General features: G+C 40.6%; 8 protein-coding genes and 2 pseudogenes across 8 annotated transcripts in view; 2 read left to right on the forward strand and 8 right to left on the reverse strand.

Moving 5' to 3' along the window:
- Window positions 1–887: 887 nt before the first annotated feature.
- Window positions 888–3,398, forward strand: LOC136967390 (uncharacterized; annotated as a pseudogene).
- Window positions 3,399–6,985: 3,587 nt separating this feature from the next.
- On the reverse strand, window positions 6,986–8,819 carry LOC136967859 (uncharacterized). The gene is made up of 6 exons (XM_067261822.1): window positions 8,709–8,819; window positions 8,264–8,614; window positions 8,048–8,092; window positions 7,698–7,820; window positions 7,476–7,507; window positions 6,986–7,394 (listed from the first exon to the last, which is right to left on the reverse strand). The coding sequence occupies exons 1-6, from the start codon at window positions 8,749–8,751 to the stop codon at window positions 7,275–7,277; spliced, it is 714 nt and encodes a 237-aa protein (XP_067117923.1). The 5' UTR covers window positions 8,752–8,819; the 3' UTR covers window positions 6,986–7,274.
- Window positions 8,820–11,066: 2,247 nt separating this feature from the next.
- LOC136967534 (uncharacterized) lies at window positions 11,067–12,405 on the forward strand. The gene is made up of 3 exons (XM_067261357.1): window positions 11,067–11,120; window positions 11,296–11,661; window positions 11,819–12,405. The coding sequence occupies exons 1-3, from the start codon at window positions 11,096–11,098 to the stop codon at window positions 12,271–12,273; spliced, it is 846 nt and encodes a 281-aa protein (XP_067117458.1). The 5' UTR covers window positions 11,067–11,095; the 3' UTR covers window positions 12,274–12,405.
- A 1,869-nt stretch (window positions 12,406–14,274) lies between these two features.
- Window positions 14,275–16,065, reverse strand: LOC136967600 (uncharacterized). Its single transcript, XM_067261445.1, has 5 exons — window positions 15,969–16,065; window positions 15,490–15,843; window positions 15,282–15,407; window positions 15,007–15,038; window positions 14,275–14,675 (listed from the first exon to the last, which is right to left on the reverse strand). The coding sequence occupies exons 1-5, from the start codon at window positions 16,018–16,020 to the stop codon at window positions 14,547–14,549; spliced, it is 693 nt and encodes a 230-aa protein (XP_067117546.1). The 5' UTR covers window positions 16,021–16,065; the 3' UTR covers window positions 14,275–14,546.
- A 1,024-nt stretch (window positions 16,066–17,089) lies between these two features.
- Window positions 17,090–18,586, reverse strand: LOC136967391 (uncharacterized). Its single transcript, XM_067261155.1, has 3 exons — window positions 18,364–18,586; window positions 17,787–18,151; window positions 17,090–17,243 (listed from the first exon to the last, which is right to left on the reverse strand). Exons 1-3 carry the CDS (start codon window positions 18,584–18,586, stop codon window positions 17,109–17,111), a joined length of 723 nt encoding a protein of 240 aa, XP_067117256.1. The 3' UTR covers window positions 17,090–17,108.
- A 4,174-nt stretch (window positions 18,587–22,760) lies between these two features.
- On the reverse strand, window positions 22,761–23,806 carry LOC136967392 (signal-regulatory protein beta-2-like). The gene is made up of 2 exons (XM_067261156.1): window positions 23,740–23,806; window positions 22,761–23,569 (listed from the first exon to the last, which is right to left on the reverse strand). Exons 1-2 carry the CDS (start codon window positions 23,795–23,797, stop codon window positions 22,761–22,763), a joined length of 867 nt encoding a protein of 288 aa, XP_067117257.1. The 5' UTR covers window positions 23,798–23,806.
- Window positions 23,807–30,129: 6,323 nt separating this feature from the next.
- LOC136967623 (uncharacterized) lies at window positions 30,130–32,627 on the reverse strand. Its single transcript, XM_067261477.1, has 5 exons — window positions 32,380–32,627; window positions 31,944–32,288; window positions 30,851–30,973; window positions 30,702–30,751; window positions 30,130–30,375 (listed from the first exon to the last, which is right to left on the reverse strand). Exons 1-5 carry the CDS (start codon window positions 32,495–32,497, stop codon window positions 30,259–30,261), a joined length of 753 nt encoding a protein of 250 aa, XP_067117578.1. The 5' UTR covers window positions 32,498–32,627; the 3' UTR covers window positions 30,130–30,258.
- Window positions 32,628–37,456: 4,829 nt separating this feature from the next.
- LOC136967393 (basement membrane-specific heparan sulfate proteoglycan core protein-like) lies at window positions 37,457–38,459 on the reverse strand (annotated as a pseudogene).
- A 4,498-nt stretch (window positions 38,460–42,957) lies between these two features.
- LOC136967394 (uncharacterized) lies at window positions 42,958–51,335 on the reverse strand. Its single transcript, XM_067261158.1, has 8 exons — window positions 51,217–51,335; window positions 51,046–51,163; window positions 48,689–48,935; window positions 47,448–47,798; window positions 47,221–47,343; window positions 46,995–47,056; window positions 46,743–46,873; window positions 42,958–43,186 (listed from the first exon to the last, which is right to left on the reverse strand). Exons 1-8 carry the CDS (start codon window positions 51,333–51,335, stop codon window positions 42,958–42,960), a joined length of 1,380 nt encoding a protein of 459 aa, XP_067117259.1.
- Window positions 51,336–64,638: 13,303 nt separating this feature from the next.
- LOC136967395 (signal-regulatory protein beta-2-like) overlaps window positions 64,639–70,042 on the reverse strand; it is a 5,736-nt gene continuing 332 nt past the window's right edge. The window contains exons 2-5 of the mRNA XM_067261159.1: window positions 66,124–66,465; window positions 65,567–65,917; window positions 64,977–65,044; window positions 64,639–64,746 (exon numbers count right to left, since the gene is read on the reverse strand). Of these exons, the coding sequence (XP_067117260.1) occupies window positions 64,639–64,746; window positions 64,977–65,044; window positions 65,567–65,917; window positions 66,124–66,465 (869 nt within the window). The remainder of the gene's footprint in view (window positions 64,747–64,976; window positions 65,045–65,566; window positions 65,918–66,123; window positions 66,466–70,042) is intronic.

Here is a 70,042-nt window from a genome sequence, read left to right on the forward strand (position 1 = left end):
TTGATTTTCAAAAGGCTATCCCTGAAGGTAGCCACACAACTGACAATTCATGCCATTCAAAACTCATGAAGTTTTCTTAGCAGTTCTGCACTTGAGCTAAGACATGGGGTTTTCCCCATCCCCCCCTCAAGCTCAACCCAGTGTGTATAAAGTTGAGGGCCTGGATGAGTGTGACACGGTCTCAGTGGACGTAGCTCAACTCACTAAGGCTTAAAAGCAACATTTCAATGATGGCTTAACAAGTGTCCCCTCTAAGATCCACCTCTAGCTTTATCATGTCATTGCAGCATCCATCTCTAGTCTCCCAGTCTCTCATCGACTCCCTTCCTCTTCTTGAAGGTGTTGTTCAGAGTGTTAGAATACTCATACTGTGGGTTGTCAAACACACACATACACAAGTGATATCTACTGTGCCATTATAATGCTATTATATCATAATCATATCTTCTGATATCATGACTGTTTGTTATTATCACATTGTCTTGCTTATCTTGCTATTGGTGAAATGTGAAGACATTTGGTGCAAGAATAAACTTTGCAAGAATGAAATCTAACCAATCACACTCAACCAAATTCAGTTGACCTGCTTCACCCAGTTTCTTCTTTCCCTACCAGTCATACATAAGAAGCCAAGTTCTCCCTTGAGTTCACATGACATAATATACATTTTCATACTGTCTTTTCATAACCGCGTAAAATTCATGACTGTTTGTTATTATCACATTGTCTTGCTTATCTTGCTATTGGTGACATGTGAAGACATTTGGTGCAAGAATAAACTTTCCCTACCAGTCATACATAAGAAACCAAGTTCTCCCTTGAGTTCACATGACATAATATAAATACTGTTTCATAACCGCGTACAATTCAATAGTCTCCATAGAAACATGAACAGGCAATATCTCCTATTGTGGTTGGACGCTGCCCCGTCGGCTGATATGAAGAAGCAGCATGAGGATGGCCAGGAGGAGGACAGCAGTCAGACCATCCAGAATCAGGACCAGTGGAAACATACTCAAAGTTGAGAATGGCTGGCTCTGTTCCTGGAACTAACCTTGGCACCCTGGAGGAGGTGTCAGAAACAAGGACGCAGTCCAAACTACATTCCATTATGGCCTGTGCCTCCCACTCCCTCCATGACATATGGAAAGCGGAGTGCCTTCAGCGATAGACTGATCGCCCCACCGTGTCACAAGCAGCACTATTGGAAGTTTCTTCCTGCCTGCAGCCTCACACTAAGTCTGCTTGAAGGGCACCGCTCACCATTCACACTGTTTACGCTCATTAGCTATCCGTCTGTCTGTAATGGCTGTAATTCCAGCCTAGGAGGTAAGACTGGGAGTCAGGTGGCTGAGCGGTTAGGGAAGCGGGCTAGTAATCTGAAGGTTGCCAGTTCGATTCCCGGCTGTGCAAAATGACGTTGTGTCCTTGGGTGAAGGCACTTCACCCTACTTGCCTTGGGGAGAATGTCCCTGTACTTACTGTAAGTCTGCTAAATGACTAAATGTAAATGTAAGACAGTCAGGAAAAGGATTTGTGCTTTTTATCAAACCATGCAACAGGATGTATTACGTTTTGTGGACTGATTGCATCCTCATTACATACAATACCAACTACATCCTGCTGTGTTATGTTATGCATTGATTGATTTACAAAAATATTTGCCTGTTTTATATATAAAATATTAGAGGAGCAAATCTTTCTCAGGTTTACATTTTCAGTGTATGGTTTGATTTATCTTATATCTATGGATAAATATGTTCATTGTATAGAGAGTGAATTCATCAGAACTGTAACAGTTTTCTGATGGGCTGTGGGACATTTTCCTTCAACATGCTTTGACATTGAAAGGGAGGAGTTTTTGACATGGGGGATGTAAAATTTGCTTCTTTGCCGCTCTCAGACAGTCTTGTACTGTGTTATACCGTGTTGTTTTTTTGCTAAGGGATTTTTGCGATGCCAACCCTATTTCTTGTGTTGTTTGTGTCCGTTAAAGCAGGTGAGAACAAGGAATGAATTATATAAATATTTCATTATGGTTTAGCAGTAAACCTCAATAGAGTACTGTAAGTAATTTACTGCAGTAAGTTTTTCATATACATACACCATAATTTGGGGTATAAGCTTTTATTTGTCATACGTGCATATTCAGATTTCATTAATAGTTATATTAATTAATTATAATATTAATGAATTGTAATAAAATGAATTATGTTTTTTTTCCATTTTTTTCCAGTGATGACACTTGCTAGTATTATTCACTCTGATACTCTGAAGACCTTTACTTCTGGACAAACAGTTGATTTGGAGTGCGTCATCACCGAGGAACTGAACTACTACCACTGGTTCAAGTTGACCCCTGGACAAGCTCCTGTGTGCATGGTGTCTTTCTACGTCAACTCTGAAGAGCCTACACTCATGGGGGAGTTCAAAAACAACCCCAGGTACACGTTCAGGAAGATAGGAAGCAGGTTGACTATGGCCATCTCTAAAGCTGGGATGCAGGAACGTATTACTGTGCTGTTCGAAATTATGATGAAATCACCTTCGGCAGTGGAGTATATCTGATGCATGAGGGTAAGTACAATGAGATCCATTTAAATATCCCAACTTGGTTTGGGATATTATCATGTAAGGATAGTAACTGTCCTTACTGTGTAATGGTGTTTAAGAGAACTTCTATAAACTGATCAATGATGGACATACTAGGACCATACTTAACCAATAGTGCTTGAGTCAATCCATCCAGAGACAGTGTATGCAGAGGAGAATTAAACATCTTCTGAACTAATTCAAATTTTCATACATTTATGTTAGGGCTCCTGCTTTAAAGCTATTTAGATTTTAATGAATTTGTTTTTAGTGTCCAACAGCAGGTCCGTTGTCCAGGAGCCAATGTCTGAATCAGTCCAACCAGGAGATTCTGTAACTCTGAACTGCACAATACACACTGAGACCTGTGCAGGAGAACACAGTGTCTATTGGTTCAGACATGGCTCAGGAGAATCCCATCCAGGCATCCTTTACACCCATGGAGGCAGGAGTGATCAGTGTGAGAAGAGCTCTGAGGCTGGGTCTCCTACACAGAGCTGTGTCTACAACCTCCCCAAGAGGAACCTCAGCCTCTCTGATGCTGGGACTTACTACTGTGCTGTGGCCTCATGTGGGGAGATACTGTTTGGAGAGGGAACCAAGCTGAATGTTAAATTAGTTGATGAAGACCAGATGAGATTCCTGGTCCTTCTCTCCATCATGAGAACCGGAGTTCTACTGTGCTGCCTGATCATCTTTGTCACTCTCTATTTCAAGAAGAAATAGTTCCGATTTTTGAATGTATTTGGCTTTAAGATGTGTATGCCGTATGATGTTAGATATATGGTTAGATGAATGGTCAAAGGGCTTTACTAAAGTTAAATGCATACTTTCTTTCACAAATAATGTTAGAAACTGATGAAATGTTTCCTCTTTTCAGTAGTTCTCTTCTACTTTTGATTGTTAGAGAGCATTCCAATGGATTAGCATGAATCCCAAGCATAGCAAAAGTATGTTAGTCTTGTAGGTAGACAAGTCTTAGCTGCCGTCTAAAAACCCCATCTGAGGAGACAGCAGAGGGCCAGAACAGTAATAATTTCACTGATCTAACACACAGTGAAGGATCAAAGATGATGCAATCGACTGAGGACTTCATGTCCAAAATGTCTCAAGGCGATTAATGACGGATGTTTCTTTTAATGATAAGTTTCTCAGGGATTGTAAGAATGATGTCATTATGTTTACAATATTGGATTTTACACACATTCTTTTTTTACACATGCCCGGGGAGGTACTACAGGTGAACAGGAACAAAAAAAATCCTGTTCTTCTATCAGAATGAAACTTTACCACATGAATATACCCCAAAATATAAGATATTTTTGTATTGTGACTTTTAGTTCCCCAATAAATTATGCAAATGACGTGTTTTCTCATTAAATATGCGCTAATTTGCATACAATGTAGAACACGGCAACTACATCATAGATGAAGTCAGAACTTTTTGGTTTGTTTTAATGGGATCAATAACTAATTGGTTAGAATTGTTTAGAGGCTTTTGTCAAAATAATGTATTTTCAGTTAATTATGTTGAAATGCACTTGACAAGTGCTAAAACACAAAGTTTTCGCCTCTTTTTCTGTATATAATACCACATAAAATGAGATTGACAAAATATATTTAAAAATCCCTCTGAACATGTCTAGATATTCCAAATACAAAGCAGTATTTCTCTCTATCACTCTGTGCCCCCCCCCCCCTCACTGCCATGACAAAAAAGTAAATAGCAATATATGATTTGGCTAGCCATATGCTTGAGAGAATAAGTTTTCCAACAATATACAATTCTGTTATTTCTTAACTTGCTGAGACAAATAACAATAAAAGATGGTAACAGACCATGATTTAAGGTTTTGTTTACTTGGCGAAGGTTGTATAAAATCATAAAAATAAATTTAAAAAAAGTGTTTTTGGCAATAATTGTGGCATTTTATGAAAGTTTACTGGTTATAGAGCCAACATATCAAAAAATATCCAAATGGACAAACTGAACAATTACATCTTTATGTGTGCTAAAGTATAATTCTTAGCAACATTGATGACAAGCTCAAAATAAAAGTTAAATTACATGTTACGTTCTGATTTTTACCTCCAGCACACAAACACACAAGTCAAAAGTCGAAGGAACAGTGTGGTTTTAACTCAGCGAGGGTCATGGCAAGAGAACTGCATCCTCAACAGGAAGGAAGCAAACAAAGTACTGTTCTCAGCTGAAAATGATTCTTGGTTAAGAGTCACCAGCCTTCAGCCATTTACCCACCCACAGTCATAACTAATTGTTTCCAATGTTTAGGACCAATAAATCAAGTACATTTTTTACAAATATACCAATGGTTGACCTCGCAGGTACATTCTTATTGCACCAATGCAAACATACAGGATTGTGATGTGGGAGAACATTGAATGTCTAATATACATTTTGAGAATTTTGTTTACGGAATGCATCACAGTAACTAGAGAGGGTACAATTTCTGGGGAAATTGTAGGGTGTGCTTGCTTGCGTCGGTTGCACAGGGGTCCGTTTTTGGATGACATTTTTACAACTGATATTTCTCTTTTATATTTTATATAAAAATGCATACTTATTATTCATAAAGATTACATAGATTTAAAAGCATTTTTTTGCTGCTCATTTACAACTGAAAATACGAGTGAAGTGTAGAATGAAATAGATATCTTCTCATTTCCCCTGCAAGAGGCAGCCTCATCGTTGAATCAAAACGAATAAATTTGGCAGACCGGTGGAAAAATTGACCTAATCTCTATGACTTAAAAGTCCGTAAAAGTTTTTCCCTTCTCGTGATATTTTAAGGCATTTAGCCTACTCATATTGCATTCATTCATGAATAAAGAACCCCCTTTGAAGATTATTCTACGACGTTACCGGCAGTAGAAGATGGAATCGCGATTCAGACAGTCCCATCTGCTAACTGAAAATATGCCCCCCAAAACGTAAATAAGATTGACATTTATTTAGTGGAAAATCGCTCATTCATAAAAAGCTCACTGGTAGCGATCATTGTCAGTAACAACGCAAAATGCGATATAGCCCTGTGTGGAGAAGCTGCCCCGGTAAATTGTACTACTACGGTACAGTAGTAGACTACTGCTGTGTTCGTCTTGGTAGTGATTGCGTTGGTTGAATTGGATTTAACGTTCCGTAGTACGGTTTAGGCTGAAATTAATTATTTTCATGAACAGATTGGCAACGTTTAGGCTGTGGCAATGAAGTTCAGGTTAGTAGTTAGATAGACTTTTGATTAAGTAAGGGGAGTGCCGAACATGTTCTGTCGCCGTTTGACTTCCTACAGCTGTGTAGATGTTTTTGTAGTGTCTCGCGTAGGCTACAGCATTGCAGTGAGCAACACTGGTTTGAAACCACAGGTAATGATAATTTCACCCACAAATCGTTTACTTGTAATGTAATGTCATAATAAATCCTACAACGAAAATGTATTTGTGAGGAATGTTTATTTTAAAGATTGAAAACAGATGCATCATAGACCACTGTAGTATGTGTTGCCCGGGCAACAGAGGCTAATGTCATGATGCTAATGCTTCAGTGAAATAGTAGACTACCGTTTCCAAAAGTAGATGTGGGCCTACTTCCTTAATAATATCAGCTAATATTGTACATTACATTTCATAATTGTGTTTCACATCACAAAGTAAAATGAGTAAATAGTTATCACCCTGGCCTCTTTGCTTGTGGCGTTCCGGCAGCTGCCTTGCAGTAAAGCTATAGTTAGCCTAGCTATCCCCCAAGTTAACAGATGTGAAACGAATGTTCTGCTACAGGTAGTCACGCGTGTTTTCGTGACGTTAGTGACGTAGTGACGTTAGTAACGTCAGTGACTGTGGCTAGCAAATTAGCCACCGTTAGCTTCACTTTTCACCACAAAAACGCAATTTCTACTTAAACCATGCAACGGAACGTAAATAAAAATACAACCAACGCAATCGCTACCAAGACGAACCTTTTGACACCGCCGTTGTGTATGTAGTCCAAATATTGACTGATCCTTAGGGGGGCGAAAATAAATAATAAATAAATAAATATATATGTGAGAGAACAAAGGTTGTGCTCTTGCCGAAGGCTTGAGCACACCCAATAAATATATATGTGAGAGAACAAAGGTTGTGCTCTCGCCGAAGGCTTGAGCACACCCAATTATATTCTCAAGGGTTGGCTAGACATAGTCAAGCCAGCTCAATATGTTCTCACTCAACATTGAGATCCTCCTTCCTGTGACCCTCTCACCAGCAAATGATGAGCTGGGTATAAGGACAGCTATGTCAGATACCAAACATTCTGTCCTTATAAGGGGATTTTTTTGCATCTTACTAAGAGCGACTGGACATTCTACAAAGATGTGGTCTTGACAAGACCTGACATTGTCAGCTGATGTTATTTATTGGTAAATAAAGTGAGGGTCAAAAGGTGCCTTTTAGCAAATATTGCGAGGAAAATTTCATCTACATTTACAACGTTTAAGCAGAGTTGTTGATAACTTAAAATGTCCTAACCAGACCTTTCGACTGGAGTTTTTAGCTATGTGATTTACATTTAACGGTAGAGGGCCATAGACAGTGAAGGTACAACTCACTAACTGAAACATACAGCAGAGGTTATTCGCTGCTCAATTAAATGTCAATTTTAAGAAACCTGCTACTCCATGTTGTCATCTTGTGGCAGCGTACACCACTTGAGTTTCCAGATCCATCTTTCTTGTTCTTTGTCCCTTCTTTCTCTTGGAGGTAAACTTCAAAGGTGCGTAAATCAGTTCTTCAGAATCTTGGACCTGCACACACAAAAACCATGAGAGAAAAGTTGCTCCTACAGCTTCTAAGACATTTGTATAAGGATGTGTTCATATGTTTACCTGTTCATCTTGTTGTTGTTGAGAGATAGAACCTGGGATAGGAACGTGAAAAGGAAATTATTCAATGTAAAGTTTGATGACATTTTCTTATCAAATTTGCATCTAAATATAATGTCTATCATGTCATACTATACTAGTCTATTTGAGCCGGCAGATTCACAGTGTTGTCAGTTATCATAATTTCATGAAGACTGTGCCAAAGCCATGGGTCGTTCTTTGCACCTGTGCTGTGTGCATCTCTGCCTCGGCTGATATGAAGAAGCAGCATGAGGATGACCAGGAGGAAGACAGCAGTCACACCACCCAGGATCAGGACCAGTGGAAACATACTCATAGTTCCATCTTCTAGGAAAATATAATGCATTTTAGGACAGGGAAATAGAACCTTATTTGCTGTCAAAGCACCTACTTAGACAAGTTACTGCACCTGTTACTGTTTATTCAGTGTTGCATGTATACTATATTCAGTACTCAAAAATAGTCTTTAGTCCAAAAATGAACATAAGATTTCATCAGTTTAAGCGTTCCGGTGGCTATACTGACAGATACATGAGAGACCATGGTAAACGTACTGTCTGAGCATAACTTTGTACCATGGTTATCGGCGTCCTCGGAAACTGTAGGAGGATCAAAAATGAAAACATTCAGTTTTTTTGACATTTAAACTGTCTGGCCTCATCCACTGATTACAAACGATATCTACTGTTAAACTGTTTTCATATCAAAAGTTATTATTTAACATTTTACAAGATAATGTTAGCTGTGTCAGAATATAATTTATAGATTACCTTTGATTTCGAGGAATGTCAAATTGGTGAAACTTATGTAAAGATCCATCCTTCCACAGAAATACAAGCCAGAGTCAGAGAAATCCACCTCTCTGATTGTGAGAAAAATTAAAGTGTTGTTGTACCTCATATCTAAGCGCCAATCTTGAAATCCATTATGATACTTGACATTATCTGGGCTAGAGCTGTACGTGGAAGCGATACACAAGGGCTTGGATCGGTTTACTTGTTTGAACCAGGCTATGTGTCCCGGTTCCTCGTTGCTGTTGACGCATTGGAGGGTGACATTCTCCCCAGGACGTGCCACCATTGAGGGGACCATTGTGTAACCCAACTCAACAGTGGTCCAACCTACAGAAGGTGAAAAGCAATTGTAAAATAGATAATGATTAACTGAAAATATAATAAAGTTAAACTTTTAGTTACCAACCTTTAAAATACTTACACAACCAGTGCACTAGAAGAGCTGGGAATGGTGTGTGTTTCATCCTGGGTGATGATCTACTCAGGCAGCATACGGTATGAAAGCAGTAAGTCCTTCTAAAGACATGAAAGGGACTGTTCATCATGGTGGTGACATGAGACAATGCAACAGGAGAGCACAGATTAATTTTTTTTCTCTTAAACCACATTACCATTTCCCCTGTGTTTTAAGTGTTGCTCTAAAGTGTTATTGATTTCCCTCAACTTTCACTTACATATTTTACACTTGATATTTATTTTAGTACTACTAGTATTGTATTATATAGTAATGATACCTTGCATCAGACCTCCTCACCATTGGTTACCTGCTCTTCAGCTTATTTTTCTGCAAGCCAGCCACTTAATGGGACTCTTAGCTGAACTCTGGACAGTCCTGAACTCTGGACAGTTAGACTAAGGCCCCATACATTCATATCATCATACTACAATGCCAGGACACTGTGTGTGTGTGTGGCTCAACAGGGCATTGCATAAAGTCGACAACTGGCAGGTGTATGGTTCAGGATCCAAGGTTGTGTAGTAAAGCACTTGGAGTTATGTGGACAAAAAAAATATATATATATTTGATATAAAATGTACAGATTGTACAGACAAGGCAGGCCATTGCTCTTTAGGGGTCCCCGTCCAATGTTTCATGATAGCCGTAATCCGTTCTCAATGTTAACTTGAAAGTCAGGGAGTCAGGTGGCTGAGCAGTTAGGGAAGCGGGCTAGTAATCTGAAGGTTGCCAGTTTGATTCCCGGCCGTGCCAAATGACGTTGTGTCCTTGGGCAAGGCACTTCACCCTACTTGCCTCGGGGGAGAATGTCCCTGTACTTACTGTAAGTCACTCTGGATAAGAGCGTCTGCTAATGACTAAATGTCAATGAAGGAAAATGAATAGGAGTTGGTAAGTGGATCAGATAATGATGATTATCTTAAAGGCAGGATCAGTAAGTTTTGTTTACTTAACAATTTCTCTCCCTTCAAAGCCACTCCCCTACGAGAATGTAGAGGGGTTAACCGATAGGAGAATCGTTCATTTTTCACGTGACTGTTGCATAGAGCCAACAGATGCATTGATTTCCATTTGCAACAAAACTTTGTGGTTTGCAACAGTGGGCATATTCCGGAAGTTATCTATCAAAAAATACTACCCAAATAAAACTTCACTGAATGAGATTCAGAGAACTTAGTCAGTAAAATGATTCAAACCTTTCATCACTTCCCATGTATTCACTTCATCCGTCACTTAATGGAGTTTTAAATCATTGAGGTTTGGGAGGAGAAAACCACAATTCCCATCTGCCACCTCGTCTATGCTCTTTATTTCAGTCGCACACTTGATCCTAATCCCTGTTATGCAATGACAGTTAATTGACTGGCTGAGAAACTATGCAATACTAGTGGGAAGTTGGTGTATGTATACTTCTGCAGAGAGGTTGCAAATAAAAATCCCCCCTGCTCATGGCTTTGGATCATTCAACAATAGTTGGCCAGTAGTGGGCATACTTTCTTGACATTACTGATACATGATGAACAGACAGACTATGAAGGAAAATGTTTTGTAAGAGTTAAGTCTTTGAAGTTCAGTTTTCATTTAACAATTAGCTTTTTCCACCAAAATTTAGATTCTGAAATATCAACACTACCAATATTAAAGTCAAAAGTAGGAAATAGACCTGTAAGTTACATTTTCATACTAAGGGGCACCTTAATTTACGCTTACCAGCCATCCAGACAATTGTAGTAACAAAGACATGTCACCCCCCCCAAACCTCAATTTAAGTCGCTTAAAAAACACACAGATCTAGCAATTAGATGGCCTGGTTAGTTGGTATGTCAGCACTGAGTTGGTATGTCAGCACTGAGTTGTTATGTCAGCACTGAGTTGATCCTGTTCAGTTCTGTTATTTTTGAGAATACACCTGACAGTTGAGAGCCACACTCAGACCTCAAGGATACTCTGTCCATCTTCTGTCTGAATCTAGGTTAGTTCAAGTCACCACAACAGTCAGTCTCTTCCTATCTTTCTATCTGTGGTTCACTCTACTCACTGTTTTTGATAACAAGTATTACACTATTATTACCCGAAAATGTTTTGAATGAGCTCAAATTTATTTTTTTCTTTACCCTAATATGTGAGCTGATTGCTTTAATTGTTTGAACTGAATGATTATTTAATCTCTTAATTTCTCTCAAAGAGGGAGATGATGCCAGAAAGGAAATGTCAGCACATATTTTGTGGTTTGCTTACGGACCAATCACAAATAACCCCATTTTATGAAGTGCTGCTTGCATGGGTAAACTATTTTACTCAAGACAAAGCTTTAGAACAATATGAAGTGTCGGAGAGACCTTTCACTGTTGATGACATTACTTCTAGTAGACATGAGTAAGTTTTCCAGTAAGATTTTTACCTTCACTGTTGGATGATTTTTACATCTCTGCATGAAAACATCCAATTTCCGCTTCATTTTTTGTATGTGTTTGCAGACATGTAAATTAACGACCGTATGGATGGGGGTGTATTAAAATAAATAAAAACAATGTTTTTCTCTCTGTCCTAGTTTTCATGCAAGAAGTGACACAGTCTATACTGCAGGACAATGGTGTCAAGTCTGTCAATGTTGGAGACACGGTAACTCTGCATTGCTTCTACCAAGGTGTTATGGCAATGCACTTTTCTTGGTACCGGCAAACCCTAGGAGATAAACCCCAGCTGGTATCTACAATGTATAAGTATGAACCAAAAGCCAGACTGCACAATGAGTTTGAGTACAATCCTCGCTTCTCTGTGCAATGTGGTGAAGGAACAAATCACCTGACTATCTCAGACGTTCAACCTTCAGATACAGCTATGTATTTCTGTGGAAGCGCACACTCCAATGTTGTAGTATTTGTTGACGACGTCTTTCTCAATGTAAAAGGTACAGGTTAGTATTGAAATAGTATAGAATCAGTAGTAAGAAAATTTTTCTGATCTTTTGAGCAAATTTGAACCTCATCCAATCTCACTATTTGTGATTTTTGCTGGAATGATTATCTGGATATCAAATTGATTAAATCATTGATATCTATACTTCTTCACAGGGTCCGACAGTATAACTATTGTCCAGCAACCAGTGTCTGAGTCAGTGCAGCCAGGAGACTCTGTAACTCTGAACTGCAGAATACACACTGAGACCTGTACAGGAGAACACAGTGTCTATTGGTTCAGACAGGGCTCAGGAGAATCCCGTCCAGGAATCCTTTACACCCATGGAGGCAGGAGTGATCAGTGTGAGAAGAGCCCTGAGGCTGGGTCTCCTGCACAGAGCTGTGTCTACAACCTCCCCAAGAGGAACCTCAGCCTCCTTGATGCTGGGACTTACTACTGTGCTTTGGCCTCATGTGGGGAGATACTGTTTGGAAATGGGACCATGCTGGATGTTATACCACTTAGTAGAGACCAGATAACAATCCTTGTCTTTCTCTCCATCATGAGAACTGCAGTTGTCCTCTGCACTTTGATCATCTTTTTTGTCATCTATGTTGCAAGAAAATAACTGAACCCAAGTTCTTCTGTAAATGTACTGTAAGCAACCTGTAACAAGCCCTTGGATATGAAGAGAAGTGCCCTTGCACTTGAATATTTATGTAAAATGATTTATTACTCTAATTAAATTCAGACTATTTTATTACAGAATTAAACAATAATGTATTAAGTAACTTGCTGCCAACCAAGCTGAATAAAGTCTGTTTGAGTGCTACACAAATTTGGAACGTTTATCTGGAATTGAATGTTTATTTCTTATTGACAAAATCAAGTTTAGTAACAAAAAGCTACTGTAGTTATCTAATGAAAATATCACATTAAACCCTCACAAATAATACAAAATTGGATTGTCTTTCCCCAAAGCAATGTGACACGTCACACAATGCTCAGTTATTAAGTAGGTAAGGAGCAGGGTACATGGTGATGAAGAAAGTGTTTTGTCCGTCTCTTCATAAACGGAGTGACTAAGTTCAGTTAAGTTCTGGATTTTAATACATATTTATCAATCTGCAGATTGGGAGAGAAAACCAGTCTTCTGACCATAAATGACAACACAACACCAAGCTTAGGTCTCAACCAGGTCTCTCTCCGCTCCAAAAGCCGGAGGACCATCTTTTATAGGGCACAGGAATGTAAACATAGATAGTGACAGTCAGGCAGGAATGACGTTACAACAGTCTCAGAGAAAAAGATTCACTGCTCCCAACACATGACAACTCTCACACTAGAGAGTTCATAGTTGGAGCTCTCCTTGTAGTCATGACAAGGACCGTTTAGCCAGTACTTTCTCCTGACCCCGAACATCTATTAACCTGACACATAGACACAATATACTGTTATTAATAGCAAGCTTACATGATAAACGTACTAACTAGTATCCAATGACTAGTTCTATGGATTAGTGATTAATGTAAGCACACAGGAAATCCCAATTTCTTCCACAATGGCTCTTGGACACAGAGAGGTGAGGCTTTAAGGAAATCCACACATCAAAAAAGGTACTTATAACAACAGGCAGGTGTAGCACACTATAATAAATGAAGCTTCAGGCATGCATATTTGATTGGTTTTGTTTAATTATTTGATCAGTTTTTTTTCCACAGAAATTATTCATCACATTTTTCCTGTGCGACACACAACTCCCCCTTTTTTCTCTTGTCTCTTCACATACACTCTCCCCTTCTACTATAACTCTCTACTGTCAAGTTTCTTGCTCGACAACGTACTACAAGCCCTAATAAAATGAACAACGAGAACAAAATAATAAAAATAAATGAACAACTGTATGGGGTACTGCAAATGTAACTTTTCAAACAACAAGTCTCAGAACACAGGCTCAGAATCCAGGGACATTCAAAAGTTCCCAAAATGAATACAGCATCCCAAAACGACAGGTTAAATCAGGGTCAAAAAACAAGTGTGGCGGGGTGGACTGACTACGCCACTCTCACAGATGGGGTGAGAGACCCTTAGTTGGAAATACTATAACTACGACTTGTGTCCCGTCCAATCAAATGAACTGTACAGAGACTGTGGTATCAAAAATATAAAAAGTTTTATTTTATACACAATAATAAAATCCATTAGGTATTTAATGGTACATTATAAAATAAAACTCACGGCAAACCAAAGCACATGGGGTAGCACAACAAACCACTCCATAAATCAAAATGTGGGAAAAACAGTGGCAGGCACTAAACACCTGTAGTAGAAGATACATGTATTAGTAATACAATAGCAGCAGTATTTACAAATTAATAATTTACGATCAAAACATACCGACTGCTATTGCGTTAGACCCCGCAACTCACTTGATCACCGTCAATATCCCACTGACCTTGGAACTGATGCCTAAAGCATTAGGTTACCCAAACAGCAAACAATTGCCTCCAGTACAGGGTCTAAATAGAGTCAATAGGCAGAAGTTTGTAAGGTGATAATTACTCTCAAATTTGGGGCGTGGTTTAAGGCTGATGTAATGACAATTAATTCTGGAATACGATCAGACAAATCTGCATTCTTCTGCTACAGAAAATAGTTTATTGTGTCCTTTTAAGTCCTAAACATGTTTAGTTTTTTTGAGAGAGAGAACTACCTTCAATATCCAGGTTGGTTCTCTCTTCATACAGAATCTCCTCCATGATATTAATATATTGGGAGTTTGACAACAGCTGTCTACATTTATTTTTTATGTCACAATCTGATTATTTTATTTAAAATAATTGTTTCTAATGATTTCTGAAACTAATGGGGTTTCCCTTCAGTCCAGAATATCCACATCTGTCACTCCTGCTGGAGATATCTGACCTCAGAATACACTGCAGCATCACTGCTGGTCTTCACTCTCATCTGTCTGGAGGTGGGGCCTCTGGGGGCAAAGCTCACAGCAGAATAGTTCAACTCATCTCTGTCCTGGGGCTGAAAGAGAAGTAAACATATTTCAGGATATTACTATAAAGTGTTTGCCCTATGTATACATTTGGTTGTTCTACAGAACGAAGAAAGAAAAGGAAAACAACAAAACACGAACCACTCAGGCTTTTAAAACAGACTTCATGGAACGTTATAACTTCTGACTGTGTACAAAAATACGTCAGTGTCTATGAGGAAGATCATGAATCTAGCAAATGACTTACTCTTTTGAAAGACCTCAACCACAATAAAGTCACTCAAAAAGAAAAGGTTTATTACGTAATCCACAACTTCTTGTAAAACCAAGGATGAATAAATAAGGACAACTTGCCTGATTTCTATGAGTCTGAGTGTTGATATTGGCTGCTGCAGATATAAAAGGAAAAGAAAACTGTCTATATTATCTTTACAAGCAATTTAGATGATTCTTTTCTCTTTAAATTCCTTTGAACATGCTAATTATTATGGAAAGCTATGCCAAATATAAGCTACATTTTTACTGCGATATAGCAGTGTTAGTTTGTTGCAATATTTCTCTCAATGTGTTCAGTGGTATGATATGTATTTATGCAGTATGTATGTCCTCCATAGAAAGCATAGAAATACCTCTGTTAATGCTGCGCTGACTTTTGCAAATAAACCATGCAAGTAGAAAAGCCACTGTCCCAAGAACTATGTTGGACACCACCAATGAGATAACAGTAAGATTCAGATCAAAGGGAGATTCATTATCTGTAACCATCAAAACATATATTTTTATAATTGTATGCAAAATATTAATAAATGGTTTATGATTTTTTGTTATTATCAAGACAATTACCTTCAATATCCAGCATGGTTCCATTGCCAAACAGTATCTCCCCACATGAGGCCACAGCACAGTAGTAAGTCCCAGCATCAGAGAGGCTGAGGTTCCTCTTGTGGAGGTTGTAGACACAGCTCTGTGTAGGAGACCCAGCCTCAGGGCTCTTCTCACACTGATCACTCCTGCCTCCATGGGTGTAAAGGATTGCTGGATGGGATTCTCGTGAGCTATGTCTGAACCAATAGACACTGTGTTCTCCTGCACAGGACTCAGTGTGTATTACACAGTTCAGAGTTACAGAGTCTCCTGGCTGGACTGACTCAAAGATAGGTTGCTGGAAAACAAAACCGTCCAACTTGGCACCTTCAAAAGAAATTCAGAGTAATCATTTAGGATGATTAATAATCAATAAACTTTTAAAATATGATATGAATCTGCAAGTCTTTGCTACATCTAGGTATGTTTGATAATGCCCATGTCTCAATTACCTTTAAGCGTTAAAAATGTCCCTGATCCAAACTCTATGGTATCCAAAACCATGACTCCACAGTAATATATCCCGTGGTCTTCTGGCTTTGTTGACTGTATTCTTAGGTGACATTTTGTTTGGTCCAAAAGGATAGTAAATTGGCCACTGTCAAATTCATCAGCAAATTTAACACGGTTCGAATAGCGGTTTACCTTGGCTACAAGCTTCAGTTTCTTACCAGTGGTCAACTTGTACCACACAAAAAAGTGTATTTTAGTGGTTATTAGGCATTCAATTGTAATGATGTCCCCTAGGTCTGCAGTTTGGAATGGATCAGGCTGCAAAATTTTAACCAATTCAGCCGCACCTAAACAGAAAACCCAGCGAACAATGTTAACACAGTTAAATACATATTACAGTTGTATTTCACTGATTTTTCTTTCTTTTTTTCTTTCACTTACATAAGTTAGAGAAGAGAAGTATGCTGTATAGTGGAACCATATTACCTTCCTGTATCTTGGATTTGCATTGAGAAAAGCAATGTGCTCTACAAGTTATATAGTGACTTTGATGGGATTGGCTGTGCTATTTACGTCAGGGATTCATTATCTTTGCCTCTCAAACGGCTGATTGGTTGTATTGTAGGTCAAACATTGTATAAACATCACGCTCAAGTTTGTGTCAGTCAGTGTTACACAATAGTACATTTTTTTAAAGCTTGTGTCAGAGTGAATAGCAACAAATGGAAATGTTGTCTTTTTCCTTTTTTTTGAACCCATTCTCATTAAGGAAAATCTATAGTAGTTCATCTTAAAAATTCAACAAGCAAACAAGGAATTGAAAATGTAATTAACAAACAACAATGCAAACTCGATACTTTTAGGGAAACATTTATTCAATTTGAGACAAAAAGGTCTTCAATATCTTGTGAACACACACATTGGTGACATTTATTTCACAAAGTATTTAAAATGCACAATAGAAGTATGTACTATGCAAGAGAACAAACAGTCGCAACATCTTTTGCACTACCAGTAAGTTTATCTATTGTTAATATTTGTGGTTTGGCAAAAGCTGTCTGAAGACATTACAAAATAATGGTTTCAAATGATTTCTGAAAATAATGTGGTTTCCCTTCAGTCAAGAATATCCACATCTGTCACTCCTGCTGGAGATATCTGACCTCAGAATACACTGCAGCATCACTGATGGTCTTCACGCTCATCTGTCTGGAGGTGGGGCCTCTGGAGGCAAAACTCACAGCAGAATAGTTCAACTCCTCTCTGTCCTGGTTCTGAAAGAGAAGTGAAGGTGTTCATACATAACACATGCACTGAGAAAAAAAGATTTATATGCAAACGCAAACCTGCTGCAATGTAGTCAGCCTGGGGTTATTCGACCCTTCAGAAAAGCAAAACAAAGTACATATTGGATGTACAAAATAAACAGACAATTAAATGTTTCTATTTCAGCAAATTATTAATTCAGGTTGTTAATATAATTGAGTGAATACGTTGATTCATACACATACACACTTGCACTGCAGATGTTTTACAGACTAGTGATAGCGTATTCAAAAGCACAAAACTGTACCTTCAAGCTCATTGGATTTCTTTTTGCTCATTCCAACTATCAGTACAATACTGAGAATTATAAAGAAGACATTTGATGTGACCAATGCTAAGAAAGTGGGAGTCAGAGTGAAATCAGGTTCTGAAATCAAGAGATACAAATATTTTGTCAGGAATATCAGCAGCAATTTGAATGAAAATGTATTAAATTAACCAAACAGGCTTGCTCTCCCCAAAAATATGATAACAAAGCATTGGTAAATAACCCGATTAAGGACATGATAAGTAATGAACAAATTACCGCAAACATTGAGTTTGGTCCCATTCCCAAACAATACATCCCCACATGAGGCAACAGCACAGTAGTAAGTCCCAGCATCAGAGAGGCTGAGGTTCCTCTTGGGGAGGTTGTAGACACAGCTCTGTGTAGGAGACCCAGCCTCAGGGCTCTTCTCACACTGATCACTCCTGCCTCCATGGGTGTAAAGGATTCCTGGATAGGATTCTCCTGAGCCATGTCTGAACCAGTAGACACTGTGTTTTCCAGGACAGGACTCAGTGTGTATTGTACAGCTCAGAGTCATAGAGTCTCCTGGCTGCACTGACTCAGATACTGGCTTCTGTTCAATAGCTTTAATGCCAGATGTTAAATCTAACATATGGGCATAATTTACATGTAATGATTAGCAAGAGTAACTTAATCCTTTAAAGTGAAAACACAAAACCTTATGATTGTATATATATATAGTATATACAATCTAATGTCTTTTTAACACCATTAAATAATGGTGCTGCTTGTGTTTTAAATAAACTGGACAAGTAATACACTAGTATTTTACATACCTGTCAAGATCAAAAAGGTTCCATCAGCAAATGTCAACTGATTCATGTAAATCTTTCCACAGTAGTAAGTCCCAACGTCCTCTTGCTTTATTTGTGCAATGGAGAGATGAAATGTTTCCCGATTGTTGAAAGATACACTGAATCTCCCATCATTGAAGTCTTCGTTCAGATGAATCTCACTTTCCATATACTTTGCTGTTTTAACAATGTTCTGGATCATCATACTGGAATTAAGTTTGAACCAAACCATGTAGTTGAAGTTTGTATGGACACTTAAGTGGCATTCGATTATTACCCTGTGTCCAAGCCTTGTGTTCAGTATTGAAAAAGGTTGAACAATATCGTTTTTTTGAGATGCACCTAAGGAAACACAACAGTCTATGATAAAGGCAAATACACGAAGCACATAAATTAAACCTTGAAAAAAATGTAATAAAGAACTTACAAACGTCCCATAGCAAAAGAAAGACAAGAATCCTCATGATGCTATTCTTCGTTGTGACTGGACAACAGTGAACAAGCTGTAAGTGAAGAGCAATATTCGCTCGGCATTCATTGGTTCATCAAATGTTTGACTGACATTGTCTTATGTGATTGGCTGGGTACAACATTGTCTGCCATTGCTTAGTAAAGTTATAATTTGAATAAAAGAAGAAAAAAAACACATTTGAGTGCATGGTTCTAAGATGCCACCTAGAGAGAATATGATGTGTAACTGTGTAGTCATGCTAGCATGACCATCGTAGATGTCCAGACACTGTTTCAAAACTTTTGTCCCAAGGTTACATAATTGGTAAGTAGCAAAAACAAAATATGTTTAAAAAAACAACTTTATTACTCCTGCAACTGAGCTCAGATTTTGAGTCAACAGAATTAGACCGAACCATACTCAAAACTTTTACATCACTACATAATGTCTCGCTTCTAGTTGCTGCACAGTAGCCTACAAACTTTATTGACAAAAGTCTTTATAGCCTTGACTAAGAACAAATGCTCCTAGCAAAGGCACTGTGAAGAAGCATCTCCTGTTGGGTACAGATTACAACATTTACACATTCTAATTTATGTGAGATCGACATAGCTTAGTGCAGGTTTTGACAGACTTTCTTCAAAAGTGGTTCCAATTACAAAAAACAGAGTGACGACTGGTGTGACATCCTGCTGAAAACCACAGAGACAGTGAGGGAAACAAAGTAAGAAAGAAAGAAGAAAAAAAATACAAGGGAGGGAAAGAGTGTTTCTGTGAAAGGACAGCAGGCCTCACCAAAGCCAAAATGCACATATCTTCACACCAGACCGCACGGCATCTATAATTAGAATGCTCCCTGTACATGGTTGTCAGTATGTCAAGGGAAACTCTTAGCTTAAGTTATGTCTGAGATTACCTGCACCGCTTCAGGAGGTGGGTGGCTGTGGGGGTTGGTCATCTGCACTGTGAGTATTACTACTGTAGGTTTTATCTTAACTACAGTTACGACGTGGTATTTGTTCATCTCAATAAGGAAGTACTGTGAAGACTTTTTAACCGAAAAAATGCCATTGTTGCACTGGTAGTGATGAAGAAAGTGTTTGTCCGTCTCTTCATAAACGGAGTGACTAAGTTCAGTTGAGTTCTGGATTTTAATACGTATTTATCAATCTGCAGATTGGGAGAGAAAACCAGTCTTCTGACCATAAATGACAACACAACACCAAGCTTAGGTCTCAACCAGGACCATCTTTTATAGGGCACAGGAATGTAAACATAGATTGTGACAGTCAGGCAGGAATGACGTTACAACAGTCTCGGAGAAAAATATTCACTGCTCCCAACACATGACAACTCTCACACTAGAGAGTTCATAGTTGGAGCTCTCCTTGTAGTCATGACAAAGGACGTTTACCCAGTACTTTCTCCTGATCACGAACATTTATTAACCCTGACACATAGACACAATCTACTCTTATTAATAGCAAGCTTACATGAGAACATACTAACTAGTATCCAATGACTAGTTATATTGATTAGTGATTAATGTAAGCACACAGGAAATCCCAATTTCTTCCACAGTAGACATGGTTGACCTGTCCAGAAAGTCACATTTAGGGTGCAAGTATGTCTTCCTATTTTAGGTCTGTGTATGGCGTAGTTTACATATTAAGTGGAAAGTTGCAGGAAAATGTTCATTTAGCTCTAGGCGTTTAAGTAGATCTTTGTGAATATGCAATGTGCACAATAAATGAATGACACTACTTGTAGTGCTTATTTGTTTGTAGTTTTAGCCGAAATAAGGTACTTAATTTGTTACAAATTTATTTGTGTGATAAACAGTTAAACAGTTTGATAAACAGTTTGGACAGAAGCTAAACAGATCCTGATAGTGATTTTTTTTACAAACAATATTTATTACTCTCTTGACCCCAGAGTATCTCTTTCCAGGTCCTCCTTTGTCTCCAGGTACTCTTCACTTATGATGTGATATTGATTTTACTGCACTGTATATGCAGTAGTGTAGTTGAAATTTTATTGTTGCACTGTGGTAGATATATGATTATTGTTCACTGGGCCTGGAAGCTGAGATGTGATTGCTATGCGCACGAGTGCCACCAGTAGAGGTGAATTAAAGAGGTTTTGTGGCCAAAATAACCAGTGGGCTCTTGAAAGAAACAGGACTTTGAGGGTAGGACCTACGGCAAGCCAGCAGGTCATTGTCAGATGCTTCCGAGAGCAGCAGCAACTGGTTGTGGCTAAAGAGAAAGGACCCGATCTGGGCTGCAAGGTGATCAACCTTTAGAAAAAGATAAAAGTGACAGATGTCACCGATGAGCCCTCTGGACCTGTTGTGGGCTCATCAACGAAACACCAGGGAAAGAGGGTGCCCACCTGATGACCCCACTGAAGAAGTTAGCACCTTCAGCCACTCAAGAAATCAAAGGAATGCTGATTATTGTGAGGGTAATTATAACAAGTCCATTGAGCTCAACGGCCATTTTGAACTACCGGTCAAGGTCATTTTTCTTTGAGACGCCAGACTTATGAGTATAATGAAATAAAAACTGAGCATAAAACATGTGTTGCAAAATCGAATACTAACTTAGCACTAATAATTGTGGGCCAGGCAATCTTTGTAGTTGCACCAGAGGTTACTTGCCACAGTATCACTAAGGACATTGGCAACATCAATAACATACCCCATGAAAGAAAACTAAGTGACACAATGATTCTGTAGAAAACCACAAAGACAGGAACAAAGACGTGAGGAAAAAAAATAGAGCACAGGGGTCCTATGTGCTAAATGCCAGCGTCTCAGAAGTGTCTGAACTAAGTGTCTCGTCTGAGGTTCACAAACAGCAGCAAAGCATCTACAGTATGAAAAAAAATCACCCTGCTTCCGTTGCACTCATTACTTTTAGGAGAGCATATTGACTCTTTTTCACTAAAGCTGTTCATCTTTGGTGTAAGCTTTTCAGCAAATACATTTGTTGAAATTGGCCTTTATGTTACCTGTAACACAACAAAAACAAAATAAAAATTCTAATGAAAAAATGTATTGGCCATTGTTATTCTTGTAGACCTGCTCAGACAAGTTTAGTGCATGAAGGGCTGCAGGTCAACTATTAGCACTTGGTTTCCATCAGTGGAAAAATCTTGTACTGCAAATGTAGCTAGCTACAGATCTGAACCTCAATGACTTCCTTTGAGGTGTGGAACCGTCATTTGTCTGTCAATTAAAAGCTACAGCCCCTTTAGCTGATGTAATCTTATTGACTGTAACACACTGTCTACTGTGACACAAACAGCTATTATATGTGCTTTATGTGAGAGCAGATTGCGTTATATGTGCCTTGTTCTGTTGTCTTGTATTGTTTGTCTGTAAAATGAATACAATTCTTAATAAATATATGTAAAAAAAAAAAAAAAAAACTACAGCCCCTTAACTTACTGATGGAGGGAAAAAGTCTGTAGTGTTTATGAAGTGTGACAAAGATTTGTTACTGCGCTACTGCTATGCCTACTTTGTCAAAAGCTTTATTATTCATAACGTTAAGCAATTAAACATGTTTAGTAAGTGTATACTATACATTCGTGGGCAAGTAAAGGGGAATAGTGGCTATTTGACACTGAACATATGTTAGCTTTCAACTCACAGCTCTTGGTCCTCACTTTGGAAACCAAACACACATGGTTTTATCTTACATTAATCCAAAGCTTTATTTAAAATTAGAAAAAAAACATACAGTTCAGACAAACCAGCTGATGTTCTGTGGAACCAAGCCAAACAATAATATATTATAAAACATGTTTGAAAGATTTTCAGAGACATAAAATGTTATACACACTGTAAAGCAATCAAGATCATAATTGCATACGTGAGACATACATGACAAAGTACAGCTCAAAGTGATGGATATCACACTTAGCTGGATTTCTTTATAAAACAGAAGATGATAACAATGAACAGACAGCAGAGGAGAACTCCAGTTCTGATGATGGAGAGAAGCACCAGCATTCTCATCTGGTCCTCGCCAACTAATTTAATATCCAACTTGGTTCCCTCTCCATACACTATGTCCCCACATGAGGCCACAGCACAGTGGTAAGTCCCAGCATCGGAGAGGCTGAGGTTCCTCTTGGGGAGGTTGTAGACACAGCTCTGTGTAGGAGACCCAGCCTCAGGGCTCTTCTCACACTGATCACTCCTGCCTCCATGGGTGTAAAGGATTCCTGGACGGGATTCTCCTGAGCCATATTTGAACCAATAGATACTGTGTTCTCCAGGACAGGTCTCAGTGTGTATTGTACAGTTCAGAATTACAGAGTCTCCTAGCTGGACTGACAGAGATGCTGGCTGCTGGACAGTATATTTGATGCCAGAGCCTTTTACATTGAGAATGGCTTCCTCTGCAAAGTCCATTTGGTTGGAAGAGGAACTGCTACAGTAATATGTAGCTGAATCTGATAATTGCACATCTGACATCCTTAAGTGAAGTTTGTTGCTGGCGATGTGAACTGAGAAACGAGGGTTATCCTTGAACTCATTGTAAAATGTGCCATTTAGATTAATATACTTAAACGATGAAGATATGAGCTGAGGTTTATGTCCCAAAGTCTGTTTGTACCAAGACAAGACTACTGTAAGTCCACTTAAATTATGTGAGCAGGTCAACGTAACTGAGTCCCCAACACTGATGAACATAGGATCCTGACGTACATCCAGAGCATAGGCTTGATAAGAAATACAAAACATACAACAGATGTTATACACAAACATAATTTATAGCAGAAATCAGCCAAAAAGCAACAATAAATTGCTTAAATGTTCATACAAACTACAGTTGTAAGCCAGGGTGGATACAGCATACAATTAGCGGAGAAAGAATACATTTTAAACTTACCCAATTCTCCAAGAAGTCCAACTATCAACCCAATAGTGGTAATCTTTAAAGGTGTCATGTTCCTGACACATTAGCCTCAAATGATAAGACTGCTGATGTGCACACACTTTGAAAAATGTGGTTGAGTGTGATTGGCTAAGATCATAGATATCGTTTTAGCTGACTTTAGTGTTAGTCACCATGGTACCCACATAACCGAAGAAATCCACTGCAGAAATAAATAGTAACACAAAAGCAACACATATTTATATCCATCTCACCATTTGTTTGGCATAACATTTTTTATGTTTGGTATAGAGTGCCAGGTGTTTGTGACTGTTCTCAAGGAAAATACAGGTTATATCTAATTACCATTAGCTTCTGTGCTATTATCTGTGTCTGCCGAAGCAATGTGATGTTTACGTGGGGTATTCCAAAAGGAACACTAATTGTTTCAAAATAGATATGAAAAAAATGCAGGTTTGTGCAGTTGACACTATGTATAACTTGCAAACATGTCTACTGGCCAAAAGGAAATTCAAAAGGAAAGACGGCTCAAGTCATCTAAAAACAGCTGTTCTCACAATGCATGTACTTTATGTCGAGCAAAGCTTTTCTTTATACATTTTCTCACTGATGTTAACAAGTGACAAGAGAATGAATATTTGTCATATTTCTTGCACCACCATTACAATATGTTTGGCTATAATTAAATACTGTTTAATGGGCCAGCAGGCATTATGTCAATATAATGTAGCCAGTCATACTGGGAGCATCCTTATTAAAATTATAAAGCAAAACAATTGAAAAAAAATACTTTCGACTGGGCTACACACTGCTAATAGACAAAATATTTCTGTAATGCAATTTGTTTTTTGATTGATTGGACATTGATAACATTTTATGTTCATTCATTTTGGCAAGACCCATAGTGAAATCCTCTTGGTTGAAGGATATCTTGTCAAAAGGTACCAGACTGATAAGTGAGGTAAAACTGAGAGTGAGTGAGAGTGAGTGTAGCAATCAGTCTGGTTTTACCAGGTTACCTTAGAAAATACATCAGATGATAACTTAACTGTGATTTAGTATATGGTTCTGAAATGTAATTAATTGGTCAATCTTTGGCACAAACCAAAGTATTCTGCACATTATTGTCCAAACATTCCTTTGATATCTAACTCGCTCTGGATAAGAGCGTCTGCTAAATGACTAAATGTAACTCAGCAGGAACTGACTGGATTGTGTTCAAAAGCACACTTGGACTTAGCTGTCAAATATTTTTTTGCATCTAGTGGAAGACCAGTACATGGAATAAAGTATAAGTCCTATTATGTAGATCAGTTTTACAGCAGGTGTTAAGTAAGTTGTTTCTGAAGCCAATTTACCCAAATTTTCTTTTTGTAAATGCATAAGTTCATAAAATGATTACAAAAATGATATTTCTATTTAATATAATGAACATAGCTTTCCACTCCCAGCTCTATTCTCTAACCACAGAGGACACTGCTGCTGTCTCCATGCTGCCCACCTGTCTTCTGGGTTTTCTTTTATTCTTGTTCAGATTTAGAGCAACATAATGTAGGTTTTCCACATCTCGGCCCTGTTATCAATAAAAAAATATTAAAAAATTTTTTTTTTGCAGATGTGTACACTTTACTTCTTAGCTTTACTAATTGTAAGCTCTGGCAATGGTATTTCCTTGTTCCTAGTTATTCATGGTTATTCAAGCAGTAGTGCAAATAATAATAATGATATGACAAACATAAAGGTACATACCCCTCCATCTGCAGAAGAGATGGAAGTTCTTGTCTGAGAGACTGATAACAAATATTGTAGGTATTATTGATATTACACATTTCATTATGGAAAATCAAATAAGGTCAGCTTTTGGGAATTTTCCAGTGGTTGACCTTTACCCTGGCATCGCTTACCTCCACCATAACCTGGATTTAAACAAACATATTGCTTTCACAATGCAGACCTGCCGGTATTACATAAGTTGAAGGTGTTACATTTGTTTCTGACAGAGAACTCTACCCAGTTCTACTCATCCACGCAACAGCACTCTCCCATCTTGATTACTGTTAACTCTCTCCCCGCTAGCTTATCACTTATTGATAAGTACATGAAGCGCTTTGAGCGTCTGGTCAGAACCTGCATCTGCTCCACCATTCCTAACACATTGAATCCCTTTCAATTTGCATACGGCCCAAACAGCCTACAGATGTTGCCATCGCCCTGGCAACACAAACCACCCTCTCACACCTGGAAAAGGGTAACACATACGTGAGGATGCTGTTCGTGGACTACAGCTCAGCATTCAACACTTTAGGAACAAGCTCGTTCCTAAGCTCAGGACCCTGGGTCTTGAAACCTCCCTTTGCAACTGGATCCTGGATTTCCTGATAAGCAGATCCCAGGTGGTGAGAATGGGCAACCTCATCTCCTCTACACTGACCCTGAATACCGGGGCCCCTCAGGGCTGCATACTCAGTTCCCTCCTGTAGGAGGAGCAATATGTATGAGTATGACCTGCCTATAATTGTGGGCCAGGCAATCTTTGTAGTTGCACCAGAGGTTACTTGCCACAGTATCACTAAGGACATTGGCAACATCAATAACATACCCCATGAAAGAAAACTAAGTGACACAATGATTCTGTAGAAAACCACAAAGACAGGAACAAAGACGTGAGGAAAAAAAATAGAGCACAGGGGTCCTATGTGCTAAATGCCAGCGTCTCAGAAGTGTCTGAACTAAGTGTCTCGTCTGAGGTTCACAAACAGCAGCAAAGCATCTACAGTATGAAAAAAAATCTGTTCCCTCCTGTAGGAGGAGCAATATGTATGAGTATGACCTGCCTAGGGGAACAATCGGTTTTCTCAGCAGTGAGGGGTGAGATGACTACTTTGCTTCTTCTCAAAATAACACTGAGAAATGTCCTTCACAACTCCTCTTATGTTTTGTCTGTTAATGTTTGGATTGAACTTGGCTGGTAAGTTTTAGTAAACATAAAACAAACTATGTGGACGACGGAGGGAGGTTAGAGATGTAGGCCTATAGTTGTAAGATAGACTCTGTGTTGAAGGGTCTTTCCATTGTGCTTACATACAGTACCTCACAATTTCCCAGCTGAAAACAACCTGCAAACTGTAGAGGAAGCCTGGTCTTCAGCTCTTACCGCACTCTCATGCACCCTTTGTACATCAAAACCACACGGACCCTTCTCACACAACACTTTACACCTCCATCATGTAGTTATGCATTTTACTCCACATAACTAACACAAATCTGTAGTGTATTCAAATAATGTATTTATGTATGTGTAGGGGGAGTCAGGTGGCTGAGCGGTGAGGGAATCGGGCTAGTAATCCGAAGGTTGCCAGTTCGATTCCCGGTCATGCAAACTGACATTGTGTCCTTGGCCAAGGCACTTCACCCTACTTGCCTCGGGGGAATGTCCCTGTACTTACTGTAAGTCGCTCTGGATAAGAGCGTCTGCTAAATGACTAAATGTAAATGTAATGTATATATCACTTATTGGAGTGCAGACAGAGAACGAGAGAGTAGGTAGGAGGGACCTGTGAACATTAAGTCACCCTGACATTGAAACAACCTTGTGTCATACACCTACTAGAAAAAAAACAACTGTACAACATTTTGTGCTGACTGTGCTTGTCACGGCCACGGCTGTGCCCGTTTCATGTTTAGTGTAGTTCTTGTATTTCCCTGCCCTAGTGTAACATGTTGAATGTGTCTTGTTGAATGTCTGTTTTGGTTTGGTCTCTGCAATTAGTTAGTTGTCACCTGTGTCAGTTGGCTAAATGTTCCAAGTGTCACCTGTGTCTTGTTTGCTTTTCTATTTAAGTCCCTGTTTTGTGTCCAGTCTTTCTTGGTTGTTGTATCTGTATAGGTCTGTATGAGTATCCCTGCCTCCAACACTCACCGTGACAGTGCTACCCCCCTACACATTATTACACACGTGGTTTCAGATCCACTGAACCCAGGAGTAATAAAAGTAAAAGAAAAAAAAGAAAGTAAAAATGGTTTTAAAACCCTAGTAATAATATGGGTTCATCAGACCTGTGTACATTGGTTGGGTAACACAGAAGAAGAGTGAAAGAGAAGCTAGTAAGGTGTTGGGTGCACTCTCGTGAGACCAGAGAGTCGAGAGGGTAAAATGTGGGTAAAATGTAGATAACAACACCCAACCAAGGGCCCTACACAAACATTTGACCTTATGAAAAGGTTCAACTACAGTACATGACAACTATATTCTAAAGTGCTCATTACGTCATAGCTCAAGACTCTGCCCATTGCCATTGGACACACTACGATTCACAACCATGCCATCACATGCACACACTCATGCATGCATACAATTACTGACCTAGCTACAGCATGACAGCAAATGTGACCCATTTGACATTTTCCATTTTGAGCAACTGTGGTCTCTACGTTGCACTAGTAAACGGTGGTGTGGCTGTTGATGAGGTGAGGGGGAGAAGAAGTTGCGTCTCGAGATGAGGCACATTCTGAGAGGTGTGAAGTGACAGTACGAGAGGGACTTTACATGAAACACAGGGTCTTCCTGTCTCTATAGAGAAACCAGGGCAGGCAAGTTTACAAAGTACACAAGGTTGCATCATTAATTCTTCAAAAATGATTACTTGAACATCGATACATTTCAGTTATTATTTGGGGCTTGTTAATTACACTCGCTGGTTAACAGAAGCCCGTGGGGAGGAAAACTCAACTTGGCCTTCAACAGCATGTTGTCCACAGTCAACTTGACCCAGACGGTGTATTGCACATGTCTCCAAACCACATCATACAACCCCCACTGAGCAACCAAGTTCAACAGTTTCGAGTTCATACAGGCTAAAAGATGAAAAAAACTAGCATAGAAACAATAAAAAGGAAAAGCTCAAATATTTTAGACCCAGCAACATAAAATAATAGTAGCACTTTAGTAACTCTATAATGTTACATGATTCAGGCATAGGAAATGTTGTAGTTAACTTGCTGGTCTTCACAAAGAGGTGTTAACAGTTCCCCGGGTATTGATATTGGTTTCAGAACACTTCACCACATTCAGAGAACAAAGAATGTGGCTAAGAGCAAAGAGAGAGACAAAGAGAAAACAAGTAAGAGGGTCACTGTACACAAGGCCACTATATCAAGATTACCTACAGTATGTGTATGCAGCTGTAAGGCTGGGTGTCAAACCTGCCCCCACCTCTCATATGCTAAAGTCTGGAGTTTCTGGACGGTCTCAACTTGATGGCTCTCACACCCCATTCAAGATGTGGTCTGATTTGTTGTCCTTGTGTATAAAGGGAGTTGTAATTCATTGTTCTGTGGATTCTTCATCTCCTGAGACCTTCTCCTCAGTTCGTCCTTGTCCTACTGTCCTACTCCTTGCTCAACTCATGCTTTCTCTCTGATTTACATTGATCACGGTAGAGTAGGTAAGATTTAAAGCCTTCATTTTGTAACATGTTTGCCTTGTAATTGATTTCATTCATTTGCAATGTTATTAAATGTGTATTTCATTTAACCATACTTTGACCATTCTTGCTCTGATTTAACCCATAGAGTCAAATAACCTTGACTCTATATGTATTGGCATTATTTGGTTCATGCTAATACACTGTTCAGTTTCCCATCTTCCTTTAAACCATAGGGGAATTCGTTTTGGTTGTTTGGCCAATATTTAACCCCCTACACAGCAGACCGCAAAACTACAATGTCAACACGTTTGAAAAACCTTTGGATCCTAAATATAGGTTGAATGGAAATAGGTTGAGCGGCAGTCATGAGCACACTTACGTATGTATACTCTAACTCTGTTGTTTGGGTGTTCATCGTGGAGAGTTCTCTGAGACGACTACTGCTCCCTGATGACTAAGATGTGAATTACATTTCTTCACGTCATGGTACAAGGTGAAAATTACAACTATTATCTTGAGAGTTATCCTCACATTTAGCCCTTGCCCATAAACATATTTTTGTGGGTTAACTCGTGGAGATAGTTTGCAATGTCTTACGAGAAGCATCTACAGTACTTAATGATGAAACCCAATTAACGTCCCTTGAAAATTGTGCAATAATCTTCATGTATTTTTCTGCACAGATTCCAGCTCGACAGGCCCCATGATAAGACTTGGTGTAAATGTGCCAAGTGAATATGATAATCTCAACTGACTCCATATCCTTAATGCAAAGTGTAAAGTGACTCCTAAAGTAGTCAAAAATACTATGAAAATATCAAGAAGAGTTACATTCAATGACATTGGTTATGCACAATCCGTTGAATAGCCATTATTCTCTGTAAATAAAGTGAAACACAATTTTGGATCTGTATTTACTTAATTGAAGTTACATTTATTTCATTCACAAAATATAAGGTTTATAAGGAATATATAAGCCAAATTCCAATAAAGCCATATATAACTTATTTTAGTTATGTGTTTTACCTCCAGTATGACATAGCAAAAGCAACACAAGATGGCCAAAATTCAAGTGTCAGTCCTTGTGTTACTGTCTCAGTCCAGAGTAGACAGTGTCTTTGTCCATGGAGCTTCTCTGTCTTCCTGCCTTCCCTCTCTTGTTGAAATCAAGAGCAGCGTACTGCAGTTTATCAGCCTCGTCATCCTTGTGGTGAAGAAAAGAAATATTCTTGCAGGTTCCTTGCCCACATAATAACTTGCTAAATGCTAATAATCCCACAAGGGCTTACTATATAAGAAAACAACCAAGATACCAATGTCTCATGTCTGATGGGTAAGTGAATAATGGCTACTGATTGCTTTAAATGTAGAAAGAAAATTACTTAAACAAAATGTATCTTAACAAGGTAAGAAACAGAATCAAACATTGAGAAACCCATTTTTTTCATCTCAAGGTAAGGTCATGACATACCCATTGGTTTATTATTCCTGTAGCATCTTTGACTACAGTGTAACAAAGTGACACTTTACCTGGCTATCAGATCTTTGGGCCGGCGGGACACTTGGCATGGGGTTATTCACTTTAAAGGAAATGTTTAATTTGACAGCATTATCATCCTCTTCATTAAATTATAGCTGAATACCCTGCACAATCATATTGAGGAAATGTCAAACAATACCTGTACATTTCAGACATGTTTTCATCTTGTAGATAATCCAGGACAGGACAGAAATCATCATGAATGAAACCGCTAATCCACCACCCAGGAAATACACCAGCAGATGATTGCTGTTACATGGATCTGTTTTGATAAAGAAAACAATTTGTATCCTTTAGTTACAAAATGAACAAGAATCAATAAATGAATGCTTCTGTAAAAATGACATAGGATGACAAAAGATAGGGTAGGCAGGGTAGGCAATGTTGTTGAGAAGCACTTCACGAAAGTAACTTCACTTAATAGCAACCAATATATCTAAATGTTTGACGGTAATAATAAATAATTCCAACATCTGTGGGCGTCGCAATACTGTAATAAACACAACCAATCATTAAGGGGTACCCTGACTAGCGATTGGACGGGCTACCTGTCTGTCTACCTACCTGCGTGCACTCTGCCCCTCCACTCAATACTCGTTGCTGTAGATTTGTGGGAGTGGCTTTGAAAGGAGGAGGTGGGACATTTTGGTTTGAATCGTGTCAAACAGAAGCTAAAATAGCTACCTTCGCAAAACTTGCCTACCCTGCCTATAAAGGTACATAAAATGGAAATGTGTCTTCTGCAATCTGGCAGCACTGTAAAAACAGACAGTACACAGTTTGAAACAGACAATGAAGACTATAAAATATATAGAATACATTTTCAACAGCAGCAGTGCTCCTGGGCTATGCATATTTATTTATGTCCCCGTTTAGAATGGTCACAGACTTCTTTTACCCATTTTTCCTGGCTAGTAAGACCTTGAGTCTCCTGACAGATGGGAATGTATGGAATGATGAGTAAAGGGCTTGGGAGGGGTCATCATAGAGCTGGGATGCCTTTTTGTGTATGGACCGATCATTTCAATAAAACTGAAGATTTAAAAAAGTATGTTACAGTTAACCTGAATGGAGCTAAGTAGACTCTTGATGTTGTATTAACTGTATATTAATTATGACATTGTCAAGAAGTCAAGCATTTCGAGTCGTATACTCCATAAAACGTGTAAAACTATCACCTCTGGTACCTCTGAATATGGAAGAATGAAAACCATGTGTCAGCTATGAATTACCACAGATATCCAGCTCGGTTCCCTTTCCAAACAGTATCTCCCCACATGAGGCCACAGCACAGTAGTAAGTCCCAGCATCAGAGAGGCTGAGGTTACTCTTGGGGAGGTTGTAGACACAGCTCTGTGTAGGAGACCCAGCCTCAGGGCTCTTCTCACACTGATCACTCCTGCCTCCATGGGTGTAAAGGATTCCTGGACGGGATTCTCCTGAGCCATGTCTGAACCAATAGACACTGTGTTCTCCAGGACAGCTCTCAGATTGTATTGTACAGTTTAGAGTTACAGAGCCTCCTGGCTGGATGGACTCAGACACTGGCTGCTGGACAATACTCATGCTTTTAAAGTCTGTCGTGGAAAAAGAAAGAACACACGTGTCATCATTAAAATATTTTTCATAGGCTGGTAAAAAGAACAATAAACCAAATCAAAAGCTCACCTCTGAAAACAAGTAAAGTTCCTGTATCTTCAAAAATCACCGTACTTAGTTTTGATCTTCCACACAAATACATAGCTGAATCAGATGGCTGAGTGTCGTTGATTTGAAGGTGATACATCCCTTTATCAAGCTGTACTGAAAATCGAGGATTGTTCTCAAATTCACCATAAAGGTTGTTACTACCATATGTGTATAGGTGTGATATCAGTTGGGGTTCCTGGCCGGTAGTTTGCTTATACCATGACAGATATTTTATATTGTTAGGATAGAAGCATTGTAGAGTCACATTGTCTCCAATAAAAACAAACAGAAGAGGTATTGGTTGAGTTATGATGTCCTGGTTATGCACATTACCTGACATAGAGAAAAAAAAAGAATGAGAGACTCTTCCTTTATATTGTGATTTGAGTAGTGTGTAATATAGTACAGAAATCTTTCATTAGTAATCATCACTACTTTTACCACCACTAATTTAGCACTCAGAATTCTACTCTAACATACCTCACATTATACAACTTGTAAATTCTCCTAGTTCAGATAGTATCATAGTATCACTTACATATTTTAAAGAGGACAACCACTCCTAGATAAGCCCAGAACATCTTCTCACTTCTTCTCTTCAAACGTGTTTGGCACAACCACACTCAGGGTCAGGAGTCAAAATAAGAGCACCATCGGAAAATGTGAACATGCATGCTTTTAGGTTAGTTAGAGGAAGTGACTTTGAGAGTGATTTCACACATTGCAAACCCATACACTGCACATAATATGTGGCAACACATTTTCTAATGATTTTTATGGGGGGAGTTTTCTAAATCAGCAAGTTGGGATATACTTTTAGCCTTAAGATATTTTGTGAACATGGCCCCAGGTCAATAACAGGAAACCCTAGTGTACGCAGATATATATTTACCAACAGCAGTACCATATATTGTGACTGATTTTCAGCTCTACACTATAATTACACATCCAATCATTAATATATAGGGTGACAAAATCATAACCTTTCAGCATTAAAACAAGTTTATTAAAATTATTACATGCTATTAGCATATACTTCCATGTAAAAATGGCTTTACTTAGAATATTACATTAAAGACCTTGCACTCAATACATGTGCAATTGCAGGAGGTTGAAAGTGATGGTTTAGTGGGGTAGGACACAAATGCAGGAGAGTAGCCAGGCATTGCCTCAAACAAAGGGTTTATTCTTCAAACGGGAAAACAAGGTAGCCTACTCACAGTAACATAGGGTAAGGACAAGACAAAGACTGGACACAAAACAGGAACCTAAATACACAGAACCAAACAAGACACGGGTGGACATGATAAGACAAACGAGAACTGAAACCACTCAACGAGACACAGGTGAAGACAATAGGCAGGGCTGCCAACTCTCACGGTTTCAGCGTGTGACACGCATTTCAACCATTTCTCACGTTTTCACGCCACACCCTCTCACGCTGAAAAGGCAACGCCAACCATGTAGCCCTGCGAACGTTGTAAACAGTAACGGACAAGGCAACATAGGGCTAACAGCCCTGAAAACTCCACTGGGGGGAAAGCTAGCCTCGTGGGACTGACTTCATGCAGCGCCGCAGCCGGCTGCAGGCGGCTGACTTGAAACAATGCTGCGCGTCGGACGGTTCACGCCTCCGCTTCGTCCATTATCAGGGGATATTGTACACCTCGTCGGTCATTATCCCTAATGGACTCCGCGGAAGCAACCACGCCTCCGCATTGTCCATTATCAGGTGATATTGTACACCTCGTCGGGCATTATCCCTTACGTATTTAACCCCTCCCAGACTGCAAGTGGCAACTCTCGCCGGTTGTTTCATGCAGTCAATGTCAAACGCACCTATTGTTTGACACATTACCGTATTTTTCGGAGCTTAAGTCACATCAGTCAAAAAATGCGTCATGAAGAGGAAAAAAACATATAAATCGCACTGGACTATAAATCGCACTTATTTAGAAATGCAGGGTCGTCAAGTTTTATCAAAAGCTTGAATGAAAGCTGGAAGGCTGAATAGGTGTCCGGTATGTTAAGGTAACACATTAACAGTTATTCAGCGACAGGTGGGGTTGGATCCAAATGCAAGGGAGTTGCAGTCATTGCGTTGAACAGAGGGTTTATTGTAAAAAACAGCTAGGGTACTCACACGGACAGGTAGAAAGGACTGGACACAAAACAGAAACCTAAATACACAGAACCAAACGACACACAGGTGGACACAATAACGCTAACGAGAACAGGTGAAGACAATGACAGGGAAACACTAGGACAGGGCAAAACCAAAAACGATAGGGGGGCACGGCTGTGGCCGTGACAAGAAGAGCTCCTTGATGACGTAGTCTTGCCCAACAGTCTGAAGACAGCTCAGAGGCAGATTACTGTCTTGGTGTGGCTACAGCTGCTACACTACTAAGCACCAGCATAGGTTCCCTTTGTTCTTCCCCAGCTGAAAACCTCTGAGGTGAGGAAGTTCATCGCATTCACCATCTCAGTAGTGTTGGAGACGTGGCCCATTCTGGACCTCCAACTCCTGAACAACAGTGTGGCCAAACAGCCTTTTTGCATGTTGAAACAAAACGCCTGCTGTCATGCGTGCTGAGGGGCATTTTCAGGATCAGCATAGACCTGGAGGATGCATGTTTCCATGTGCCAATCAAACGGAAGGACAGGAAATATCGGCAGTTCGCCTTTGAAGAAAAACTGCCTACCACTCACCTGCTGCAGAGGTGGTTTGCCCGGCTGCGACTAGACCCTGTGCGGCACCATCGCAAGCTGCTGTTGATACCATGATCTGTTGGAATCGATCTGAGCCATTGGAGAGACTTGCGAGCATTGCGTGCGGAGGTGACATGGGCAGAGTGGCGTCCCAGTAACCGGTCTTCGTGGATGAGTCCCAGACCGTGTGGGGAGCAGTATGCCAACAGGACCCCAATAGGAGGAGAATGGGGACCGTCAGAGAGGCATCACGGCGGAGAGGAAGAAAAACGTTGCATCGGTTATGTCCAGTGCTCACTCTCTCGCATTACTTGACAAGCAATGCGTCTTTCAGATCTACCCTCCAGTTAGTCATCTGCTCTGGTGGATCAAGGACTGGGTTGCACTGCGCTGACCAGCTGTCTCCGGTGTTTACCTACATCTTTAACACCTCCCTTGAGACATGCCATGTGCCAGCCTGTCTCAAGTCCTCCACCATCATCCCTGTGCCCAAAAAGCCAAGGCCAACAGGACATAATGACTACAGACCCGTCGCCCTGACCTCTGTGGTAATGAAGTCTTTCGAGCGCCTGGTGCTGGCACACCTTAAATCCATCACTGACCCTCTACTGGACCCCCTGCAGTTTGCCTACAGAGCCAACAGGTCTGTGGAAGATGCAGTTAACATGGCCCTCCACTTCACCCTACAGCACCTGGACTCCCCAGCATCCTATGCCAGGATCCTGTTTGTTGACTTCAGCTCTGCCTTCAATACCATCATCCCCGCCCTGCTTCAGGACAAGCTCTCCCAGCTGAACGTGCCTGATTCCACCTGCAGGTGGATCACAGACTTCCTGTCTGACAGGAAGCAGTGCGTTAAGCTGGGAACACAAGTCTCTGACTCCCGGTCCATCAGCACCGGATCACCTCAGGGCTGCGTCCTTTCTCCTCTGCTCTTCTCCCTGTACACAAACAGCTGCACCTCCAGTCATCCGTCCGTCAAACTCCTGAAGTTTGCGGACGACACCACCCTTATTGGGCTCATCTCTGGTGGAGACGAGTCTGATTATAGGTGGGAAGCGGCCGACCTGGTGCAGCCAGAACAACTTAGAGCTCAATGCTCTTAAGACAGTGGAGATGGTTGTGGACTTCAGGAAGAACACAGCCCCACTCACCCCCATCACCCTTTGTGACTCCCCAGTCAACACTGTGGAGTCCTCCGCTTCCTGGGCACTATCCTCTCCCAGGACCTCAAGTGGGAACTGAACATCAGCTCCCTCATCAAGAAAGCACAACAGAGGATGTACTTCCTTCGGCAGCTGAGGGAAGTTCAACCTGCCAAAGACAATGATGGTGCACTTCTACTCAGCCATCATTGTGTCCATCCTCACCTCCTCCATCACCGTCTGGTACGCTGTTGCCACTGCCAAGGACAAGAGCAGGCTGCAGCGTATCATCCGCACTGCTGAGAAGGTGATTGGCTGCAATCTGCCTACCCTCGAGGACCTGCACACCTCGAGGACCCTGAGGCGAGCGAGGAAGATTGTGGCCGACTCCTCCCCCCCTGGACACTCCCTGTTTCAGTCACTCCCCTCCGGCAGAAGGCTGGAGGGGAGTCTTCCCTTCCGCTGTTGGCCTCTTCAACAAGGCCAAGGGACCACACTGACTCTAATGACTTCCTGCTTAAAACACACTGCTTTTTGCACTGCATTACAAAATTGTATCTTGTACATTTGTATTTTTTGTAATATTTGTATTTTTGTATTTTTATATTGTAATTTACGGCAACTTAGATTTTATTTTATTGTATATTTTATTTAATTCTAATCCCACTTAGTACTGCTAGTTTATGTACCCTTGGTATAGATAGTCCACATTTTTCTGTCTATTGAAAATCTACGGCCCCTTAAATAACTCATACTTCGTAGATGTCTATGTATTTATAATAACATGCCTGTTTGTGTTTGTGCAATGATTTCCCCACAAACTGACAGGCAGCAGGATAACAGTGAGCAACAATATATATCAGCTTCAGGCTGTAAAATGTCTGTAGTGTTTATAAAGTGTGACAAGTTGTTACTGTGCTCCTGCTATGACTACTTTGTCACAGTAAGTTTTTTTCTAAAGTCAATTAACCTTTGTGACACAGGCTTCTTATTAGTTATAACATCAAGCAATTAAACATGTTTAGTACGTGTATTTAGTATGTTTGTGGACAGGTTAAGGGGAGTAATGGCTACGTTACACTGTAGTAATATATTTTAGCTCTCACCTCACATTTCTTTCTTGGCCCTTACTTTGAAAAACACACAGCTTTTTCTTACATTAGTCTACAGCTTTATTTAAAATAGGGAAAAAAAAACATCTAGTACAGATAAGCCAGCTGAGGAACCAATCCCAAAAAATAAAAAACATGTTTTTGGGGGAAAGATTCTCAGACATAAAATGGTGTAAACACTGCAAATCAATTAAGATAATAATTGCATAAGTAAGACATACATGACAAAGTACAGCTCAAAGAGATGGATATCACCCTTAGATGGATTTCTTTATAAAACAGAAGATGATGACAATGAACAGACAGTAGAGGAGAACTTTATATTCAGCTTGGTCCCATTTCCAAACAGTATCTCCCCACATGAGGCCACAGCACAGTAGTAAGTCCCAGCATCAGAGAGGCTGAGGTTCCTCTTGGGGAGGTTGTAGACACAGCTCTGTGTAGGAGACCCAGCCTCAGGGCTCTTCTCACACTGATCACTCCTGCCTCCATGGGTGTAAAGGACTCCTGAGCCATGTCTGAACCAATAGACACTGTGTTCTCCAGGACAGGTCTCAGATTGTATTGTACAGTAACAGAGCCTCCTGGCTGGATGGACTCAGACACTGGCTGCTGGACAATACTCATGCTTTTAAAGTCTCTCGTGGAAAAAGAAAGAACACACGTGTCATCATTAAAATATTTTTCATAGGCTGGTAAAAAGAACAATAAACCAAATCAAAAGCTCACCTCTGAAAACAAGTAAAGTTCCTGTATCTTCAAAAATCACCGTACTTAGTTTTGATCTTCCACACAAATACATAGCTGAATCAGATGGCTGAGTGTCGTTGATTTGAAGGTGATATATCCCTTTATCAAGCTGTACTGAAAATCGAGGATTGTTCTCAAATTCACCATAAAGGTTGTTACTACCATATGTGTATAGGTGTGATATCAGTTGGGGTTCCTGGCCGGTAGTTTGCTTATACCATGACAGATATTTTATATCGTTAGGATAGAAGCATTGTAGAGTCACATTGTCTCCAATAAAAACAAACAGAAGAGGTATTGGTTGAGCTATGATGTCCTGGTTATGCACATTACCTGACATAGAGAAAAAAAAAGAATGAGAGACTCTTCCTTTATATTGTGATTTGAGTAGTGTGTAATATAGTACAGAAATCTTTCATTAGTAATCATCACTACTTTTACCACCACTAATTTAGCACTCAGAATTATACTCTAACATACCTCACATTATACAACTTGTAAATTCTCCTAGTTCAGATAGTATCATAGTATCACTTACATATTTTAAAGAGGACAACCACTCCTAGATAAGCCCAGAACATCTTCTCACTTCTTCTCTTCAAACGTGTCTGGCACAACCACACTCAGGGTCAGGAGTCAAAATAAGAGCATCATCGGAAAATCTGAACATGCATGCTTTTAGGTTAGAGGAAGTGACTTTGAGAGTGATTTCAAACATTGCAAACCCATACACTGCACATAATGTGTGGCAACACATTTTATATGATTTTTATGTTACGGATTTAGATTAACGGCAGCAGCCATTTTACGATTGTTTGTAGTTGATTTTAGAGATTAAGGAGTCCTCTTGACTACCGTTATCGTATCACAGATTCTGAATTTAAAATGTGACTTACCAACAGCGGTACAATCTTTTGGAACTGCAATTCAAAATAAAAATCATAACCTTTCAGAAGTAAAACTAGTTTCTTAAAATGATTACATGTATAATTTTTTTAAATAATTTTTTGATCAATACATGTTCTAAAAGTTCAACTATTATATAGAATATTACATTACAGTAAAGATTGTACACTCAAAACATGTGCAATAGCAGAAGCAGGTTCAATCTGATGGCCAATGTTTAACGATATATTTCATTTCAACACTGAGATGCACAGAATCTAAGAGTCCTTCCCAGGTCTCAGTGTGTATTTTACAGGTCAGTTACAGAGCCTCCTGGCTGGACTGACTCAGATAATGGCTGCCACACGGCTGTTTGGTTGATAGACTTAAGAGAGCTCTTAAGAGAGACTTAAGAGATAGACTTAGCTTATTGATAACAACGTATTGCAACTAGGATCAAAACCAAGCCTTATGTTTGACACAGTGAATGAAAGGCAACACATTTTTATCTGTTATAATGAAAAAGGTTTCCCTTCCTCCCAAATACATTCTCAGCATATCAACCGTAGTATACGCAGGCCAAAAATGTTTTTGTAACAGTTGGAATATTAGATTTACTGTAGTTGTAGAGTTACTACAAACACATACCTACTTGGATAGTCTTCACTGGAGAAATACAGTGTCTTGAAAGGAACAGGCACAGCACAGAGCCAACATCCTTAAATTCCCAAATCAGACATCATGATTTTGGAAGCAAGTTCCATGTCTACAATGTGAGCTCCACAACAGTTGTTTGTGTCAAACCCTCTACACAGGGGTTATCCTAAGCCATGTTGGAATCAATAGGCATCATTTTATCCAGTGTAGAAAAGTGTTCAAATCTGACACACTATGAAATGCTACCAAATTAACCACAATTCATTCATAATATTGTAAATATGGGCCCAAAGTTTTAAAGACATATTGTTGAATTGTTTTCCGGTTTGTATGTAATAGTTGGGAAAACCAGTCTGCACACCACCAATGTGAATTGGTTCAGTCTTGACTCTTGATTGAAAGTGTTGGGGGATGGGGATGCATTGATACTCGAGTGCCAAATCAATGGATAAGAAAAGGTCTTGGCCATCAGGTGCCAAGTTTAGAAAAAATAGGAAGGAGAAAGGAAAAACGCGCAAAAGATAAGGGTATGCAACTATGTCATCTCTTTATGAGTATGATCATATTATTTCGTAATATTAATTTTTTTAATCGCCCAGGGAGCCATACAAGCTCAAACCAAAAGCTTAAACTGCCACTGCATGTATCACATGAAGTTATATGTTGGATCTCTACTAACTTTTACGGTTGAAGATCAGGCAAGATATGACAAAGCTTCTCACTGGCCAATCAACTGGTTGCAGAGATGTCATCAATATGATCAAACCTTTCCTCAGATTAAATTCTGGCAGTGTCAGAAGATTATAGGAACATTCTTGTAGTGTGGCTTCTCGTACGACGATTGTGTCTTTAATTAATGTTGATTGAGTGTTCTTGCGAGCATGCGTTTTTCGCGTCTTGACTGTCGTACTGTGGCAGTCAGGTGTGCTGCAACAACAAGTGGTGGACTAATTGAGTACTGCCCCTGGAGTGCATCCATAATACTGTAGCACTGCCAGGTGGCAGCAGTCACACTACCGGCCTCTACCCCTTTGTCTGTGGGTGGGTCCCTAAGCTCCTGAAAATAGGGTATTACTACACCGTGAAAATTATTTTTGTATTCTCCCCGAGGCAAGTAGGGTGAAGTGCCATGCCCAAGGACACAACATCATTTGCACAGCCAGGAATCGAACCGGCAACCTTCTGATTAATAGCCCGATTCCTTAACTGCTCAGCCATCTGACCCCCAGAAGGCCGCAGACATGTTGGCCGCATGCCAATCAATGAGTGCCCGGGTTTGCATTTTCAGCCAAACCTACTTGCCAGGAAGGACAAATAATAGATTTGCTAAATAATAGTTTAACTACTACTGTACACAAACATCAGAACCTGGGGCAAATTTCAAAAGGACCTGCCGAAATAGACTGTTCTTGTGAGGTGCTACTGTACAGTGGTCATCTTGATAGCTGGGGAGCCATGCTAACCATGGACTGTACTTGGCTAGATGCAGACTTTTGAATTGGAACAGTACTTGGGCTGCGATTGATGATGTTTCACAAGAACAGATAAGTACGCAGATTGAGAAAGGCCCAAAGCCTTTGATTCAAGATAAGAAGCTAGGGGTGGAGGCTTGGTACTGACACTTATCTTTCAGACAGCCTTCTCTCAATCTTGCTTGATCTCTGTGGTTTATCTGTTGTTCCTGATTTGTGATCTTTATCAAGCTATGTGAAACCTACAACAATACACAGAGAATCGGTAATGAAGACATTATGAAAACCTCCAAGTCAACCACAGCATTTTCTATTCCGGAGTCATGTGACATTATAGGAGGTGTTATGCTACCCATGACATCGTAAGTACAATATCTTTATTTGACTATCTCACCAAAATAAAACAAATTAAAACATTGGGGTGTTTGTAGCCTATTGTGGCTTACGGATGACACACATTAAACCCTCCCCCATGTACAAGGATGTACATGGGGGAGGGCTCAGCTACAGAAATAGTATACAACCCAAGTTAAACTTTGTGTTGCCTTTTGGTGAGGTGTAATGATAGAAACTGTGATAATGTACCAACGGGGGTGGCATTCTTAGGCACATTCACTATAATAACATAGAATCGAATAATATATTGTGTGGATACTGCTCCCTGTAGACTGAGAGGTGAATTACATATATCCATGTCACGGTATGTGGTCTCCTTTGAATTACTCTGAAGCCATAACGCTGCTAGTAAAATACTTATTATACTTATGTAGGGTCTGCATCTCACTCCCTGGTGTGAGTGGCAGGAAGGAGAAGCCCAGTGTTACGTGAGACCTGCTTATTTTCAAAAAAGATGAAGCTTGATAGCATTGTGTCTCATCAACAACAACAACAAATCTAATTATGGTGATGATTGTTCGCTGGTAATTTTTTATAAACATAACGCAACCTAAATGTATGAAGGAGGTTACAGAAATTTGTCAGTTATTTTCCACTGTGGTATCACACCTCACAGTTTATCTGCTGAAGACAAATAACCTGCAAGTTACACAGGAAGACTGGTCTTCAGCTTTCACCACACTGACATCACAGCCCTCGGTACATCAAAACCACACGGACAGTTCTCTCACACGTCATTACACCTCAGTTAACAAAAGGATAAAAATAGACTACTCTGGCTATGAACTGTGTTTAACTAACAAACGTTGTAAACCCAGAACAATGCAGAAAAGTGGATCAGTCAGTTTGCTCGATTCATAATACTTTTTAGATGTTTCTTTTGAATGAGCTGGTGATTGCACATTATAATAAACCACCATAGCCCAGTGACAACTTTAGAGAGAAAAAACTTACTAAGTTTAATTGGAAAAAGAACTCAAATTGCACCACAGCAGTTAGATCATCTAAATATTACACTTCAGACATGTTTCTTCTGCACTGTACTAGGCACTGCCCAGAAGCAGGCACTACTGTAATAAGTATGGCAGTAGTTCAAGAATAAATATATTATTGCACTGTACTACTATTATTTAGTTCATCATACATTAATCACTGCTACTGTAATCAAGATGTTATTGTCGCTATATACTTAGGTATTTGAGATGTTATTATTCCTCTGTATTAGTAGTGTAGTACCCTTTTTTTCAGTGTGTTTTTTTTTTTACTGTGCCTGTTAGTTGAGATGTAGTTACTGTGTGATGTGGCTAGTATATACACACACTTTTCCTTGGCTCTGAACACAGAAATATAGAACTATGCACTTCTGATCCTTGATCCTCTACTGTACTTTCTATGAGTGGGTGGCTGTGGCTCAGGAGGTAGAGAAGGTCATCCACTCGTCGCAAGGTTGGTGGTTTGATCCCTGACTCCTGGCCATGTGTCGAGGGTCTCCTTGAGCAAGACACTGAACCCCAAGTTGCTCTTGATGGGCCCAAGTGTACCTCCGACAGAGGCGTGGCCATGTCTGTACAGGTACAGGTGTTTCAAGGGAGGTTTTGCTCGCTCCCTGGCCAACTGAGGTGACAAGCAGGTAGGCAGGCAGGTCCGAATGGTAGTCCTGGAGACACAGAGAAACAGGGCAAGTTTAGGTACAGCAAAAATTACAACAGAAAAAGCCAACTTAGTATAAAGTGGACTGTAGCTGAAGTAACAATATGGTGATGAGTGGTTGAAGAACCGGGGTAGTTATAGTCGTGGTGATGAGATGATAGACGGCAGATGTGTCTAGTTGAGCAGGTGGAGTAAAGAAGTGGCTCGGAACTTGAGGATGGCCGGAATGTAACAGAAATGTATATCCACACCTATTAGGTATGTATGTGTGCCATATTTATGCCAGACCACAAGTCTTTTTTTAAAGTAAAGTAAACATGCTTTAGAAATACTGAATAAAATGAAAACAGTAAACAAAAATCTGCGCAAGATTGCACTTTTATACTGCCGGAGAATACCCCCAAACATATATTCTAGTAATGAATCCTGAATCTGCTGTGCCCCAGGACATTGCACAACCTGCATTGAAGTATGCAGTGAGTGTGCTCCACACAAATTGCTGAACGTGCTGCATTGTTGCTGCTAGTAGTTGCTGCTAAAGTCAATGTAACTTAACTTTTCATTTATCATTCTAGCTCTGCAATTCTCACCTGAGAGTGTTCTACAGACAATAGTGAAAAACTGCATATTTTCTTTCCGCTGTTTTTCAGAATTGTTCAGATTTTGCATTTATTGGTATCACTTACCTCTACAACTTTTAGTTTTTTAAACATTTTACATTTGACATTTGAGTCATTTAGCAGACGCTCTTATCCAGAGCGACTTACAGTAAGTACAGGGACATTCCCCCCGAGGCAAGTAGGGTGAAGTGGCTTGCCCAAGGACACAACGTCATTTGGCACGGCCGTGAATCGAACTGGAAACCTTCTGATTACTAGCCTGATTCCCTAACCGCTCAGCCAACTGACTTCCTAACGTAATGCAGGTCAGCAAAAAATCTTTGAACAGAACATCTAATGCTGCACTCAGAATTACACAAGGAGAAGCAGATCCGGCAGTTCTATATACAATAACATAATTGAACATAGTTAAGTCGATAACTTACCCTCAATGCCCAGCTTGGTTCCATTTCCATATTGTACAGTTTAGAGTCCCAGAGTCTCCTAGTGTATGAGACTTGGGCAGTGGGTGCTGGACAATAGTTCTGCTGCAGCTGGACCCTGACATATGGAGACATACCATTGCATCATACAATGTTATTATAGCTAGATTTCTAATTGTAACTTCTTTAAATATGATAATATATGCAAATTATGTTATAAATGACTTGTTTAAAACATAACAAATTTTACATTTTACATTGAGGCAGAAACTATCAGCACATTCCAGCACATTTGTAGGCCTACTGAGAAGTGAGTATTATCCTTGTGATGGTGCAGTGAGCTATTTTGTTTAAATGTATAAATGGGCGATATACAACATCGACAGACTTGAGACCACTGTCCTGACGTATGGCTAAAGATTGTGTTACTTGTAGCACATTAACTAAAACTAGGGAAACAAATTTCACATTTTAATACTATAACATATAAAACATACATTTTTACAATATCGCCATAGTGGAGTAAACAATGATGCACTTAAGGCACTGATTTGTAGATCAGAGAAGTAGATCTTCCATTCCGATGGTGATTGATCTTTCTTCACATCTGTGTCCACAAGTGGAAAAAGATTACCTATGAACCCTTCTCTTTAGGACCAAGGTTCTGTGTAATTGGTTGTAATTGGCTGAGTAAACCAGATGACGGGTCTAGTTTACTAGGGAATTCTTTATTGAGGCAGCATGGGCCTTGCATTACAGCTTGCATTGCACAAAGAACGGTAAAAGACTAACCCCCTTAGTTCAGTGCACATTTTATTGGAGAACATTATAGTTTGAAAGAACTACAACTGATGACAGAATTGTTAGATGACGTACAATATATTTTACTACATTAGAATATATACTACAGTTGCTGGAGTTGAATGTCTCACTATGTTTTTGTCTGATTGTCATGCATGATATAATTCTCATACTAAAGTAGGACATGAAAACATTTGACTGCATTTAACAATATGCGTGACATTTGAGTGACAGAGAGACATTCAGCAGAACCCACAAAGCTACAGTAAAGACGGTGAGTGAGCAAAGACACAGAACAGAATGAGCCTAGGTCCTATGTACAACGGTTAGACTGGTTTACCTACAGCAGGTGTGCAGCCGTGTCAAGTTCACAGCAGACCGTACATGAACAAAGACTTGACATAAGTGTGGAGTACAGTTTGTTTCAATCACCACTGTCTTCTGAGCAGACAAACACCAAAGGTATGCCACCTGAGGATTTCTTTTCAACTCTATAAAGGGTTACACTAACACAATCTAGTGTTCGTTATCTTCAAACGTATGTGTATCAACTGACTTTCTAAAGTTACACATACTGTATATGAACACACATGTATATGTTTATACACTTACATGTAAATGTACGTGTTTATACACGTACATGAAAGTCTGAACTTCAGTCTTCCTGTTTGTAAGAGGCTTTTCTCCAACAGTGGAAACAACATCCTACCACCAATGTGGTCGCACATCTGAAACTCTTTGACTCTCATAACCGTCAGAATGTATTGATCCCTACTGAGGAGGGAGGGACTTTGTACTGTAGGTTTACTGTACATAACTGTTTTGCTGTGATCATTTATTTTGCATGTATGTGTTTAATCTCTAAATCTTAAAATACAATACAACTAGGAACACCTACTGCAGGATGTTCATTCAAATGAGGTCTTCTCAACTGGAAAGAGGGGGGTCAGATGGCTGAGCGGTTAGGGAGTCGGGCTAGTAATCAGAAGGTTGCCGGTTCGATTCTCGGCCGTGCGAATGACGTTGTGTCCTTAGGCAAGGCACTTCACCCTACTTGCCTCGGGGGGAATGTCCCTGTACTAACTGTAAGTTGCTCTGGATAAGAGCGTCTGCTAAATGACTAAATGTAAAATGAAAGAGCAGAGTATCTCTTTAATCTTGTACAACTATGGCGAGTGAAGAGGGTCAAGAAACAGTGACGGTGAAGAGGATCTCACAAGGGATATTTCGTCCGACATGGAAGGGATGGTGAGTTTTGTACACCTTACACACACACTTACAATATTTCAGTCAGCAATACTCACAAATTAATTTGAACCATTTATTAAACAAAAATGGCATAACATTTTGTCTTGGCTTTGTAGCTCTGCCCAAGGAGATGTATCCACTCCCTGTCCAAGGGGTACATACACTGAACCAATAACAAAAGCAGGAAGCATTATAAGAGTCATGCCAAGCAGTACGGTACAGTACAGTAGAGTACAGAATGGGTGGGGTCATAGGGGCAAGCAATAACATTAGAAGCACCAACAACATAGTAAAAATACATGTCTGTGCACCCTGGTGGCTTAAAGATCTGCATATGGTGACTACATACAATGTGCAGTAGCGCATTGAGATTTTTGACCTAAACTCAGCTTTGCATTGGTCTTGTTTCTTCTAAGGAAATTTTAAAAACAGAAGTGGGTCTTAAAAGACAGTTAAACCAATTGGTTCTCACTGGTTACCATCATATCTCACTCCAGAGTAGATGGTTTCATCTTTCAGTTCCCTTCTCTTTGTCCCAGATTTAGTGGTCTTCTTATCAGAAACATTCAAAGCTGCGTAGTACTGTTTTCTGTCATCATTGACCTGTGGTACAGAAACATAAAGTATTGTCCTGATGTACTTTAAGTACCTACTAACTATGTTTAAAACCATACAGGGCCTACATGATCAATAATAAAGGAGGCAAAAAAAACAATGTACTGGCCTGTTCTGCTGATGTATTGACATGATAACTGCCAGTTTGCTGAGAGGAAGCACCGAGCCTCTCTACAAAACACATTTAAAAAACATTAAAACATTGTTTTAAATGCCATCTTGTCCAACTCTCTAATATTACCTTCTGTATGTGAGCTATCCATTGTATTGCATGTGAATTGAATTTAAGACATGTCCCATAAGTTATGGCAAACTGTTTAGTGAATTAATTTTACCTGAACAGAGGTGACAAATTGTCCTCTTCACTTTCCAACAGAAGATAAGGTTGACAGTCACACTCAGAATCAATACGGTTGTCAGGCAAAAGAGAATGAGAAAAACAAGACGATTCTGACCATCTGCCAAACAAAAGTCGTCTGAAACTTTATATTCAGGAAATTATAAAGGAGTTTTTACAAATGAAACGTGCTACCTCATTTGTCACACAGTATTTGTGGCTTACCTTGAATATCCAGCATGGTCCCATTTCCAAACAGTATCTCTCCACATGAGGCCACAGCACAGTAGTAAGTTCCAGCATCAGAGAGGCTGAGGTTACTCTTGGGGAGGTTGTAGACACAGCTCTGTGTAGGAGACCCAGCCTCAGGGCCCTTCTCACACTGATCACTCTTGCCTCCATGGGTATAAAGGATTCCTGGATGGGATTCTCCTGAACCCTGTCTGAACCAATAGACACTGTGTTCTCCTGCACAGATCTCAGTGGGTATTGTGCAGTTTAGGGTCACAGAGTCTCCTGGTTTATGTGACTCAGACACCGAGTGCTGCACAATAGCTCTGTTTTTTGGTTCAAATTCTGAAAAAGGAAGTGTAAACTTAAACAATTCAATCACCATAGAATGATGGAAATCATATTCAACTCTAAGGTTGTGTTTGTTCTTGGTCTTTTGATTTCTTTGTTTGGTGGTTATTGTAACCTTTTCAAGATCTAGTCAAGTGATTTTCTATGTTCAGTTTGGTTGTTCATTTTCAGATAGAAATCAGAAAGGGTTTTAATCACCATGAAAGTTTGCACAGACAAGGAATTTACTTTGGCAGGAAAGTGCATACATTAAACATATAGAAATCTTAAAACTTAAATACTTGATCTAACTATACAAAAGGTACAAAGTCTAACTAATACTAAGGGGATTTATAATTTAAAAACAAAATATATATAAAATAAAATATAAAGTAGCCATAATTTACAATATAAAAAATACAAATAGTACAAAAGATACAAATAGTGTAGTATAGTGAAAAAGGCAATGTGTCAAGGTGTCATTGTGCAGTTTTCTATCAAAGGTTATTTTGGTTGATGATTTGCATCTGATCGCTCGTCAGGGCACCCTATTTATTATGTTATTAGTGAGGTATTGTTTGTGTTTGCATGACGTACTAATCCTTCTATACCTAGCGATTTTGACAGCCATTCAGTGTCTTGACCTTGTAGCCTGTTTTTTGACTTTATCCTTGCATGTGCCTTTGTTGGGGTTTTGTATATACTTATATTCAGCCTAACTACCCGTGTTGTGTTCATTACGTAGATTCTATAGCACAGTCCACAGGACTTACAAATTGGTTCCATTTAAAGCTGTAATTTTTGTAAATAAGTATGCGGTGCATAGCCAACCTCTACAAGCTTTTATCCAACAATAAGGAACAATCTTTAGTGCATTTATTATTAAAGATTAAATTAGTCTTTACCTTTAACAATTAGAAGAGTTCCGTCTCCAAATGTGATGCCAATGGATTGAGGTGCACAGTAGTAAGTGGCTGAATCCTCTAGCTGAGTCTGGGTGATGGTCAGATTACAACTATCGACTCCTCTTATCACATGAAGGTGTTTAGTATCAAGCGTCAGATCTTTGATGTTAAATACAAAGGATTGTGGATATGATGTAACGATGAGAACCGGTTTCCGTCCAATAATCTGCTTGAACCACAGAATAGCCTCATTATATGTATGGAGGCAAGTTAGATTCACACTGTCTCCCTTCGAGACCACCTTGACATGATATGGTTGCACAAAGACGTCCTCGTTCAATGTGCAAACTGCCAAGGTAAAAAGAAAACAATTTGTTTAGATTTGTTTTGTTCACTTAGTTAAATAAATTCATAGGCAAATATAAAATATTCTAAGAAATGGGTTAGGGTCCCTCATGCAAGGTAATATATTCCTAAAGACAACAATAATGTCTTGAAACTAAAGGAATTAATCTCGCTTAATGCTTTTAAATTAAAAATGAAAGAGCTAGAGACAGATTCCTTAAAATGTAAATGTTTTTTATGTACCTGGCTACGACACTAACTCCTATATTTTGTCTCCTTTTGTATTTTTGTAACTATATTTGTATGTATGCTGCTGCCTGTCTTGGCCAGGTCTCCCTTGAAAAAGAGATTCTTAAGCTCAATGGGGTTTTCTTTTTTCTTTTTTTTTTCTCCTGGTTAAATAAAGGTTATAATAATAATAAAATAATTTTGTCCTACCTGATTTAATGTAAAACAAAAATATGAGCCCAAACAGAATCATTTCAATGTCAGTTAACTCTGTATTTAACGAGGAAGTGGGCACACCCAGACACATTTATATAAGATTGTCTGCAATAAGTAGGAGGGGGCTCTGAACTAAGAAATGCTATTGGCTATCCAGGCAAAATCATGCCTTCCAATGAATCACACAGTAATCCGACCAAAGGGTGTTTAAATGGAGATTGGTAGCCTAAACACATGGTTAAAACTTTGCTCAAAACACACAGAACTACAGGTGTAAGTTTCATTATCACTTTTTGAAATTGGCAAACCTGCCCCCCCTATTTAACATCCTCACTTTTATATTTCATTGCATCTGTCGAGTTTATCTCTTCAGTCCTTGACCAAGAATGAAGCAAAAATGAAACAGCTTCACAAGTTAACACTCACATCAACACAATCTCAATGTTACTCAGCTTTTCCAAAACAAAGGCAAGATGTGAGACACATTCTAAAGATAGCTACATTTCCATTTATGTTACTTGTTTCTGACAAGGTGGCAATGTTTGTTATTTGCTTCACCTTTGACTTATGTAGAGTACTAATTACATAATTACATAATTACTATTACTTGAATATTTTGGACAATTCAACATTATATTTACATGTTGTCCCATGTTGTCCCAGGAAGTATAATTTACACAACAGGTGTACATTTTTATATTTTGATTATGGATGATTTAACATTTCATGTGTGGAACAGAAAATGTCCTCCAATTCTGGAACGACCCAACTACGTAAGGACAAGCAAAAAAAAATATTGAAGAGAGGAAAAATGAAGGAATCTGCTTATGTCGTCCAAAACATATATTATCTCCTCCAAATGACATAATTAATTTTTGAAAATTCACCCATGCAAGCAAGCTTTTAAAAGTGAATGTCAAATAATCACACAGATCAAGTTCAGTCAAGACACTCACGTATTAGATTTGACCATTTATTGATGACCATAGACATGGACATAGGTTTGACTTTGGCGGAGTGGATGATCTAAGGGAAGCACTCCCTGCCTCCTCGATGCGACACATACATACATGAAATATGAGACAGGGAGCAATAGAGATATAATCCCCCTGATGACAGAACATACAGACAGCAAGGGGGAGAAGGGGATGGTGGAGGGCTGCAGCAGCACAGATCAGACAGCAACCGGGGGTGAGTGTGTGCATATCCACACAACCTTTTAATGCCGCCTTTTTGGACGTGTCCCATTGGGCTTGTGCTGGCTACACAGGTGTAGTTAATGAGCAGATGACGTGCGATGCCCGAGTGCCATGCCTGAACTAGCTTTGCTCATGCGTGTGAGCAGAATGAGGCACAAAGTGTATCTGTGTGAATGTGTATCTGTGGCTCGATTATCTCGCAAACCGGGCACTGTGTGAAGTTGAAATTCAGCAGGTGTTAACCCTCGTGCTGCCTTCGGGTCACATGACCCAAAGGTTCATAACGAACCATCGTTGTGTTTACCCAATTTTACCCAATACAAAAACAAATAAAAATAATTTTCTTTTAACCATTCCAATGTGGGGTACCCGGGCCTCCATTGTTGAGGCGGCTGACTGGAGCTGCGTCCGCAAGGCGGTCGGGGCATGTCGCGGCGGTAACCCTCGAACCCAGTGGTGGACGCCGGAGGTGAGGGATGCCGTCAAGCTGAAGAAGGAGGCCTATTGGCTGGTAGGACTCCAGAGGCAGCTGATGTGTACCGGCAGGCCAAGCGGAATGCAGCTTTGGCGGTCGCGGAGGCAAAAACTTGGGCATGGGAGTTCGGCGAGGCCATGGAGAATGACTTCCGAACAGCTTCGAAAAGGTTCTGGACCACCATCCGGCGACTGGGGTGGATGAGGTCCGCCTGGAGTTCCTTAAGGCTCTGGATGTTGTAGGGCTGTCTTGGTTGACACGACTCTGCAACATCGTGTGGACATCAGGGACAGTGCCTCTGGACTGGCAGACCGGGGTGGTGGTTCCCCTCTTTAAAAGGGGGAACCGGAGGGTGTGCTCCAACTTTAAGGGGATCACACTCCTCAGCCTCCCTGGGAAAGTCTATTCAGGGGTTCTGGAGAGGAGGGTCCGTCGGTTTGTCGAACCTCGGATTCAGGAAGAGCAATGTAGTTTTCGTCCTGGCCGTGGAACTTTGGACTAGCTCCACACCCTCGGCAGGGTCATGGAGGGTGCATTGGAGTTCGCCCAACCAGTCTACACATGTTTTGTGGATTTGGAAAAGGCGTTCGACAGTGTCCCTCGGGGGCTCATGTGGGGGGTGTTCCGGGAGTACGGGGTACCGGATTTCCTGATCAGGGCTGTCCGGTCCCTGTACGACCGGTGCCAGAGTTTGGTCCGCATTGCCAGCAGTAAGTCGAACTTGTTCCCGGTGAGGGTTGGACTCCGCCAGGGCTGCCCTTTGTCACGAATTCTGTTCCTAACTTTTATGGACAGAATCTGAGGCCATGGCTATCAACCGGAAAAGGGTGGAGTGCAATCTCCGGGTCGGGGAGGAGATCTTGACCCAAGCTGAGGAGTTCAAGTATCTTGGGGTCTTGATCACGAGTGACGGAAGAATGGAGGGCAAGGTCGACAGGTGGATTTACCATTCGATCTACGTTCCTACCCTCACCTATGGTCACGAACTGTGGGTAGTGACCGAAAGAACGAGATCGCGAATACAAGCGGCCAAAATGAGTTTTCTCCGCGGGGTGTCCGGGCTCTACATTAGAGATAGGGTGAGAAGCTCGGTCATCCGGGAGGGGCTCAGAGTAGAACCGCTGCTCCTCCGCGTCGAGATGAGCCAGTTGAGGCGATCTCTTCAGTCCTTGACCAAGAATGAAGCAAAAATGAAACAGCTTCACAAGTTAACACTCACATCAACACAATCTCAATGTTACTCAGCTTTTCCAAAACAAAGGCAAGATGTGAGACACATTCTAAAGATAGCTACATTTCCATTTATGTTACTTGTTTCTGACAAAGTGGCAATGTTTGTTATTTGCTTCACCTTTGACTTATGTAGAGTACTAATTACATAATTACATAATTACTATTACTTGAATATTTTGGACAATTCAACATTATATTTACATGTTGTCCCATGTTGTCCCAGGAAGTATAATTTACACAACAGGTGTACATTTTTATATTTTGATTATGGATGATTTAACATTTCATGTGTGGAACAGAAAATGTCCTCCAATTCTGGAACGACCCAACTACGTAAGGACAAGCAAAAAAAAATATTGAAGAGAGGAAAAATGAAGGAATCTGCTTATGTCGTCCAAAACATATATTATCTCCTCCAAATGACATAATTAATTTTTGAAAATTCACCCATGCAAGCAAGCTTTTAAAAGTGAATGTCAAATAATCACACAGATCAAGTTCAGTCAAGACACTCACGTATTAGATTTGACCATTTATTGATGACCATAGACATGGACATAGGTTTGACTTTGGCAGAGTGGATGATCTAAGGGAAGCACTCCCTGCCTCCTCGATGCGACACATACATACATGAAATATGAGACAGGGAGCAATAGAGATATAATCCCCCTGATGACAGAACATACAGACAGCAAGGGGGAGAAGGGGATGGTGGAGGGCTGCAGCAGCACAGATCAGACAGCAACCGGGGGTGAGTGTGTGCATATCCACACAACCTTTTAATGCCGCCTTTTTGGACGTGTCCCATTGGGCTTGTGCTGGCTACACAGGTGTAGTTAATGAGCAGATGACGTGCGATGCCCGAGTGCCATGCCTGAACTAGCTTTGCTCATGTGTGTGAGCAGAATGAGGCACAAAGTGTATCTGTGTGAATGTGTATCTGTGGCTCGATTATCTCGCAAACCGGGCACTGTGTGAAGTTGAAATTCAGCAGGTGTTAACCCTCGTGCTGCCTTCGGGTCACATGACCCAAAGGTTCATAACGAACCATCGTTGTGTTTACCCAATTTTACCCAATACAAAAACAAATAAAAATAATTTTCTTTTAACCATTCCAATGTGGGGTACCCGGGCCTCCATTGTTGAGGCGGCTGACTGGAGCTGCGTCCGCAAGGCGGTCGGGGCATGTCGCGGCGGTAACCCTCGAACCCAGTGGTGGACGCCGGAGGTGAGGGATGCCGTCAAGCTGAAGAAGGAGGCCTATTGGCTGGTAGGACTCCAGAGGCAGCTGATGTGTACCGGCAGGCCAAGCGGAATGCAGCTTTGGCGGTCGCGGAGGCAAAAACTTGGGCATGGGAGTTCGGCGAGGCCATGGAGAATGACTTCCGAACAGCTTCGAAAAGGTTCTGGACCACCATCCGGCGACTGGGGTGGATGAGGTCCGCCTGGAGTTCCTTAAGGCTCTGGATGTTGTAGGGCTGTCTTGGTTGACACGACTCTGCAACATCGTGTGGACATCAGGGACAGTGCCTCTGGACTGGCAGACCGGGGTGGTGGTTCCCCTCTTTAAAAGGGGGAACCGGAGGGTGTGCTCCAACTTTAAGGGGATCACACTCCTCAGCCTCCCTGGGAAAGTCTATTCAGGGGTTCTGGAGAGGAGGGTCCGTCGGTTTGTCGAACCTCGGATTCAGGAAGAGCAATGTAGTTTTCGTCCTGGCCGTGGAACTTTGGACCAGCTCCACACCCTCGGCAGGGTCATGGAGGGTGCATTGGAGTTCGCCCAACCAGTCTACACATGTTTTGTGGATTTGGAAAAGGCGTTCGACAGTGTCCCTCGGGGGCTCATGTGGGGGGTGTTCCGGGAGTACGGGGTACCGGATTTCCTGATCAGGGCTGTCCGGTCCCTGTACGACCGGTGCCAGAGTTTGGTCCGCATTGCCAGCAGTAAGTCGAACTTGTTCCCGGTGAGGGTTGGACTCCGCCAGGGCTGCCCTTTGTCACGAATTCTGTTCCTAACTTTTATGGACAGAATCTGAGGCCATGGCTATCGACCGGAAAAGGGTGGAGTGCAATCTCCGGGTCGGGGAGGAGATCTTGACCCAAGCTGAGGAGTTCAAGTATCTTGGGGTCTTGATCACGAGTGACGGAAGAATGGAGGGCAAGGTCGACAGGTGGATTTACCATTCGATCTACGTTCCTACCCTCACCTATGGTCACGAACTGTGGGTAGTGACCGAAAGAACGAGATCGCGAATACAAGCGGCCGAAATGAGTTTTCTCCGCGGGGTGTCCGGGCTCTACATTAGAGATAGGGTGAGAAGCTCGGTCATCCGGGAGGGGCTCAGAGTAGAACCGCTGCTCCTCCGCGTCGAGATGAGCCAGTTGAGGCGACTCGGGCATCTGATCAGGATGCCTCCTGGACGCCTCCCTGGTGAAGTGTTCTGGGCACGTCCCACTGGGAAGAGGCCCGGGGGAAGACCCAGGACACGCTGGAGGGACTATGTCTCTCGGCTGGCCTGGGAACGTCTCGGGGTCCCCCAGGAAGAGCTGGTGGAAGTGGCCGGGGAGAGGGAAGTCTGGGCCTCCCTGCTTAGGTTGCTGCCCCCGCGACCCGACCCCCGGACAAGCGGCAGATGACGACGACTACGTTTTTATTCATTTTTGTTTGCATTTAAAATTGTTTTGAAAATGAATTTCTGACCTTCGATGTCCAGCATGGTCCCATTTCCAAACAGTATCTCACCACATGAGGCCACAGCACAGTAGTAAGTCCCAGCATCAGAGAGGCTGAGGTTCCTCTTGGGGAGGTTGTAGTCACAGCTCTGTGTAGCAGACCCAGCCTCAGGGCTCTTCTCACACTGATCACTCCTGCCTCCATGCCTCCGGCGTTCTTCTTTGGCTCTCGACGAAGGCGGTCGCATTTTTCTCTCCTCCCCTCCCTGACCTTCCCTGCTCGGCTGTGTCTTGTGTCTTGTTTGTCTCAAGATACTCTCTCATCATCACTCTCCGAAACTAGAAGCATGGAATTAATTAGCTGGTCTCTCAATGCTATTGACACCATCTTCTCGTAGAGAAGCTCGGGTGCGGGGGAACCCAACTGTCCGGACGGGACGTTCGCAGCTGGCTACACGATGGACGCGTGGGAGGATTGGCGTGATCGTGTGTCTAGCGGCGCTTTCCGTGGAGGACGTTGAAGACATCTTCATATTCGGAACCATGATTACAGGCTTTCTGCTGTTTGGAATAGGCGCTGGCTTTGTATATCGGAAAATCAAGGAAACGGCTGCAGCCATCAAAAGCCCCGTTAGGCTGCCCGATATGATTGATGCGGTGGGCAGAGTTGTTGGAGCTCAGACTGTGAACTTACAACGCAGCATTGATTACAACAGGGATACGTTTGCGGCTCTGCAAAGGAAGATGGAGGACATGGAGACCTTCCTGAAGGGTGGACGTGAAAATTGAGTTGCGGCGACTCGTCAAAACAACTACCCCAATCTTATCCACTTTCGGCCCCGTAACCAGCACAGGCCCTGGCCAAGGTCGTTGCTGGAAAACAACTCCCCTGGAGAGCGCTGAAGCGAGACTATCTTGCTCCTCCCTTCCCCCCCCCCAACCCACATCTGTGGTTTGGTCTCTTCCCGGGTCATGACCAAGGATGTCTCCTGGCCAACACAATCTGCATAGGGAGAATCGGACTGATTGTGGCCTAGGTCGAGGGCGCCAACCCAGACCTACTCACACATTAACTTTCACCTACTACAGATATCACCACCCCCCCACCCCCATCCAACGCCTTCGCCTGCTTGTTTCCCCAGGGTGGCTGGCGGGTCTGTGTCCAGCGCCTACCATGGCTGCAGGTCCAGATGCTGCTTGTCTACCCCCCCCCCCACTCCCCGTTGCAAGTCACGTGTTTTTGTAAATGTTGTTGTGCTTATGTGCTGAGGTTTTTGTCTGTTCCCACACTGTACTCCTCTAGGAGCATTGTCTGGGTGCTGCCTTTTTCTCTCCTCCTCTCTCCTCATGTTATGCTGTAACTTTCTAGTTGGCGCCGAAAATGGCTGCCTAGGTAGGCTCTCCTGCCAAAGTAAATTCCTTGTCTGTGCAAACTTTCATGGCGAATAAAAACCCATTCTGATTCTGATTCTGATGGGTGTAAAGTATTCCTGGACAGGCTTCTCCTAAGCCATGTCTGAACCAATATACACTGTGTTCTCCTGCACAGGTCCCAGTTTGTATTGTGCAGTTCAGAGTTACAGAGCCTCCTGGCTGGATGGACTCAGACACTGGCTGCTGGATAACTTCTTTGGTATTGGAATCTGGACCTAAAAACATTTTGTAACATTATCTTGTTCAGATTTTTGTCTACGAAAAAGATCAGTGTCTAATATGTCTCTCCTAGTTACAGATTCTCCTGGCTTGTGTGACTCAGACACTCACTGCTGCAGAAAAATTCTAAGGCAGCTGCACCGTGACAAATTGCACCCTGGATTTATATAATCTGTTGAAGATTTAGAAACTACAATGATAATATAGCATAATCGCTTACCTAAATTACCTAGGATTATAATAATAATATAAAATATAAAAATAATTTGTATTTAACCTGAGATCAAATGGACATTTTTAGCTTGTTTCAGACTGTACCTTTTACATTGAGGAAGACTATCAGAAAATTCCAGTGTATTTATGAATGTTTCAGAACAGAAGTACATAGCTGAATCTGAAGGTTGGACATCTGAGATTGTCAGGTGATTTAGTCCTTCACCACCATGTACAGAGAAGCGAGGATTGTCCTTAAACTCATTGTACAGTCTAGATTGTTGTCCTAACTTCCACATGGTAGATACCAGCTGTGGTTTATCTCCAAGGGTTTGCCGGTACCAAGAAAGGTGCATTGACATAATGTACTGGTAGGAGCAGTGCAGAGTCACTGTGTCTCCAACATCGACAGACTTAAGATGACTGTCCGGACAAATGGCTGAAGACTGTGTCACCTCTACCACATGAACTGCAACGAGGAGAAAACATTGTGATCACCAAAAATCCATCATATTCCATACAAAGGATGTGTATAAATGACTATGTCCATTTGAACTTACCGCATTCCCAGAGAAGTAGAACTACCAAACCCAGCGTGACCATCTTTGAAGGTCTAATCTTTACATCTTTGTCTTGGCTCAATGGAAACATTTATGTACGCATCCAACTCTTCATAAGTGAGGTTGTGTTTGATTGGCTAAAATGACTTCTAGATTTAGGTGACACCCTTTTCAGGCAGAACTGTCTTACTGCCTTGCATTGCATCTATATACTGAATGACATTACACACTGATGTGTTTTTGCTTCGTGCTCATTGGTTCAGTAAAGAGAACCACGCCAAGAGTGCAGTTGGACCTAATCAATTGACTGAAGAACTAGATACTGCCTAGTACAGACAATGTACTCTTTTTTGTACTGTTAACTTAGCTGATATATTTTGATGTCCTTTACAGAAGCCAAAATCCATCTGCTTTGATTCTCTACAGTTTTCCATAGAAACATGGACTATATTCGTGCCATCACTATTTACTGAGACAAAGACAGAGACAGAGAGAGAGCAGACATTGTCAATGTCCAGCATGGTTCCATCTCCACAGAGTCTGTCCTTACAGGGGACGAGGGAGAGACAATAGCCCGGTACTGTAGTCCCAGTGTCAGAGAGGGTAACATTTTGCAGATTAGATTCAAAATGCTAATTTCATACTTAAAGAGTGTTCACATGTCCCCAACATAGCGAGTGACTTACTGTAAGACCATTGAAGTGTTGCAGCCAAGTACTGAATGTGAGAATACCAGACCAGTAGCATACATCCTGCAGAAAACCACAATCAGAGTCAACAAGCAACGAAGAGTGAGAGAGAAAGAGAGGGAGAGAATGAGAAGGTAAAAGGTTTGTATGTGAGACGGCACTGTACTTACAGACGACCACAGAAAACAAAAGAAAAGTGGAGAGCATCTGACCCTATGAACAGGTAGCACTAGATAAGAAAATCTTTATTCATTTAGAACATTAGGATCTGCTCATTCTCTGCAGGTAGACTTTGTATTGATACCCATACACACACATCTTCATACTGATGCCAACACAGCTAATGCACCTTTGTCAAGTGACCAATGTGACACTTTCCATTTGGAGGTGGAGCTGACCTACATGAAACACTGGGACTTCCTGTCTCTATAGAGATCATGTATAATGTGAGATACAGTATCTGGTCTCTATCATTCATCCACCAAGTCAACTTGGCTACAACTCTGAGCATGTTGTCCAACATCAATTCAACCCAGACCATGCCTGACAATGTATAAGAAGAATCATAACACAATCATAATTTAGCCACCAATGTCTGTTGTCTTGAACAAAACATTCTGGATAGGAGGAGAATTAGCATTAGTGACATACTGTAGATCAGAAACCTATGGATAAAAAAAAGGAGCTTTGCTGTGACGCGACAGATAGAGAATGAAACAGGGTGAAAGGAACAGAAACAAAGTAGGAGGGTCCTACAGTATGTGCAAGAGGCCATACTGTCTAGATAACATTATTATTTATGCAGCAGACTGCAATACTAAAGAGACAAGACACATTTTGAAAAAAAAGTTCTGCTCCTGACTGAGATGACTTACACATCTTAATGTCATAGAACAATGTCTTACTTGGCATGTCAGTGTTTCGTATCTTACTACAGTATGTGCCACTAAGCTCTAGACCAAAAATAAACTGAAGTTAAACACCTCATGTCTGTCCTCTTCATGGAAAATAAAAAGTGCTTTTGTAAAAGGTGTTTTCTTGGTGGTTTGGGTGTTTGTGGGCCTGCTGCACCAACTGTTTGAAGGAAGCTTCTTGTCTAAAGACAGGGGTGGCCTTAGCTAGGGGACTGACTGTGAAACTGTTGTTTTTCTGTAAGCAAACCAGTGGACAGTACGTTCTCCTGCACATGTCTGTGTGTATTGAACAGTTCAGAGTTACACACTCCTGGCTGTACTGGAATAAAAAAATAAATAATAATGCTGTCATGGATAAGGTTTAATACACATAATTAGATTCTTAAATAACTTTGGGTTACTGATACAAAATCATCTAAATACAAATCTCACCTTTGAACATTGGAAGCGATACTTTATCGTCTTAAATGATCATCTTTAATCGCATTGTCCACAGATTGTCCATATCATCCACAGAAATACATCGCTGAATTAGTTGGACGAATGTTTTAGATGAATTTTTCTTTTATTGGGTTTTGATTTTCACATCAAAATGAGGGTTGTCCTTCACTCATCATGAAGGTTGCTGCTGGCATATGTGTGATCATTTGTTGGATAACAATTTGATATGAGTAGATGAACCAGGCCATCAGTTTGTTTATATCATGAAAGATGACTGATACTAGGTGACTTCAAGGTCACATGTTTGAACGACTATCGCCCGATAGCACTGACCTCTGTCATCATGAAGTGCTTCGAGCGGCTAGTCAAATCATTCATCTGCTCCTCGCTGCCTCCCACCCTGGACCCTATGCAGTTTGCATACCGGTCCAACAGGTCTACAGACGATGCCATCGCTCTGACTATGCACACCGCTCTCTCCCACCTGGACAAAGGGAATATGTATGTGAGGATGCTGTTCATTGACTACAGCTCAGCATTCAACACCATCATCCCTTCCAGACTGGTCTCCAAGCTTGTGGACCTGGGACTAAGCACCTCCCTCTGCAAGTGGATCTTCCACTTCCTGACGGGGAGGCCACAGTTGGTGAGAATCGGTGACCGCACCTCACCCACACTGATTACCAACTCAGGCACCCCCCAGGGCTGTGTGCTCAGCCCTCTCCTGTTCTCCTTGTTCACTCACTCTCCAACCTCCTTGTTAAGTTTGCTGACGACACAACCATCGTGGGCCTCATCTCTGACAGTGACGAGTCAGCCTACAGAGAGAAGGTTGACACCCTGACATCATGGTGTCAGGACAATAACCTCTCTCTCAACGTCAGCAAGACCAAGGAGATGATTGTGGACTATAGGAGGCGGCAGGAGGAGGAGCATGTACCCCTACTCATCAACGGATCTGAAGTGGAGATGGTCAGCTGCTTCAAGTTCCTCGGGGTGAACATCAGCAACGATGTCACCTGGTCTGTTCACACAGACAAGGTGGTCAAAGGGGCCCGTAAATGCCTCTTCTTCCTGAGGAGACTGAAGAAGTTTGGTATGGACTCAGTCATCCTCACTAACTTTTACAGATGCACTATAGAGAGCATTCTGACTGGTTGCATCACAGTGTGGTATGGGAGCTGCACAGACAGGGACCGCAAGGCCCTACAAAGTGTGGTCCGTTCTGCTGAGTTCATCATCGGCAGGAAGCTCCCAGCCCTACAGGCAGGGGCGGTTTTAGGCACGGGCGGACCGGGCGGGGTCCACTGTATAGTGCAATATTCTAAATTAGAGGGCTAAAGTCAGTTGCACCTCGACTTTCTTCCAAATAACGCATATTTCATTCATAATATTATAAATATAGGCCTAAAGTTCCTGCAAATCTTTGTTTTTTTTAATTGTGTGAAATGGCTAATAAAACTAGAGAGGGTACAATTTCTGGGGAAATTGTGGGGTGTGCTTGCTTGCGTTGGTTGCACAGGGGTCGGTTTTTGAATGACTTATTAAAACTGATATTTCTGTATATTTTATATAAAAATGCATACTTATTATTTATAAAGATTATATAGATTTAAGAGCATTTTTTTTTTGCTGCTCATTTACAACTGAAAATACCAGTGAAGTGTAGAATGAAATAGATCTCATTTCCCCTGCAAAAGGCATCCTCATCTTTGAATCAAAACGAATAAATTTGGCAGACCTGTGTAAAAATTGACCTAATCTCTATGACGTAAACGTCCTTTTAAGTTTTTCCCTTCTCGTGATATTTTAAGGAATTTAGCCTACTCATATTGCATTCATTCATGAATAAAGAACCCCCTTTGAAGATTATTCTACAACGTTACCCGGCAGTAGAAGATGGAATCGCGATTCAAACAGTACCATCTGCTAACTGAAAATATGCCCCCAAAACGTAAATAAGCTTGACATTTATTTAGTGGAAAATCGCTCATTCATAAAAAGCTCACTGGTAGTGATCATTGTCAGTAACAACGCAAAATGCGATATAGCCCTGTGTGGAGAAGCTGCCCCGGTAAATTGTACTACTACAGTACAGTACTAGTAGACTACTGCTGTGTTCGTCTTGGTAGCGATTGCGTTGGTTGAATTGGATTTAACGTTCCGTTGTACGGTTTAGGCTGAAATTAATTATTTTCATGAACAGATTGACAACGTTTAGGCTGTGGCAATGAAGTTCAGGTTAGTAGTTAGATAGACTTTTGATTTAAGTAAGGGGAGTGCCGAACATGTTCTGTCGCCGTTTGACTTCCTAAACAGCTGTGTACTGTAGATGTTTTTGTACAGTAGTGTGTCTCGCGTAAGCTACAGCGTTGCAGTGAGCTACACTGGTTTGAAACCACAGGTAATGGTAATTTCACCAACAAATCGTTTACTAATGTCAGAATAAATCCTACAACGAAAATGTATATGTGAGGAATGTTTATTTTAACGATTGAAAACAGATACATCATAGACCACTGTAGTATGTGTTGCCCGGGAAACACAGGCTAATGTCATGATGCTAATACTTCAGTGAAATAGTAGACTACTGTTTCCGAAAGTAGATGTACTTCCTTAATAATATCAGCTTATATTGTACATTACACATCACAATTGTGTGTCATATCACAAAGTAAAATGAGTAAATAGTTATCACCCTGGACTCTTTTCTTGTGGCGTTTCTGCAGCTGCCTTGCAGTAAAGCTATAGTTAGCCTAGCTATCCCCCAAGTTAACAGATGCGAAACGAATGTTCTGCCAAAGGTAGTCACGCGTGTTTTCGTGACGTTAGTGACGTAGTGACGTTAGTAACGTCAGTGACTGTGGCTAGCAAATTAGCCACCGTTAGCTTCACTTTTCGCCACAAAAACTTAACTGAAGCCTAAACCATGCAACGGAACGTAAATTCCAATAGAAGCAACTCAATCGCTACCAAGACGAAACTTTTGACACCTACGTTGTCTATGTAGGCCAAATATTGACTGAGTTTTAGGGGGGCAAAAAGAATAATAATAATAATAATATATATGTGAGAGAACAAAGGTTGTGCTCTCGCCGAAGGCTTGAGCACACCCAATAAAGAGAAACAGGAAAACAATAGTGAGAATGCTTAACAGCATTCTCACAATAAATAATAAATATATATGTGAGAGAACAAAGGTTGTGCCCTTGCCGAAGGCAAAGCACACCCAAATATGTAACACAAAACGATTGTGGTCCCCAAGGTGAATTGGTTTAGTCTTGACTTCTGGTCGTGAGTGACAGTGTTGGGGGGATGGGAAATCTGTTGACTGTTGAGTGCCAAAGATGGACAGGAAAAGGTCGAGTAAGCCATCAGGTGCCCAATTTCGAAAAAAAAAGAAAAGAAGAAGAGGAGAAACGAGAAAGAGATAAAGGTATGCAAATATGTCTCTGTATGATTATTACGGTATCCATGTCATTAAGGAAGGGCTAATGTTAATTGGTGGGTATAGGCTAACTTACGATTGTTAGCCTTTTTGCTATGATGCTTGCTATGCAACAACAATATTTCGGTTTTAACTCAACAAACACGAGATAACATTTCACCATAATAGTGTGCTTTGCAACAAAGGGCGTCTCGCCCTGGGTGTAATTCAATGTAGAACCGCCACTGCCTACAGGACACCTACCACACACGTTGCCTCAGGAAAGCTGGCAGGATTCTAAGAGACTGTTACCACCCATCCTTCAGTCTCTTTACCCTGTCGCCTTCAAGCAGGCGTTACCGCAGCATTCGGTCGCGCACGCGCAGACTGGACAACAGTTTCTATCCAAGGGCCATCAGGCTTCTGAATGGACATTGATATGGACATTGATTCACTTCACACTAGTCACTTTAAACACTGTCACTTTCAGCTACTGGTTGCACTATCAGTAACATTGCACTACTGTACTTCACTGTACTCGCCATCAGGCTCCTGTATCGCCATCAGACTCCTGTATGGTCATTGACATAGTCATTGATTGACCTCTTAATAGTTACTTACACACTGTCACTTTCAGCTGCTGGTTGCACTATCTGTAATTTTGCACTATTGCACTCACTGTACTCCATCTATGTTAGAATAGGTTATAGGGTTGCAATAGGTTTTATGTGTATTTAGGGTTAGTGTAGTGTATTATTTACTGTTATCTGTATATTTAGGAAGTTTTAGTATTTAGGGTTAGTATAGTGTATTATTTATTGTTATCTGTATATTTAGGAAGTTTTACTTATTTAAGCTTAGCATAGATGTAAATTATGTTATGTTATGCCAGGTGCTTGCGTTGTCTTGTCTTAAGAATTTCAGTGCCAGTCTGACTTTTGAACTTTTGGAGCCAACATCAAGATTACTAGCAGTACTACAACATGATACTACATCATATTCACCATGGGCTTTTTAACTGTTGTGTCTCGTGATTGGTTTCCTCCAAGAAGATAAGCCTATTCTAATGCAGAAGAGCTGCACCCACTGGCAACAGGATGTACATTGTGATAGTCCAGGTAATGTAATACTTATTGTAAATCACTTAAATAACAATTCAAATATTCATTGGGGATAGGGGGATCAAAAAAAATGTTGTTATATTTTCCATGGAACAATTTTCAAACAGGTGTAAGCTTATTTGTAAAGTTTGAATTAAATTCTAACAATTACAGAAATCAATGTAACTTACAGATTTTATTGATCACAAGCAGGAATAGGTTGCACAAATGCTTCATTAATCCTTTATGATCATAAGGTTTAAAAGGTCATTTACATAGAGTGGCAATTTATATTGTACCAACATTTTGGATCCTTGTATAATGTTTAAAGCAACAACAAAAAAAACTAAATATTAAAAAACACAATTATTGTAAAAGCTCAAGATTAATACATTCTATAAAGCAATGTAATATCACATGATAATAACATCTATTGATACTACTTCAACCTAATCCTATCCTAAAGCAAAATAATGGTACATTACCTGATTAGACAGACTAAAACTGGTTTAGGTTTTATGTCTAAGCAAAATATTTGTATAATAAGTCTCCAATTAGCTGCTACTACCTTCTATCATGACCTACTATCTCACTTCAGTGTAGATTGGGTTTTCTTTCTGTCTCCTGGTCTTGGTTTTCTTCTTGTCAGTGAACTTTAAAGTGGAGTAGTTCAGGTCAACATCATCACTGACCTGGGACAAAGTAACACAGAATAATGACAAAGATTTGTTACAATATGCTGTAAAATTGTGATGCTGGTAAACAAGCTCATTCTTTGTCACTACTTAAAACTACACAAGATTGGTGAGTTGTTAAATTGAATACAGAAGTATACCCAAATAGGTATACAGTAACTAAATCACCTATGCAGTGAAAGTACTGTACCAATTTTAAAATCAGGAATGTTTTCCTCTAAACTAACCTGTTCATTTGTTCTGCTCACAGAGGCAGACCTGTACTCTGTTTGGCAATCGGACGTGTCTGTCCCCTCTTAGAGTATGAACACATGAGAAAACACTTTCAGAATTATACAAACTTTTAACATTTTAGAGTCGGCCATACTGTACTTAGACTGTACTTTAACACAGTTCCCAGTGAGGAACTATTGAATGTTGTTCAGCAAAATTAGCATATTGTGAAAACTAAGTGTAAAATAGCTCCATAGTCCTGCTTAAATGTTAGAGGAGTGCACTCGTAATTCGTCATAGTACAGACACCTTTGCAGACGTCACAACGTGTCCTCTTCATTTTCCAACAGACGATAATGTTGACAGTCACACTCATTATCGAAACGGTTGTCATCAGGCAAAATAGGATGAATAGAAAAGGATGATTCTGACCATCTGGAACATCTGAAACTTGGAAGGCATCTAATTAATACTTTTCTTTTTATTCAGAATTAGGAAGAATTTGTTTGGAAAGAAATGCTGTTCAAATGATTATTTCAGTCAGATATCCACTTGGTATTTCAAATACGAAGATGCTTGAAATGTATTGGGATTAGTGGTTTACCTTGAATGTCTTGCTTGATCCCATTCCCAAACAGTATCTCCCCACATGAGGCCACAGCACAGTAGTAAGTCCCAGCATCAGAGAGGCTGAGGTTCCTCTTGGGGAGGTTGTAGACATAGCTCTGTGTAGGAGACCCAGCCTCAGGGCTCTTCTCACACTGATCACTCCTGCCTCCATGGGTGTAAAGGATTCCTGGACGGGATTCTCCTGAGCCATGTGTGAACCAATAGACATTGTGTTCTCCTGAACAGGTCTCAGTGTGTATTGTACAGTTTAGGGTCACAGAGTCTCCTGGTTTATGTGACTCAGATACTGAGTGCTGCACAATAGTTCTGCTTTTCGGTTCAAATTCTGAAAAAGAATGTGAAAACTCAAACAATTCAATCAACACAGAAGGATGGAAATTATTTTTGATCAATTACGCAAGTCAGTAGGACCTACAAATTGGTTACATTAAACACTTGTATTTGTGTAAATATGTATGAGATATTGAAATACAGAAATATGGATTTTGTTGTTGTTGTGCATTTATGATTAAAGATGTTATAAGTCTTTACCTTTAACAATTAGAAGAGTTCCATCTCCAAATGTGATGCCAATGGATGTAAGTGCACAGTAGTAAGTGGCTGAATCCTCTAGCTGAGTCTGGGTGATGGTCAGATTACAACTATTGACTCCTCTGCTCACATTAAGGTGTTCAGGTTTCAGATTTTTGATGTTCAATATAAAGGAATGCACATATGATGTAACAATCAGAACAGGCTTCTGTCCAATAATCTGCTTGAACCACAGAACAGCCTTATTATATGTACGGAGGCAAGTTAGATTCACACTTTCTCCCTCTCTGACCACCATGACATGATCTGGTTGCACAATGATGTCCTCGTTCAATGTACAAACTGCCAAGGTAAAAAGAAAACAAAGCTTTCAACAACAAAAAAACCCGATTTGGTTAGATTTAGTTAGATTAATCCATTGTTAACATTAAATATTCAAACAAATGTCAGAATCCCCTTGATCATGCAATTTAATAAATTCCTAAAGACAACTAAAATGTTTTAATGTCCTACCTGATTTAATATTAAACAAAAAGATGAGCCCAAACAGAATCATTTCAATGTCAGTTAACTCTGTATTTAACTAGGAAGTGGGAACACCCAGACACATTTATATAAGATTGTCTGCAATAAGTAGGAGGGGGCACTGAACTGAGTGATGCTATTGGCTATACGGGCAATATCATGTCTTGAAGAGAATGAAGCAAAAGTGAAACAGCCTCACAAGTATACATTCATATCAACACAATCTCAATGTAACTCAGCTTTTCCAAAACAAAGGCAAGAGTTGAGGCGCATTCTTAAAGTAGTTGCAACATTTCCACTTTTGTTGCTTGTTTCTTTGACAAAGTGGCAATGCTGTTTTATTTGCTTCACCTTTGACCTATGTGTAGCAAGTGGGCAAGCAGTAGTAGTTTGGTGCCTACTCCCTGCCCCTTTCCAGCTGCATAGTTAGTTCTCTCTGTCTCTTCCTGTCATACAGCTGTGCGTCACTAATTGGGAAAGGGGATGCAATTAATTAAGCTACCGGACGTATTATCCACAAGTTTATAAATAGACACCCGGGGTCCTAAAGCCGGTAGCTCATTGTCAACACCACTGGTTCTCGGGCTGTGTAGCAGAGTCACGGGTGCTGCGTGAAATCGACAAGTATGTCTGAGCAAAGGTTTCTAAGTTTTTCCGTCACTGTTGACTACCTTGCTAAGTTGCTACTTGTTACCTATTGTATAGGAAAGCGGAGCCGCTGTAGGTCGATGTGCGTGTGGGGGAGTGACGCCGTGTTGTGTGTAACAAGGTACGTTATTAAACGTAGCCGCGGTCTTTTACTATTCTGGTTGTAGTATATGGGCAAATCATGATGTAGTGTTTATGTATCTTTTACCAGTGTATTATATGCTTGCAGTGTCAGACTCACGCAGCTACACAGGAGTGCTAGTTGCTGTTCTCTTTCTTTTTTTTCGTAAACGTGTGTTTGATGCATTGGTGCCGTTCATTCTTTACTTTATTGTGTCGGTTTAAGTTCCTCTAGCCTATCGGCCTGTGTCGTATATGTATAGGTGTAAATGTGTGCCGCAGGCTAGAGTGGACTTATTATTATTGTTTTTACTTTATTTCCAGTCTGTCTCCCTTTCCCCCTTCATAGCTAATAACCTCAGTGCTGGTAAGGCCACTAGCGACTTATCCATAGCCGGTCTCTGTAGTTTTTTTCTCACCCTAGTAGCCTACAGAGTGCGGTGTGCTTGTAGTGGAACTCTTACTTGCTTGGTCACGTATCACGAGTGTCGTGAATATTGTAGTGCATTTTCCCTGAATTTAAACACATGCTATTGAGTGTGCACAAGACCACGTGTGTTATAGAGACCTAGAGACCTGGCCTGACATCAGTCCTTCTAGTGGCCCGTTGCCGAGGTTCCCCAGCCCCCATACTGTCCATGTATGTTATTATTATTTTCTTTATCTGGTGACCAACCAACTCCACTGTTGTGCGATATTTATTAATAAAGATTATTTTTATACTTTCTCCAAAATAAACTGTGCAATAGCATTATTGAGTTCCCCTTGCTCAGATATAAATTAGCCCACTTCAAGGGGTGGCGTAGTCTACTGGCCTAGGAGGGCGCTACATATGTAGAGTAATATTACAATGGCCTACTACCGTCAGGCTTTATTTATATCACCAACACAGTTCTCCAAAAGATTATCTTGGGTTATAGAATTCATTAAAAAAAGTTCAGCCTTTTATTAGTGTGTTACATTTTTGTGAGCACTGAAATGGATAGTTCACTGTGATGTTGGACAGTGGACACGTTAATCATAACAATATTAAAGAATATTCCACATTAAATAACAGTGTAGGACTATAGGCTAGGATTGCCTATTCTTAAATCTTGCATACAATTTTATTTAAGTGAACTTTTGATGTGGAATGGAATGCCAGTTCTGTATGTCAGCCTACGTACCCACTCTGGAAACCAATAACTCTGTGAGGACGAGAAAACAATTGTAGAGAGAAAAAAATGAGCTGTTCAGACGCATGATGGAATCTGCTTATGTCGTCCGAAAGAGTTATCTCTTCCAAATGACCTCATTAATTTGTTTTTAAAAACCAAGGTAATTCACCAATGCAAGCTAGCTTTTAAATGTAAATGTCGAATAATCACACAGATCAGAATGGTGTTTGAGTAGGACGAGGTACAGAGTGTATCATACTATAATGCCAGGAATGTATGTGTGTTTGTGTGTCTGTGGATCAATTATCTCACAAACCGGGCACTGTGTATAGTTGAAATTCAGAGGGTGTTTAGCTCAGGATCCAAGGGGTTGCAGGAAGCGGTTGTTTGAATGTGACAAATATAAAGAACATTTGAGTTGTTATAAAAGGCTCAGCTTTTGAACAGCCAAGGCAGGCCAGTCCCCATTAGGGGATCCCTAAGGGCTGACAAACTGCAGTTTTAACACAAGTTTATTAACTTGCTTCCACACAAATTCACCTGCTTCACTGCACGTTCTTGGGTCCTGAGCAATACACCTGCCCAATATTTACTTCCCACAATGCCTGGTTTCTGAGATAATTGAGCCACAGACACACACAGATTCCTGGCAGTACAGTATGATTGACTTTAATAAAAAACCTTAATAATAAAATAATTTAGGACAAGAGTACATCACACTCGATATTATTCGGAATAAACTTTTATTCTGCCTATTCTCTATGACCAGAGTACACTGTGTCTCTCTCCACGTTATCTCTCTCTCTTCTGGGCTTGGATTTCTTCTTCTTCAGATTCAGAGCAGCGCACAAGCAGTGGAAAAGGTTATTTTGAGTTACCTGTCAGATAGTGTACTGTACTTGTGTTACTTTTTAGCTGTTCTCATTTTCTATCTTGCTCACTGTCAAACACAGAATTTGTAACCCTGGCTAGTGGTCTAGTTTAGTTGAAGCATCACTTCAAAATTGCTGGAAAAAATACATACCTCTGTATTCAGGAGAGATTGAGCGTGTTGTCTGAGAGACTGATCCAGAAACTAAGGGTGCAGAGTGGTTAGAAGTTAACATTATTTGTCCTGCGTTAGTAGTTACTCAAATGCTTGAAACTCTGAAGTAAAAATAAGGACATACTATACAGAGAAAGGTTCACTGGTTGCTTTAATATTAGCATCACCTACCTCTGCAGTGAGGACATTGTTTCCTGTTTATTTTAAACACAAAGCAGGTCAACACAACGATCAGCATGAACAAGATTCCTAATGCTGCACCCAAGAAGTACACAAGGAGAAGCAGATCTGGCATGCTCTCTGAAGAGACTACATTTACATTTAGTCATTTAGCAGACGCTCTTATCCAGAGCGACTTACAGTAAGTACAGGGACATTCCCCCGAGGCAAGTAGGGTGAAGTGCCTTGCCCAAGGACACAACGT

Source organism: Osmerus mordax, chromosome 23 (assembly GCF_038355195.1).
Source record: "Osmerus mordax isolate fOsmMor3 chromosome 23, fOsmMor3.pri, whole genome shotgun sequence".
NCBI lineage: Eukaryota > Metazoa > Chordata > Actinopteri > Osmeriformes > Osmeridae > Osmerus > Osmerus mordax.

Excerpts from the sequence above, each read along its gene's own strand:
- LOC136967534 (XM_067261357.1), top strand. The coding sequence starts at position 11,096 with ATGACATTACTTCTAGTAGACATGA. Across the intron at positions 11,121-11,295 it reads ATTACTTCTAGTAGACATGA|TTTTCATGCAAGAAGTGACA; the intron begins GTAAGTTTTCCA and ends TCTCTGTCCTAG. Across the intron at positions 11,662-11,818 it reads TCTCAATGTAAAAGGTACAG|GGTCCGACAGTATAACTATT; the intron begins GTTAGTATTGAA and ends ACTTCTTCACAG.
- LOC136967392 (XM_067261156.1), bottom strand. The coding sequence starts at position 23,797 with ATGACACCTTTAAAGATTACCACTATTGGGTTGATAGTTGGACTTCTT. Across the intron at positions 23,570-23,739 it reads TGGACTTCTTGGAGAATTGG|CCTATGCTCTGGATGTACGT; the intron begins GTAAGTTTAAAA and ends TTTCTTATCAAG.
- LOC136967394 (XM_067261158.1), bottom strand. The coding sequence starts at position 51,335 with ATGGTGGTCCAGAACCTTTTCGAAGCTGTTCGGAAGTCATTCTCCATG. Across the intron at positions 47,799-48,688 it reads AACTCTTCTAATTGTTAAAG|AATTTGAACCAAAAAACAGA; the intron begins GTAAAGACTAAT and ends TTCCTTTTTCAG. Across the intron at positions 47,344-47,447 it reads GACCATGCTGGATATTCAAG|ATGGTCAGAATCGTCTTGTT; the intron begins GTAAGCCACAAA and ends TTTGTTTGGCAG.
- LOC136967600 (XM_067261445.1), bottom strand. The coding sequence starts at position 16,020 with ATGGTTTTGGATACCATAGAGTTTGGATCAGGGACATTTTTAACGCTT. Across the intron at positions 15,408-15,489 it reads GCTGGATATTGAAGGTAATT|ATAATGAATCTCCCTTTGAT; the intron begins GTCTTGATAATA and ends TGATGGTTACAG. Across the intron at positions 15,039-15,281 it reads TCAGCGCAGCATTAACAGAG|CCAATATCAACACTCAGACT; the intron begins GTATTTCTATGC and ends TATCTGCAGCAG.
- LOC136967391 (XM_067261155.1), bottom strand. The coding sequence starts at position 18,586 with ATGATGATCCAGAACATTGTTAAAACAGCAAAGTATATGGAAAGTGAG. Across the intron at positions 18,152-18,363 it reads AACCTTTTTGATCTTGACAG|CTATTGAACAGAAGCCAGTA; the intron begins GTATGTAAAATA and ends CTGGCATTAAAG. Across the intron at positions 17,244-17,786 it reads CTTATCATGTCCTTAATCGG|AACCAGGACAGAGAGGAGTT; the intron begins GTTATTTACCAA and ends CTTCTCTTTCAG.
- LOC136967859 (XM_067261822.1), bottom strand. The coding sequence starts at position 8,751 with ATGAAACACACACCATTCCCAGCTCTTCTAGTGCACTGGTTGT. Across the intron at positions 8,093-8,263 it reads GACATTCCTCGAAATCAAAG|TTTCCGAGGACGCCGATAAC; the intron begins GTAATCTATAAA and ends ATCCTCCTACAG. Across the intron at positions 7,821-8,047 it reads TACAAAGTTATGCTCAGACA|AAGATGGAACTATGAGTATG; the intron begins GTACGTTTACCA and ends ATATTTTCCTAG.
- LOC136967623 (XM_067261477.1), bottom strand. The coding sequence starts at position 32,497 with ATGTATCACCTTCAAATCAACGACACTCAGCCATCTGATTCAGCTATG. Across the intron at positions 30,974-31,943 it reads AACCGAGCTGGATATCTGTG|ATCCATGTAACAGCAATCAT; the intron begins GTAATTCATAGC and ends TTATCAAAACAG. Across the intron at positions 30,752-30,850 it reads AACATGTCTGAAATGTACAG|TGAATAACCCCATGCCAAGT; the intron begins GTATTGTTTGAC and ends TTTCCTTTAAAG.